The sequence below is a fragment of the Myiozetetes cayanensis genome, unplaced genomic scaffold (genome assembly GCF_022539395.1).
Source record: "Myiozetetes cayanensis isolate MyiCay16 unplaced genomic scaffold, myiCay2020 scf3, whole genome shotgun sequence".
Classification (NCBI taxonomy): Eukaryota; Metazoa; Chordata; class Aves; order Passeriformes; family Tyrannidae; genus Myiozetetes; species Myiozetetes cayanensis.
Genome location: NW_026087521.1, coordinates 3,335,930 through 3,407,410, shown reverse-complemented (window position 1 = coordinate 3,407,410; position 71,481 = coordinate 3,335,930). Strand labels below are relative to the sequence as shown.

The window sequence follows — 71,481 nt, the reverse complement described above, 5'->3', positions numbered from 1 at the left end:
GATTGGGATAGGGCTCTAACTGTCAATTCTCTCCACCTCCTGCTCCACATCTTCTAGATTGTCTCCCCAAAAGCAGATGCTGGCCTTCTGAAATGTCTCCTACACCATCTCTAGCAGCATGTGTGTGCCCATCTCTGCAATTTTCCTCATTTTCACTTGTATCCATCAGCTGAGGGACTGGTGGAGACTCAGGCACAGTGCTGAGGCACTGGAGCAAGGACTGAAGGTTCAAGCATGGAAGAGCTAGTCCGTTCACTTCCTCACTTCTTTCACATGGCTGCACAGGAATAACAGCCTGGAACAGCTTTCCTGGCTCAGTTATGTCCTTGGTATTGCACAGCATTGTCCCCTCACTTCCAATAGCTGGACAAAAGCAATAAGAACATTTACAGAACTGATAGCAAGACTGGTGGAGAATACAAATATTCACAAGCATAAATACTCGCATGGGCAGATGAGACACAAGACTGTTCTGTTACTGCACTCTCCTTTGTCATCTGGGCATCTCTTTTTATATCTTTAAGCTGCTGTCACCTCCTGCTTGCCCTGCTGCTGCAGGTGACAAGGCCCACGCCTTGGTTTTAGATGCAGAAACCTGTGTTGGTACCCTGGGGTGTCTGGAGGTCTGTAGATGTAGGATCTTTTGATATGCTGTGTAGATTATGCCCTTGCTACAGCCCTGTATCTAAACATTTCTGCAGAGTACACATGGATAGGACTTGGCAGTGTTAGGTTAACAGTTGGACTCGATGATCTAAAAGTACTTTTCCAAACTAAACGATTCTGCACATGAATATGGATTTGTGTGCATAAATATCTTGGGTTTGGTTATTTGTATGCCTCTAGATTAACGCACAGTGGTTTCACTACTTAGTTTTCTGGCTCTTAAAAACATGTTTTTTGCTCCAAAATTAAGCTCTTAGCCTCTTATGTTACTCTCTCAGTAAAGCTCAAACACAGACCAGTCCATGTAACTTTTGTTTCCAGTATATTCCTTCTTCCTCAAACCCAAAAGAAAAATAACCCCTTTCACTGACACTGAAGCTAAGCTCATGCAAGTATTCTTATTGATCCAGACTTCTGAAATGATTGGAGATGTGCCTGCTATGGTTTAAATAAGCACAGCAAGTCAATGAACTTTTTCTGACTTCACCTTCTTGACAAGTTGGATCTGAGTTAGACTGGCAGCTCACCATGGAAGTGAAATTCTACATGAATTTCAGAAGCCAAAGACACAACTCCTGAAGGGAATATATACTGCCTTAGCACCACAGTTGTTATTTAGCATTCATATTTCACTAGAACCTTTATACAGAAAAACTATCATGCTACAACATGTCCACACCTGTAGAAGTGACAATTGCTGTCCCAACGAGCTTAAAGATTCAAATTATAAAAAAACCCAAACACAACAAACCAGGGGAAGAGAGGGACATTACCAGAATGGAATTATAAACCCAGATTCACAGTCTTCATACTCAATGCTAAGTGTACTGACATTACAAAAAGTCAGGGCTCCATGTACCTCGTGACCTTCCAATTGCAATATGGAGCTGATTCCTTGTTGCTGAACATGGAATGGCCTAAGAAATGACATGAATTAAGAGTTTGTGCAGTGACATTTTTAAACGTTCGCTGACTTTTAGGGAGGGCCAACAATGAATATTAAACACGCCCCTGTGATTCCCAGGGCTGGTTGGTAGGACCTGACTTCCTCGGTTATGTCCGGTGACCTTTCAAATTCATTTTTGTCACTTCACGATTCCTCTGGTTCTTCAGCACTCTGGGACTTCAAGAGATTTAAGTCCCTTCTGCTCCTGTGAAATGTAGCCCTGAATTCCCTCACCTGGAAAAGGACTTTTGACTAATGCCACTGTGCATGGAAGAGTGCTCAGAAATTGCAAGAGCATTTGAGTGCAAACCAGAGGCACCAATGAAAACAATTGCTGGTTTCAGTTGTTACTACTGAGGCACTGAGTGTTACAGCACCTTGATACCATAAACAACACGCAGATTTAAGTCCAAATCTGCCAGGCTGTACAGAAAGATAAAACACAAAGCCTTCTTATCACTGAAGTCCCACTTAAGCCTTCAAGTACAACTCGCCTCCTGTGTGGTGGACCCTCTATAATATAGGCATTTAATTTCAGGGCATGTTTGAGGTTTTTCTTGTATATCCTGAAGGAAATCATAGGATCAACCAGTTGGGATCAGAAGGTAGAAAATAAATTGTAGTTTTGTTTTTCCTCTCCATCTTTTGTTTCTCCACTCATTAGCAGCAGCGCTGAGCAGGCTTCCACCCACCTAATCCTCTCCAAGGGCTCTCTCTAAGAATCAGACAAAGCTGGGGGTAAAAAAATGATTCATATACAATTGTGTTTGTCATTGTTTGGAAAGCAAATTGTTCAAATCCACCAGAGACAAAATAGCCTGAGCTGACACCATGATGACCTACTTTTAATAATAAATGAATGCTTCAGGACTGGCCATTTGGGGTAAATGTGTGAAGTCCCTGCAGCATAGCTAGGAGATATCCTTTGGGAAAGGATGCTCTGGAATCTTTTCATGCTTCAGGGCCTGACCTTCTCCAAACAGACGTGACTAGATCATGAAGTAGTACCATGGCTTTCATTTGTTACCAACACAGAATAAGAGCACTGAAGAGCAGAGAATCATTATGGCTGGAAAAGACCTCTAAGATCATCAAGTCCAACTTTCCATGAAGCAGCCCAGGATTTATTTCATGTCAGGCATCCAGAAGCCAGTTGTTGGGTTATCCCAAGGTTGCATTTTCGTTGCTGTAGTGACAAGTGTGATATACAAAGACTGTGATATAATGTACAGTTACTGACTGCAGCCTTTCCTCCCCCACATCTGTGCTGTCACAGAGCAGCTCCCCAAAATATCTGCAAGAGCTTGTTTCAGCTGAGCTCAGGTATTTCCATACTGTACGGAAATACTGTGAGGCAGCAGCACTGGCATCCCCAAAACCAACCCCTGTGAGGCAACATCCTCTGTGTTCACACCTCCCCATGGCAAGTGTCCCCTCTGTGTGCTGCCCCAAATCATCACCGTGCTGGGCACGAGCTCTTCCTGTCCCACCCTCACAGCCCTCTCCTCTCCCCACACTTCATGGCTTAGACAGGTCACTGAAGGTCACCTACAGCACCAAGCTGTCCTTAATTTCTTTCCCTTTTTTGCTCCTCTGATCTCCCGACATGAGTGTGGAGTTTCTCCCTTTTATTTCTTGTTTTGCTGAAATCTTATTTCTACTCCTGCTAGCAAAGCAATGCCTCCCACACTTGGGTACCTAAGTGGGTTATAACCAGTTGACTGTTGCCAGTGCCAGTAAGAGAGGGTCATTGCTTGTCTTACCTTCAGATACTTTCCTAAAGTTCCATTTGCTCAGGACGTTGCTCCAAGTACTTCCTCCTGATCCTAGCTGAGACCTCTGGATCATCTGCCTCTGAGGACCAGCTCTCCTGCATGCCAGAGGTGGCCTGAGGGCACTTGGTTTTCACAGGGAAGCCGACACATTTGACACCATCTAATTTTGTTCTTTTCCATGTTGCTGAAAATTGAGTCCATCGTGCCTCTGGCTGGTTGTCCCAGAGCTGAGGCCATTGATGGGAAAAGTATCCTGGACACTCAGTATCTTACAGGGAACAGAGGTTGCTGTGGAAAGTCATCATTTTGAGAATGTTATGGCCACAGTAGAAAGGATCACAGAACCACAGAATTCCAGAATCAATTAGTTTGGAAAAGACCTCTGAGGTCATTGAGTCCAGCCTGTGACTGAACATCACCTTGTCAACACAGAATCAATTAACACAGAATCACAGAATCCATTAATGTGGAATCACAGAATCAGTTAAAATGTGTGACAGTGATGTGACAATGGTTTCCTACCCAGACCCTGGTGTGTTTCCATCAGCCAGCCCTGATGGTAAATGCACTCACATCAGACTTTCATAGCGCTGACAAGAAAGTGCTCTGACCTTTCACCTTAACCACTAAAAGAAAGCAAGGCAGAAAACCCACTCCTCACCCAAAACATTCACCACACGGAGGTCAGGTTCGAAATGTTACCATCAGCAGCCTCTGCTCACCCCAGCTTACGTTAATTCTGCAGCAGAGAATGATTTCTGGGAAATTTAGGAGCTCACACACCTCAGCACCCAAGTGAACAACCCGTTATTAGCAAAATTTCACTGGGAAACAACACTGTCTACTGGCATGCTTGTTTCTTGTGAATAGGCCAGTTCACAAGAATTAGCAGGCGAGCTCGGGTGAGAAACACAGAGGGAATTCAGAGAAATAAAATAATGACTTTCACAGGTCATCTTTGGCTCACACCTGCTCATGAGGAGGTTACAGAGGAGAGGTAAAACACACAGAAACAGCTGGGGTTTGGATGGGTGGTCCCAGATAAGGGGTGGCTCTGGCAAACCAAGCACAGGAGTAGATCAGTGCTCATTCTGCAGCACTGAGGAGGTGCCTCAGCATACACTGGAGTAGCAGGATGGAAGTGGAGCTGCTCAGCATCCCTGTGTTGGGTTGGGAGGGAGGCAGAGTGGGCTGAGTCAGGGTCAGCAAGCTTAGCCCTGCGCTTTCCAAACTGTGTCTCAGCTTCACAGCCCTATTTCCTAAACCACTGAAATCTTCTTTCAAATTCTTTCTTGAAAAAAGCACCACTGTGATCGTGAAGACCCCTAATGAGCATCTGATATCAATTTGGTGAAGGAGTCTGCATGGTGCTTACCTCTTCACCAGTGGCTGTGTGTGCATCTACCAGCTCCTGTTGCAGTTCCTGGAGTTTTTCCCATGCTAAATCAGCTCTTTGCCTAAGTCTTCACCACCTGGAGTGGCTTCCATCATTCTTTATGCAAAGGCTGGTGAGACACTAGAACAGGTTGCCCAGAGAAGCTGTGGATGCCCCATCCCTGGAAGTGTTCAAGGTCAGGTTGGAAGGGGCTCTGAGCAATCTGGTCTAGTGGAAGGTGTCCCTGCCCATGGCAGGGGGTTGGAACTGGATGATATTTAAGGTCCCTTCTAGACAAAACCATCACATGACTCTAGGATTCCATGATTCTGTGACTAACTCATGTCAGGCCTCAGGAAAGACAATGGGACTAATCTCCATCTTCTCCTGTGTCAGGCCTGACCTGTCAGTTCTCACCACTTGGATGGTGCCTTCTAGACACATCCAAGTGCAAAAGATCCTTTGAAACAGGGTGTCTGGGGACTCATAACATGGGATGTGCAACTGCATACCCAAGAGCCAGACTGTGTGTCTGTCAGACTGCCCTTCCGTGTGTCTAGGCTCCAATCCCTTGTCTATAAAAGAGGGAAGGCTGATCCTTTTTAGTGCACAGTAAGGATAAATACATTAAAAACTAGGAGATACGAAACTAGTAGGTGTGATAAGCTTTGGTCTTGCCTCAAACAACCTGTTCTGTTGGGCTTTCCCCATCCAGACTGTCCATTTGCTGTTAGGAGTTGGCCCTTTCAGGACCCAGCCCAATGAGTTTCTGTACTGGTCACTCAACACTTCTGCAGTACTAGTGATAAACTGCTTTAACTTGTTGCAATGTATAACTCAGAACCAAAGTTATCAGGCAAAACCTCCCAACTCCTCACCATTACAGAGATGGCAGTCATTTGAGATCCAAATTTTTATTAGCATCACGTTGTTTTGTTGTTCTTTCTGGAAAACTATTTGAACAGTGTGTCTGTTGAAACGGTACAGATAATAATAAAAATGAAAAACGTTTTTGGATTCCTGAGAGAGGTTTCAAACCTGTTGTGAGCACATGATCACCAGATCAAATGCAAGAGCCCTTGCCACCTATCAGTTTGAAGGAGGTGACTGCTGTCTCCAAGGAGAACATCTGTCCCACCTCGACAAGCTTCATCAGCATCTTCCAGTCATGGTGCTTATTTCAGGTTTCAGTTGTGCTGCAGCTTAAATCTTGGCACAGACCTCACACAGTTGTGGGAGGACACTGTGGTGTGAGTTCTCAGCAGCAAGGCTCAAAACTCAGACGTCCAGATCCAAAACTGGGGAAAAAAAAAAAAATCAGCCTCCCAGTCATCTTGCCTTTAGAGTACCCTCTAAAGGGGGACAAATTTCTGTGCTAAATACCAGTGAGGGTTACAAAGAAAAATGTGAGCATACTTGAAATCTTGCTGATCTCTTGACCTCTGTGACCTCCCTGGGCAGTGACTTCTGCTAATCCCAAATGAGTTTAAACTAAAAGGTCTTTTAACTGGCAAAACAGTAAATACAATAAATACATAAATACATAACAAAAAGAGCCCAATGTCATTTGGTTGCTCAAAGACGTCGTGGACTCTCCATCCTTGAAGGCGTTCAAAAGGTATTGGACATGGTCCTGGGTAGCCAGGTCTGTGTGGCCCTGCTTGAGCAAAGAGGTTGGACAAGACTTCCAGAGGCCCCTTCCCACATCAACCGTTCTGTGACTTTTAAGATGACTTCTGACTGTTGACTTTGCTTCAGGTTTCCCTGTGCAATTATTAATGTTTTCAGAGGAGCTCGGGAAGACAGACTGTGTGTGCCAGTGGTCCTGCCACCTCCAAACCAGGCAGTTTGTCTCCAAGGGTGGTCCACAGCTAATGTCCAGGAAGAGGAACACTCCAAGCTTGGAGCTGGATTTCCACAATCCCCATTTCAGGGAGAACTGCTAGAGGTGGTGTCGCTGAGCAGGAGCCCGTAAAGGGGTATTGTTTTCACACAAGCAAGGGGGGACTGTTCCCTAGGACAGGAGAAGAGCTTTTAATCACAAGCGACTTTGTATTTTCCTGTCAGGCTCAAAGCAGCACACACCTGTCATGCAGGGTCAACTACAGTGTGTGGTCACACACCAAGAACTTTTTGGCCCTAGGGAGGTTTTCATCTGCTCCCACCCTCCCCCCACCATCCACCTGACCTCTTCCCCACCACCACTCTGATTATTCAGCCCTTCACAGGTCCATTTCCTGTGAAAATGATGCCTGTTACAGGCAAAGGGTAACCCTTTCTTTTTCATTTGAGTGTTGATTTTTTTTTTTTCCTTTTTCAGTTTTGCTTTGCTGGTTTTTCTTAAATCCAGCCTGTTTTGTTGCTCTGGCTGAGAGCATGATGAGGTGATTGTTGAGTCAGCAAAGTGAGGGAGCATAACCTGGAATGGGGAGGCAGGAGACAAGCAGGAGACAGGCAGAGTGTGAGAAGCAGCAGGTGAGGGCAGGCAGTGGCTTTGCCTCCCTCAGCCTGTGCCCTAAAATGCGTTTTATACATCTGCTTAAAATGATTATTTTGAATGCTGCTGACAAACTGTAGCATTGAGCCCAGAATGACTGAACAGGGACTGAGGAAAAGCTTTGAAACTTTATAAAATCACAGCTGAGCAAACTCTAAGGACTGGGAACACATTTAGCACTGTCTGTTTGGTTGATCCTTGGTATGAGGCTAACAACTTTTTAAATTACTGCAACACCACCAGCGACAGGACCAACATCACAGTTGATTTATTTCTGTTTATGGCTTGAAAGGGACAACACATATCTCCAGTCAAGTTGTTCCAAGGTAGTAAAACCAGGCTGGACCCCGCAGAAAGATTCTCCCATAGTTACTCAAGGTTTTCTGGCGAAGCCTGGGGGATGTGCCCCGTCACACAGCATTTTGCAAGCGGTTTGATTTGCTCACTGCATTTCCTGTCCTCTTCTGGGGAGCCCAGGGAAGTCCCGGGCTGGAAGTGTGTAACAACTGGCTGGACAGACATCTCATGGGATCGGGTGGTTCAGAGTGGGGGAAGGACTCACTCTATGGTAGAAGGGATGAAGTGACCTCTCTGCTCCTTTCTAAGCCCTTTTTTTCCTGACTGCTGTGAGAGATTGAAGTGTAAAGCTCGTGGTAAAGTGCAGTGCACACTTTGGGCAGAAATGGAAACATTTTGAGGCGGGAAAATAAAAAACCCAAAAATACCGAAAAGCTGAAAATAATGTTCCCTGCTATAGTTTCTTCTTTATTTTTCAAATGCATTGACTCATTAACCGAGTTTCAATGAATTCAAAGCAAAGAGGAATATTATATTTTCTTTTGCAGCAGCTATTAAATATGTTACCTTGCTAGTTTCCCCACACACCTCCTTTGACAATAAATTGCAAACAACTACCCTTAAAAAACCAAACAACAGAGACCAAATATTTTGAGAATGAAACTCTTCAGAAAGGCCCATTGCCCAGGCAAAACACTCAATCAGTTTGCCTTTTTTTTTTTTTTTTTTTTTTTTTTTACTGAAAATGTGGGTGGTTTTCAAATACAGGAAAGAAAACACAACGGGCTTGTGGTGATATTTTCCACCAGAAAGATGCAGCTTTAAGGGCTTTTGGTTTCCAGATACCTACACCCACTGGAGTGGCCTCATCTGTTGTAGAAGGCAATGCCTGATTAGTTGTACAAGTCAAGTTAAATGACAATAACAATACAGAGCAGTCACTGCGTGTTTCGGTGGAAGCTCTGTGTCAGCTGGGTAATTATCCTCTGTCTGGCAAATTAATGTGGCAGCTGCCTCCCAGACCACAGTGCTGTTGCTTTCAGATAGGAAAGGAAAAAAAAAAAAAAGCTACTGTGGAAAAAAGAAGTGGAAAGAAGTGGAAAAACTGTTTTCCATATCGCTGGTGGATAGGATCTGGTATAAGATGTCCCTGGTCATTGCAGGGGGTTTGGACTAGATGGCCTTGCAATCCAAGCCATTTTGAGATTCTATGATCCCACAACAAGAAGAGGGCTTAAATCCCAGCAAGGAAGGTTTAGGTTACACATGAAAGGCAGTGAAGGAAAACTTTGGGACAGGATATGGCAAGCAGGTGTGGAGCTGTCACCAGAGTGACAAGATGGGTTAATGCTCCTTTAGAAGGGCTTGTGTTGATCTATGGCAGGGGAGGCAATATCCAAAGGGGGCAGGAATGGGGGAGAGACCATGGGACTGGCACCAAGCTGATGATATGCCACTACAATGCCCAAAGCTTGCACTCAGCCCAACTGCATCACATTCCTGTGCAAATTTTAGCAACAGCATCAGCAACCAGTGGAGTTGAAAACTGAAGCCTGGGATGGGAATGCATAGTGTTTTAATTATCTACAGCTCACCTTCACTTGGGGTGGAAGAATCTCTTCTGTATGCTTGCAGCATCAACCCAGTATAATGGACTCTGATGCAGACAGGAAGGATGGATGTGTAAGTTAATGGTGTGTGAGCAATTAAATGCAAAATCATCTGCCTCATGAAATGTCTTTTTCTCTCCTGCTGGTAACAGGAGTAGGTATAATAGTCAGCTCTAATTGTTCCAGTAAATAGGAAAGAACCACTCTTTGAAAGCAGCATTTCCTCTGATTTCCAAAATGCCAGCAGCCTTTCCCTTTGCAATGCTTTGCCTCCTTTTTCTTTATTTTAATGCATGTTTTACATTTTAGAGATCAGCATCTAGGGCAAAGTGATCATAATGGTATTCAAAGAACCACCCTAGCCTCTTCAAAGTTAACTCTTACAGGTCCTAAAATTTCTAAACACCTCCATTTGGGTCATCTCAAACAAAACAGCTTTTACTGGTGTAAAAAGATCTGGCGGGTGTCATGTTCTGCACCTGTCATTGTGCACTGGCCTTTAGGGAAACATTATTTAAGGTTGTTCACCAGAGCTTTTGGAGCCACAGAAAGTACCTGAATGTGGCCTTGTGTCTTCTGTGGGTATGTCAGGGGGGTGATGGACATCCTAGGTCTCCTTGCTATAGGTGTGATCATATTTATTTGCCTGTTGGCAGCAGTGAAGTCCATACAGAGCTGGTGTGGTCCTGAAGGATGGGGACATTTACCAGTGTCTTCTCCAAAACCCCTTGGCACCCACATTTCTGGGGTTCTCTTTCCTTCTTCTGTCTCCTCTCCCAGGTTCCCAGGCCAGTTTCCTGCTCCAGATCCACCTGTCCACAGCCCCCAGCACACACTGCTGTGCTGTAATCCTACTTCACAGGATGAAGCCACAGGACCAGTGGAGCTGAGAAGGTCTCCCTGGAAATGCCCTGGGCAAAACCCATCTCTGACACTCAAGCCCTGAGAGGGGTGCACCAAACAGGCACCACTTCCACCCGTCCTTCTTTCACACAACAACCTGGTCCGAGGCTGGACCTGCCTGGAACAGAGTTTTTTCAAACACCCAAGGCCAATAACATAACGATGAGGCAGATGAATATGGAAGAACTTCCCTGTTGACATTCCCTGTGCACCCATCAGCAAACCTCCCCTGCTAGCCACGACAACAAGGCTCTGCAGCCTGCAAAAAATTCAGGTGGTCCTAATTATTTCATTATTTTGGATGAGCATTTCATTGCAGCCACGCTTTCCCGACGCCACAGGGGGAGATTCTGTGTGCCCAATCTCAAGGTGCAGGACTGGATACGATGTTTAATTGCAGCTCCCAGCATCGGGACGTTTTGGGAATAAACAGGAGAGGAGTCCGGGGGAACAGGGGGCGGGGAGGGGGCCGCGGCGGGACGCGGAGCGGGGTGGTGCCGAGGAGGAGGAGGAGTAGGAAGAGGAGGAAGGGGCGGTGAGGGTTGCCCCGGCAGCGGCGACGGGCCGTCCAGGGTGCGCTGGTTCCCTGCGGGGGTGGCGGACAGCGCCGAGCCGAAAGGAGCTGAGCCGAGTCAGGCTGAGCCGAGTAAAGCCGAGCTGAGCCGGGCGGAGCTCAGCAGAGCTGGGCTGAACTGAGCCGAGCTCAGCAGAGCCGGACGGGACTGAGTTCAAGCCAAGCCGAGCTCAACTGAACGAGGCTGCGCCGAGCCGAGCCGAGCTGAAACAGGCTGATCGGAGCTGATCCGAGCCGCCCTGCCCTGCGTGAGCCGCAGGTACCGCTGGCGGAGCGGAACGGGATGCGCGGGGGATGCGCGGGGGATGCGCGGGGGATGCGCGGGCAGGACCGGGAAGGGTGTCCCGCTGCGGGGAGATGTGCCGGGGGCAGGTGGGGAACGGGTGGGACGCTCGGAGCGGGATGCAGCAGCACCGAGAAAGTTTGGGGCACTGCTTGGTGCTGTCGGCATTACATTGTGCTCGGACGCTCCGCTCCAGCCATCAGTTCTTTTATTATGGGATTTTAAACCTGACAACTTGACATTTATCCAAAGAGTTCTTTGCCGTTATTTTACTTTTTTTTTCCTTAAGTAAGAATCTAAATTACTTTCTACACCTGATGCCTTTAGCGAGTGTTTGTGGTTTTACCATCACATTTTCCTGCCTTTAAAAGAACGGTGTTGTTTTCTCCCGTGTACCTTCATGCAACTGAAGGGAAAGTGAGAAACACAATTAAAACCGACCGTAAACAAAGTGTTATACAACACAGTGAACAAACTGGGGAAAACAGAGAAGGAAAATACTTTCCCCTGCTGGGTTCAGTGATGTTTTGTAGGTGTTTCTTGGTTACAACAGTATGTGATAAGACAGCGGATAGAAGTCTAGTTTTAGAGGCGATGTTGCACCTCAGCATCTGGATATATAATTTTTGGATCGAGTTTTTAACGTTCTACAAACAAGAGCTGTGGTAAGTTGGAAAGCAGATTTGAGCGGTAAAGAGAAAGGAGCTGCCTCCGTCCCTCCTCCGCTCCGCAGTGTTTGAGATGCGTTTCCTTCGGAAGGAGGGGACTCGGAGACCCAGCCCGGCTGCTTGAGACCTGGGCTGCGTTCCCTGCATGTACACTGAATGCTAATGAAGTTAAACTCCTGGGTGTAATCGGACCCTTTTTAATAGCAACTCCAAGGCAAGTAACTAACTTCTCGGCTGTATTTCAGTCTCCAGTGGTTTGATACTTTTCGGGGCCGGGGGAAGCTTTCTACGGGCTTTTTTAATTTCCACCGATGAGAGAATAGTAGCAAAAAAAAACACCCGACTTCAGCAGCTGAGAGCCACTCAATTGAGTCATGCTAACAGCAGATTATTTAGTAGGGTTACTAGGGCAGGAAGAGATAAAGTTTCATAGAACTTGCTATTAAAAGAAAAAAAAAAAGGCAGGGGGAGAAGCAGAGCTATTTGCAGTGAATAGGGCAATGTTCAGACTTTTGTATCTTTAAACAGCCAAGTCTTTGAGGCCCTGGATGCACGTGGGCTTTTATGTTTCTTTTCTTATCCTTCTTTTTGATTGAAGAAAGGATTCCACATTCCCTTTGAGGCCGCCAGGCATTCCAAGTTTCTGGGGACTGTGCTTTAGGAGCTGAGTTGAGGGACCAGCAAAGAGCACCTGGTCCAAGGAGGTTCTGTCCCACCTGGCTGTGGTGGAGTGGGGTTGCATTCAGCTGGAAGTATCAGATGAACTCCTGGAATTCATAGGCCTGCCGTTGCCTAAACACTTGACATCAGAGTTGAATCCAAATCCCAGTGAGGGCTCCATGTTGTTGCCTCTGTCTCTTTTTTGGTGTCTAGGCTGGACATGAGACTTTGATGTCCACCAGCCTTCACTTGCCAAGGCTCCCTCATTTTCCTCACATGACTTTTTAGCCAATCCCTGTGAGGACACATGATGAATGAAGCAAGTTATGCCCAGCCTGTGCAGAGGTTTTGGTCTGGAAAGACTCCCTGCTTTAAGATGATGCCACAGTTGCAGTGGGATGGGCAACACAGAGTTTACTTAGACTTTCTCCCACTCCTACATGTCTTTTTGGATTTTTCTCAAAGCCTTGTTAAAGATTTACATGTCCCTCCTGAACCTCCATCCTGCAGTTCAGCAGCCCCCTGTGCCCAGGCTGGTTTTGTAGTCACTGCTACACTGGGGAAACTTTTTCATGTTTTTTCACACCTAGGAGAGCTGTGAGCAGCAGGTTATTGCATTGCCAGGGTGGAGCTAACTTTTTTTTTTTTCTGCCTTAAGTGTGTTTCCTTTCAAAGAAAATCACTTGATTGACTCTCAGAGCTTCTCACAGGTCCAGCCTCGCTATCCCAGCAGAGGTGGAGGGGCTCAGAGGAAAGGCTTAGAGGGAGAGATGAGGAAAGAGGGATGGAGAGAACAAGAGCAGCAGTTTAGATTCCCCTTGGGATCTTTTCCAGGCTTGTCTTTGTATATCCTCCCACTTTTGTTCTGAAGGAAGTGATATGGTGAATATAACTTCTGATGGCAACTTTTTGGTTTCTTCTCTTATTGCCTGGGTTTAATTGCAAAGAGCCCTGCAGCAGCCTGGGATGGAGGTGAAATATGGACCACCTTCCAGAGCTTTGTAAGGAGAGCTGCTCTGCTCTTGGCTTTTTATGTGTAAGTTTGTGGATCAGATTAAAACACTCGGCTGCAAATTCTGCTGTTGCTTCCCATTTTGCTGGAGCCAGGATTTGTGTAAGCAGAGTGTTGTTCTTTGCCTAAGCTTTGAGAAAGTGATTCTTAAAGCAGAAAGGGAAGCGAAAGTCAATACAGGAGTACGAATATCCCAAACCTGTATGTGTCAAATCAGCTACAGGAGTAACCAGAGCCTGGATCCTGCAGCACAGGTACCTGCAGCTCAGTGTGCACAGCTCCCTGACAGGGCTGTGCTCTGTGCCCATTCTCGCACAGAGGCGTTTGGATCATGTTGTGATTGACATCAGAAGGCAGCCTGTGAGCACCGGTGACAGTTTGTTTCCATTCTGTGGTGTTGTACTCTGTTTGCCTCCACTTGCATCTGACTCCTGGTTGTTGGCCTGGCTGGAAGGAAAATATTGGCAAGGGCAGCATTAACTGCAAACCCTTTTCTGCAGCCAGTGATGCCCTCTGCACTGTTGCTTGTTTGTGTCAGTTTTGTGATTTATCTGCATCGTTGCTTGTTTGTGTTAACATTGTTATTTATCAGGCCTGTTGGAGATTTTTGATCTCTCACCACCAACCAGACCCCATCCAGCAGCAGACATAACGTTTATTAACTTCGATGATGTGAGTGGGAGGAACCCAGATCGCTTTTCAAATTATGCCGAGCTGTCTTAGCAGTGAATAATTCCTCTGATTTGTAATTTAGCAGCACCTTTGCCTCAGAGAAGCTTGCTGGGGCAGAATGGTGCCATTCTGTTTGGGGATATTCTTATTTCCACCTGTGTGTAAGAATATATGCTGTGTTTGCTCCTTTGGGGCAGAAATGCTAAATAGAATAAGTGTACGGTTGTAAAGGATGTACCAGGGGGAGATGAAAAGAAATTGGTGCAGTTTCCACACAGCTGTAACTCATCTCTCTCACCCCTGGGCCATGTGAGGTGAGGATGTACCAGTTATCTCTCAAGTGAATTTCTTTATATTTATCTGAGCTGCAAAGAGACACGAGATGTACAAATGGTAACTGTATGCAATATTTTTCTGTGTTTTTTTAGTAGTCATTTCCACATCACATTCTACCTATTTGGGGCTGGATTTTTTCTCAGTAAAAAACTGCCCCAATTATGATGTCATTTAATTTGCTTGGCATTCATTCAAAAGAAGCGTGCCCCCTTTTCCTTATCATTGCCAAGGACAAATGTCTCACTTATCTCCTGGGGATACAATATAGTCAGATCATGTACATAGGAAATACCAGCCCCCAAAGGCACAATAATTTCCAGTTGATAAAGGAGTGAGAACAGGGACATCATGACTCTTGTGGCCACCCCTGTATCATAATCACCCTGACTCTGTTGCTCCTGTGACTTCAATTGCATCTACTGAACTTGCCATTTTATTGGGAAAGTAGAAGAGAGTCCTAACGTTGAGACCATTTTAGGGCATCCTCACCCTGCCAGGTCAGTGGAGAGGGAAGGACTGGTGGGTGGAATTCATTACAGGAACACTCCATGCTGTGTCCCCTGTAATGCTTTTCCTGAGTGGCCAAGCGTTTTAACCTTCAAGTGTTTGACACCCCACTGATTATGAACTAGAAAAACAGAAAAAGCAATTATAGGAAGTGTCTTTTTTTTTAAATTGAAATCATATCCTAGCATAGTCAAGGCATCGACAATGAGGAAAATTTCAATTTCCATCCAGGGCTGACTGATCATGGACAGTTAAATGAAAGTATTTGGTATGACATCTGTTGGAGACTGTTGGAACATCTTCCACTGCCTGCAAAGGACTCTAAAGATGACATTAAAAACCTTTTGTACTTAGCACAACATAGCTATGAGCAAACACGACAGTAGGAGGACTGTCTCCATAAATATGACTGCCCTGCACAGGATCTGAGGATGAGAAAGTGCATGAGTGTATAAAAGCAAGTTGATCCTGGGGTGCTTATAATGCAGATAAAAATAAGTGAAAGCAAAAGTAGCAAAACCATGGTACACATGGAAGTAGAAAAGGTGAAATAAGGAGGTGGAAGGAAGGAGGAAGTCTTGCAACCTTGTGTGTAGCAAGATCACAGCCCTTCATGGGCATAGTGACATGCTCCCAGGTAGGGTGTTAAAAGAGCAGGGTCTAAGCTGGAAGCATCAGGGTTACAGATTCAATTGGCTTTAGAGGACAAGAGAAATAAAGGTGTTTCCTTTTCCAAAACACAGGAGATGTTCAGAGTTTTTAAAGTTGTTTTCTTCTTTTTTTCGTGGAAATATTTTGCTCCACAACAAAGATGTTTCAGTTCTGTGTGCTGTTATTGTGTGTCGTGGGAATTTAAAGATGATACTTGCGTTTGCACTCACTTGTTTCCTGGTGCTTCCAAGATGCAGCATGACTTCTTCACGTGGTGCAGAAAGGTGTTGGATCTATCCCCAGTGTCTAAATGTGGATAAATCTGGTTGACATAAAAAAAATGAGGATGTGAGAGACCCTCGTCTATAGTTTCCATGAGTCATTGTGATAGGTCGGCTTTATCAGACCCTCCAGCAAAACCCACCCCTTTTCTTCAGAAAATGTGCATATTTTTTAGTTGAAAAAATGATTCTTTATCAGATATGTTGAACAGAGTTTTCTGTGGCAACAAAAAGCACTGGCTCAACACACCTGCTGCACATGCAAGGTTTTATAATTTAGACAGGAAGGGGAATGGTGTTAGAAACTGGTTTGAAAAGGTTATTCCAAGATGCTGGTCATAACATGGGATAGGACGTGAGTGTGCTTGTAGAAGTGTTTCACTGAGCTCAGAAGGTGGGTTAGACCTCATCAGGACAGCAATCTGGGGCAGGAAAAAAAATGAGGAGACAGAAAAGCCTGGGAAGGCACTGGTTGCAATGAGGTAGGTAGAAGATAGACGGATATATGGTGACAGGGTGCATGTGAGACTGGGCACAGCCAGTCCAGGCCTCCCTACTGCAGAAAGGTGAAGGGTTAAGGTATAGATTCAGCTGTGTTTAGGTCTGACACGTTGTACTGAAGGGCTCTGGTGGTGAAGTTTCAGCTGATGTAGCAACAGGGGGCTCAGTGTGGTGTCCATGAGCAACCTGGTCTAGTGCAAGGTGTCCCTGCCCATGGCAGGGAGTTGGAATTAGACTTTAAGGTCCCTTCCAACCCAGACAATTCTATGGTTCTGGGAAGTGTGAGGCATTTGAAAGATCCAGGAATAGTGCAGCAGACACTTTAAACTCCAAACAACAGCTCTGAGTCAAACACAGATTCCTCTTCTCTCGTCACATTGGGATATTTCACTGCAGAGCAGCCACCCTCCCAGGCCAGGAAGTGCAGTTCCTGCCTTATATGTCATTGCACCACATATTTTCTAGAAAAGCAAATAAACCCAGTCCATCCCAATAAGCAGAAGGGCTGTCACACCACTGTAAATGCACACATTTGCTGAGAGTGTGGATTTAGTGTAGCTCATCTCAGGGCTGCAGGGATTGAGGGTGAAAGAGGGTGTGTTCTCACCACAGAATGGCTGTAGGGCTTTGGCTGACTCGTTGTTCTGTGAAGTTATGCTGGTTTTTGTGGGAAAAGAACCCTTCTGACAGATGCACTCCTAACTTTGTTCTGACAGTAAGTTTTGCTTGATTTAGTAGTGCTTGTCCCTGTCTGTCCTCATTGATGCAATAACTCAACAGTTCAGAGGCAGTTCTTTCTTTGGGCTCAAACACACACCAGCAGTAGCCTCATCTGAGCTAAATGACTCTTTCTGAGCAGCCAAATTTAACCTGTAACCTAAATAAACTGCCCGGTTAAAAACAGAGAGAGAATTGCTAGTGGCAGCAGAATTGTCATAGAATTATTGAATCCCAGAATGGTTTGGGATGGAAGGGATCTTAAAGATTATCTGGTTCCAGCCCTCTGCCATGGGGAGAGACACCTTCCTCTAGACCAAGTTGCTCAGAGCCCTGTCCAACCTGGCCTTGAACACTTCTAGGGATGGGGAAAGATAAAACACACTCACATAAGGCTGGAGTAACTTCCCTGAACTGTGCAGGTTTGTTGCAGCTTTGCCTTGGTACGAGTGAAGTCCTAACTCAAGCTGGTATTTTAATGACCCTGTGATTTTGTGAAGACCAAATAAAAAAGGGCTGCTCAGGGCCATCCCAGCCACCACACTGACAAAGAGGCCAAGCTTTGGGGTCACCTAGTGCCGTAAATCCCCATGAGCCTGGCTCCAGACTTCTGCAAGTGTAGAGGGAGCAGAAGTTTAACCTCTGTTTTGTTTAAAAACTGAGTTACATATGCATAATTTTTCCCTTGGATCCAAGTTTACTCTTCTGAGGAGGTTTTCGATGTGATTGTTTAATTTTGCTGGTGAGGCAGCTTCTCTTTCTCGTGTGCATCAGCAGCACAAGAGATAGTTGTGGTGGGAGGAGAATCTGAGTGAAAAGGGAGGCATTTTGGGGCTGATATGTTGAGAACAGAAAGAGCAGCTGAGGCTTATAAAGATCTGTTCTTAATTGTGAATGGGACTTAGACAAAGTCCTACCCTACTTATCTACAGAAACCAGAGAGACAAGTCCTGTTTGGGGAGTCACTGTTGTTTGTCTTGAAGGACTGTACACGTGTTGAGAGCTGAATTTACTCAGGTTTTCCCCTCCCACCCTTACAGTAACACTTGCTATTTATGTTTAGATTTGTAACATTGGTGAAATAGTAAAGAATGTGCATCCTCCAGCTTCCGTTTTTATCTCCCCTGTCCCTCCTCCCCCTCATACAAGGGGAGGATGTCAGGACAACTACAGATACTGTTGTTAAAATGTCTGAGCAAATAAAATAGAGGAGGACTCCTCAAAACAGCTCTCTTTCTCCCTGTTCCTCCCATCAAAGTAAGGTGATTCTCTGCAATGTATTTTCCATACATTTCCATGACATTGGAAAGGATGTTGCTTTTACCAAATCTCATCATTAGAAAATTCAATTATGTCAGTTTTTCCAGCTCCTAGCCGTTACCATTGTCCTTCTGCCTTATTTATAGACCAGTTTCAATCCCCATAAAAAGTAAATAAAGGTTTCAGTGCATTTTGATTCAGAGTCTGCTGTCCTTTGCCAAACCTGCAGGCAAGAGTCCTCAGCTTATGCATCTCTATCTGCAATGCACGTGTTAGTTCCTGGGGGTCTCAATGTAGAAAAAAGACTCATAAATAGATCTCAATTGGTCCAACTTCTGGCAGGTGAGACACTCCATCTGGGAGCCATGCCCTCTTGTCTCAGAAGCTGAAATACCAGACTAACATCTCCACCTGAACCAGCAGTGGGGAGAAAGAGGCATTTGAGGTCACCAGGCATTTGACCCATTTTAGTCAGCTCCACGGGGACAATGGAAATTGAAAACCCAGCAGGTCTCTTTCTTTCTGCTGTTTATGAAGGGGGCCCGGGGTGAATAGTCCATATGCAAATGTAAATGGGGTAGGTAGGAGAGTGAATTTAGAAAGTTAAATGTCAGGAATTGGTTTGTTTGGGTAAAGAGGGGAGGGAAGGGGCCTCTAGTGTGTCAGGATCAGTAGATGGGTCTGTCTCTGTGGGAAAAGTTGCCATAGGGTGGTTCCTAGGGAATGTGGTCTTTTTTAGGCAGAGGACCCCATTAATAGAAGCATCACCAGCAACAGCCCCATATGAGCATGGACCTCTCTTTACAATCACTCAGAGGGAAGATGTGGAAGTGGATGAGACCGAGGGGCACTGGAATGTTGGATGAGGATGTGGTGTTAACTTTGTACAGGAGTGATGTGAGCCCCTGAATTCAATCCTTCAGGGAATGCCATCTCTGCTTCCTGAAGTCCTGGTAGCCACCATTACTCCTTTTCATGGTACAGCTCCCACTTGCACCTCTAGTTCTGCAGTTCTAGGTTAGACACCAGCTATGCTGTCACATTAGAGGAAGGGTGTTTCTTCCTCATGTGTGTGGTGAGGAAAGGGTGGTAACTGATTATAACCTTTGTCATCTCTAGAGCCGAGCACTGCCTTTATTATGATCAGAAAAGGAAGGATTGACTAAAGAAATAAAGAGACTTCATTTGTCTAAAATAGAAACATAGAATGTTTTGGGCTGGGATGGACCTTAAAGACCATCCAGTTGCAGCCCCCTTGCCATGGGCAGGGACACCTTCCACTAGACCAGGTTGCTCAGAGCCCCATCCAACCTGGCCTTGAACACTTCCAGGGATGGGGCAGCCACAGTTTCCCTGGGTAACCTGTGCCAGGGCCTCACCACCCTCACTGTAAAGATTTTCTTCCTAATATCCAAGTTAAACCTACTCTCTTTCAGTTTAAAGTCGTTCCTCCTTGTCCTATCACTACATAAAGTCATCTGTTTACAAAATAAACAGTCATCTGTTGTATCTTTGCAAATGTTGCTATGGCTGTAACTCAAACCATCATCCAGAGGTGACACAGCTTTTGAGCTGGTACCTGTTTGGGATTTTGTGAGCGTACCTGGACATCTGAGTGTGTAACTGAGCCAGTGGTGTGTGCAGAGGGACAGCACATCTTAATTGTGCTCCGCATTGCTCAGCTGAGCTGCAAGAGTGATGCTGTAGTGGTTCCTGGGGACTGTGGGCTACACTAATACTGAGATGGCCAGTGTAGGATGGACTGAACATTTGTTTGCTTCATGCAATGTTCTGTGCTACCTCCTGACCTCAGGGAACAGCGTGAGCCAGGGCTAATTAGTAGGGAAACATTGTGAATTTTGGGGAGAAGAGCGGCAGATATTGTCTGCATTCTCGTGACATGACATTTCACACAGTGTGAAGATAAACTCATGAAGGTTCGCTTAAGCAGCCAGATGGTGATATGAAAAAAAAGAGAAACTAAATTTAAAATAAAACAAAGAAACATTCCAAAACCCTGATTCTCAGCACTTTGAGCTAAAATGAATTTTCTCTGTGTTTTGTATTTCGTTCTTCCGCCCACTGTGTGTCCTCTATCCCTCCCAGGCAGGGAGATAACTAAGGGCAGAAGCACAGAAAGAAACTGTTGGATAAATGATAAAGTGGATGAGAGATAAAGGGTGAGTGGAGTGGAAAGTTTTATGAAGAGATGGAGACTGAAAGGCTCTCAGGAACTGATCTGAAGCTCCAACATTGAGAATAGGACAAAAATGTGAGGAGGGCTTTCAGCCTAACTGGAGCCAGAGCTTCTTTGTTTAAATAAAAGTGCAGTTTTAAATTGAGCATGACTGAAGAAGAGGAAATTTATGTATGAGAGTTTATTTAAATAGGTGGCACTGGGGGTGGGAAAGACATAGAAGCTGGAGTACTGATGGTGTTGACAAGAGAGGGCACCTGGAGCAGGGAGCCCTGAGATTGATGGAAACAAAAAAATACAATAACTAGGGGGGGATTTTGGTGAAGCCATGGCAGTAAAGACTGATGGAGCAGAGAATGAAGGCAGAAGCTGTAGGTCTGCCAGCTGCTGCTGTGCAAAACAAATATTTCTGCTTTTAAGGTATTTAGCAGAACCAGCATGAAGCTGCAAGGGTGTGGAGAAGGCTGAATTATCTGAGATATCCATGGTGCTGTTCACTGTAAAATGTGAGCTGGGCCAGGTGCTCACAAGGATAGAGATTCCTGCAGACTTCCTGTGAGGATTTCAGGGCAAGGAGGAGGCAGCTGAGGGTTGTGGATGGGAGGAAATGTCCAGTGCTGCAGAGGAGTGAGGAGAAAACACTAATTCTCCTTACATGATAGTGCAAGCTCTGGAAAAAAAACCACAGGGCAATCCTATATCAAAATTAGTTTGCTAAAATCCAGAGAATCACAGAATGGATTGAGTTGTGAGGGAACTGAGAGATCATGTTGTGAGGGAACTCAGAGATCCCCGCCATGGGCAGGGACACCTTCCACCCATCCAGGGCCTACATCTCCCAAGCTTTTTGTGTCACACAGAATTAAGGTCTGGATGTCCAGTGTGGACTCCAGTCACAATCTGAGGCTTCTCTGTGACAAATCTGCCCACTTTTAAAGGGAGTGTGTGGTACCACCAGGCTCACGAGAGGATTCACTCCCAACAGATGGCCAGACAGATACATCAAGGATGATGCAGGCAGTCTGCTGGGTGGCAGAGGGGTGAGTGAAATGCTTTTTTTCCAGCCCAACATTTCAGTAATTAAGGGTCCAAATACCTTTAGCAGATTTCTGGATTAAGCAAAGACATTAAATACCTCTACTGCTGAATGAGGTTAATCATGGCATAAAACTGTGCCTTAAGAAGGAAGGATGTTTGTATGCCCCATTCTAGTCCTGTCCCCATCCTTGGGATTTCTTTTAATTTTCTTTTTTAATTTTCTTTTTAAAGGAAAGAAAATAAAAAATGGGTGCAGGTGCTGGCACTGGCAGGAAATTCAGTGTATTAACAATTATCTTGATAAAACATGTTGAAGTATTTGAGGAACACGCCACCTGTGTCACTAAAAAAAAAGCACCAAGAACCCCAAAAGACAAGAAATCTGTGAACAATTGCCAAAATGTTACAGAAATACAAAAATTGCTGTGCTAATGAACAAGAAGCCAAAGGAAAGGACATACTGTAGCTGCATCTTAGTTCAAGATATTTTTATTTCCCTCATTACCTTGAAAAGCTCTGGAAAGATTTTGTTCAGTGTTTGATAAAAAAGGCTCAGTCACTTCTAGTTTGGCCTGTGTTTGTTAGAAAACAACTAAAACCTGAAAAGATAAGGTAGTTTTTAAAATTATACAAACTACAATGGGGATAATTACTTTGAAAACATTTCTTCTGAGCTTGTGGGCCCAAGTGTTGCAGAAATGAAGTGATACAGCAAAATAAATTCACCAGAAGCTTTCCAGGAACATAAGGAAGTAAAACTGACAAGTAATAATCTGGACCCCCAAAAAATTAACAACAACAACAACAACAAAAGAAAAAGTTTTACAAATAAGAGTAACTGAATAATTGGGCACTTTTCCAATGGGACCAGTGAGCAAGTTTGCTTTGTTTCAGGACCACACATGACAAAAATTCATTAAATATGAAGAAAAAAAGGTAGGTTGACCTAGATTCAGAGACAGAACCTGGAGGGTTTTATTCCAAATAGAGATTTGGTGAATCTGCTCTGCTTCTCTTTCTGATTTACACAAATAACAAGGATTTCAGATTTAAAAGCCTTGCCTCTCTGAAGGGAGATAAATTCACATTGTCTCCTGGAAAACAAAAGGCATATCTGAAAGAGACTGTACGTTTGGTATAAGAATTTGTCTTCTTCTCTGTGAGCTAATTAAGAAGTGCTGAGGGGTGTTCCTGGGCATCTGACTGTCTTTCCATTTCTAGAGCAAATTTCACAGTGAATTTTTTCGGTGGGGGGTCCTCTCACAGCTCTATTTCACTATCTTTCCAAGCTGTCATAACTGTTGGACACGAATGTATCTGCTTCTGGCTCAAACCCTAAAATCTGGGTCCTTTTCAGTGGATATCAGAACATCAGTGGTCGGACTGGTCTTGGCCATCTTTGTGGCAGATGTAATCATGGGTTTGGCTTTAACTATTTAAAATACCTTCTTTGGGACGGGGTGATGCACCCATACAAGAGCTTATATCTCTTTGCTGGATATTCTGGGAGCCAGGGTGGTGACCCATATGTGCACTGCAGTTGTCTGTGTATATTCACGTGAATCCACCCTTAATCTCTCCACCAGCAGCGAGGCTACAATTTCCCAGTCTCTTTATCCCAACCCCAGTGCAGTTCCTGCATACCATCCCCCACATCATTCCTGCTTAGGACAGGCCCCTGCATCCATTGGGGTGAGTTGGATCAGGGAATGGACACAGCTGCAAACTCACTTGAAGGAAGCGTTGCTTTTAGAGAAATCTGTGCCCTGATCCCAAATCCTACACAAACACTTGGCTGTGCTGGAAGAGAGTGGGAACCTGTGGTGTGACGTGGGGTGGAAAGCTGAGCCATACAGCCTGCATTTAGGTTTAAGGATTAAAGCAGTTGTTATGAGGAGTCCTAAGGATAGCAAAACACAAATTCCTTGTCTTTAAGACCCAGCTCTACATGTATCTGCTGGAATGGTTGCAGATTCCATGACCACTCACACTCCCAGCAGCTGTTTTCTGCAATTCCCCAAGTGGGATGAACACTAACCCTTTCACAGCTTTAAATCTGTTTAAGACCTGAAAATAGGCTTGAGGCTCCACTCTTGCCTTGTGCTCTATAAATGCATAAGAAACCCGTGAGCTCAGCAGAGTCCAGCCGTGTTTGTAGGCCGTATGTTGGAGACCAGGTCCTGTTATTAACACACACAACTTGCTCTAAACAAGTATCACAAGATTCAGAGACTTTTAAAGAGAAATCCCCATTTCCCATGCCTGCCATTGGCCCCAGAAAAGTCTGCAAGCCTCATTTCCATGTGGAGAAGAAATGCTTTGCCCTCTGTGTCTGCAAGAGATGAGGAAGGGTTTGCGTGGAGAGCATCACCTCTGTTTTGAAATCGAGTTGTTCCAGGAGGTTTTGGGAGGCTCTTGGTTGCACTGAGTCTGGTATTGTACCAATCCTATCAAAGACTGTTGATTCTGCCCTTCCTCACCCTCTCTCTCCACTTTGTGGAGATGTTGCAAATGGAGTGGCTGACTATGGAGAAAAGGAAAATTAAATGGCTGTGCAAATTCCCCTGCTTTTCCTCTTACTCCTCTGATCCAAATCCTCATAAAAGGAGAGTGTGAGAAATGTTGGGTGGCACCTGGAGAGGTCCTGAACTTCCTTTTTCCTGGACAGGCTGGTTTGATCTTCTTGGAAATAACAGCTTAATATGGGCAGCCAAAATAAGTCACTCAGGAGAGTTCCCTACTGCATGGTCTGTGGGATATGAGGAGTCAGGGGACAGAGAGAGAGGGACTCCAGCCATCACTGCTGATGTTCAGGGTTGCTCTTGAAATCTGCAGGAAGGCCTTGAGGTGTGTTATGCTCATGTGCAGGTCTCCACCAGCTATACAAACAGATCTGTGCAGGGTCAAGACCTGCCTTTTTGGCTGGGAGATGCCTTGCAGGGGGTGAAGAAAAGTTCATACCCTTCAGCTATAACTCCTCGTTCCTTTCCCTCCTGGTGATGCTGATCCTGAGATTATTAACTCATTTTGCAAGCACAGTTTTATCTCAGAAAGGAGAGAGAGCTGGAAATATTCCCTCTGACCTCGAGAAAATGAGAGTTTGATGAAATTTTGAAAGCAGCATCTCAAATCCTGAAATCCTTCCCCTCTCACTTGGCCCTCATTCAGTCAGTTGCCATCTTTACTGTGTCATGCAAGCATCCATTTTCATTCAATTAAAGGCAAAAGCATAAATCCCACCAAAGGCAGCTGTTCTCCACTTGGATCTTCTGCTGACTGGGAGCAGGAGCTTGTTTCTTTCTTTCTTTCTTTCTCCTTAACCAGAATTGATTAAGGATATTAAGGAGCTTAATACTTCCTAATATAGTTTGGGAATTATTTGCATATGTTGCATTATTCTCCAGAGTGGGCAAAGCTCCCCTGTGCCAGCAAAGTTGGGTGCAGTATTGCTGAACCCCAATTGCACTGTGTTTAATGTTTTATTGGAGGAGAGGTTGCAGGTGGCCTCTTACAGATAGCTGCATTTCATCTCAGTTTTCAGATACCTTATACTATCCTTTCCATTGGGAAATTAGGCAGAACTCTCCATATCCACTGCAGCTGTTTCCAGTGTTAAATTAAACTGCTGCTATTACAATGAGCCGTGCTGGAGCTGAGCTGTGCTGTTCCTTAATTGTTTATGGCTGTGGATACCAGCCAAGCAGCAGTCCTGTAGTGGCAAACACTGGAGACAGGACCTGGAAAACAGATGTTTGGGCCAAAGCCAAGGTGGTTTCAGGAAAGACAGTGAGAGAGAAGCAGGAAACCAGTTATCTGTCTGATTTATCGGACAGGGGGAAGAAATTCACCCCAGGGCAGAGAGCTCACTAGAGGCTGGTACAGCAGTAAACTCTGATTTTAGCAAGCTTTAGCCTGCCTTTTAAGGCTTATATGGCCAGCTGTTGGTTTGCCAGTGCTAACACTGGCTGTGCCAAACCTACATGCTTTGCATCTGGGTGGAAAATTCTCACCTATTTGCTGTGGGTTGCAAAGCATCTCGTGCAATAAACTGGTTTATGTGAAGTTCAGCATAAATCTTTTAGATCTGATACAATGAAGGGATTTTTTGAAATTTAATTGAGGCTTGAGGAATCTGATCAAAACCAGATCTTACAGTGGAGGAGCTCTATGTGAACAAATCATTCCCAGGCATTCCCCTTTACTCTCAAAGGAGGGAAATCACACATTAATGGATCTCAGGGTGCCAATTACTCTTTTTTCCCATCTCAGGAGCCCAGGTAACTAACTGTCTGACATGGAGATAGAGAGGCTGTGGACATCTAGGTCCTGGTGAGATCTGTCCCACCCGTGTTTTCACAGAATCTCAGCCTGGTTGAGAATGGAAGTGACCTGTGGAGGTCACCTCGTCCAGCTCTCCTGTTCAAACAGGCACACCTGATGCCAGTTGCCTAGGACCATGTCCAGATGGCTTTTGAGTATCTTCAAGGATTAAAACATCTCTGGGAGAGCTATTTGTGAAGTGCTTGATTGCACAGAGCCAGAATGAAGTATTGTGCTGGAGGGGAGGGAGGGGTAGTCCAGCATTTAAGATTAAGGAAAGTTTTAAATGTCACTGCTTAGGGAGCTGATCCACAGATCTGAACAAGTGTCTTGAAGCACATCCAACCTTGATTTTCAGAGCAGTGTTGTGAATATTTAGCAGGACAAGATGCTTTCACCGTTTTAACTACGCTGTAACTACGCTGATTTCATTGAAACATGATTAATGTCAGCTCAAACTTTCAGCCCTAATTTTATTTCTTCAGTAATTTAGCCAATAGTTTGACCACATTTTAGTGCTGAGGAGTCATCAGAAAACCTTTGGATTCCTTTAGCAACACTCATGTTCTTAGATGCAAAAGATGTGGATCAGTAATTCTGAGTAGCATTTCGAGTTTTGAAAGGTGGGTTTTGAAAGTCCTGGTAAGAGAATGCTTACAACTCCCCCTGCACTTCCTCCTGCTCCTGCCTGGGGAACAACAGGTTCCTGAAGCCAAAGGTGTAGAAATTAGGGATTTGGAAGAGGATTATAATCTTCTCTTGCCCAGCACTGACTAGAGTCATGATGCAGATGTTTTGAGTGTTGGCCTTACTCTTTGGCCGTCTTTAGCTTTCCACACTGATCCCATGGAACATGCAACTCCTTGGATTTCTCTTCTGCTGCCAGAGATCCTTTGATTTGTTTGTCCTTTTGTCTTTAGACTAAAGTAGGCTTCTTATTTTTTGAAACAAAGGAAATGTCTAAACAACTGCATCGTACAGAGAAGAGAAATATATATGCATATATTTCTTTCTGTTGAAGAGATTTTCCCCTGCTTAAATTGATCAGATTTCTCTGTTTCTGACAGTTGAGGTAGAAAATTTAGCCTTTTTGTGCCATGGACCACTCACAAAACACTCAGTGCCACAGATACCCCTCCTTATAAGCCTGGCTGTGCTTGAAAATCTAAATGCAAGTGACTCTCCAAAGCAACTTCTTCAGGCACTTGGCTAATATGTTTCTGAGACACCCTTCAGAGAGATGCTGCCCTCATCCAGAGGAGAACAGGATCATCCTAATCTCCTGTATCCAGCCCCAGCTGGTGCTTTGCCTTCCCCTGAGCTTCTGGGAAACTGCAGAAGTGCTGATGTTTTCCTGGTTGAGGGCAATGCCACATGCAGAGGTCAGGCCTTGGGATACACAGTAGACATAAATCACAGGATTATTTTCTCTTCTTCTGTCCCATCCTGTCTCCCCCAGAAACCTGATGGTTTTCCTCCCTTCTAAGTTCAGAATCCAAGAGGGTTTATGACCTTTTTACTGTTTTCCTGAAAACTCAGCCTGGTTGGTAGCTGACATACCCAGGAGGTCAAATGGGAAGGAGAGTCTTCCTCTGTGGTTTACTGTATAGGTTGCCTTTATGTAGGGTAGAAAATTTAGGGAAACCTCCTGGGAAGCCAGAATCTCTATCAGAGAACACTTGCAATTGGCTGCATGGGCCATCTGTGTCAGAAAATGTTGGAGAGTGAGTGCTCAGTGCTTGTGAATATTTGGGCCAGAAGAGTTGGTGTTTCAGACCCAACACTGACTGGAGCTGTTTGTCTTCATTTTACAAAACAGGAAGAAGATCTCACCATATCCAGGACACAAGTGAAACAACAACCTGCTGCTGCCTGACCATGCACTGACATGAAGTTGTTCTGAGTTTTACAGTCTCCCCATACTTTTGTATAAGGGGCTGATGGAAACTCTTTGCTCCACACTGCTGGGTAAGAGAGAAGACACTCAAGCAAAGGGCTGCATCTTGGACTCTCCAGTTTTCCTCTCTCCTGGATGGTCTTGCCTTCTATCTCCTTGAACAGAGAGGCAAGTTTTAGTCAGCCCAGGCAGAGGAGCAGCTTTCCTCATTCCTTCAGCTGAGAAAATCCTTTCCATGTTGTCCACAACACTGATAAAAAGAGAAGCCTCTCTCAGACACTGAATTTGTGTGTCAGGAAAATATCATTTACAGGTAAGAAACTGCTGTTCCCGGCAAAAAATGTGGAATTTCTTCCATGTGAGACTAGAGAATGTGCCTGAGGGATAGAGCATTTTTCATGTGTAAAAAGGAGTAGAGACTTGGGCTGCAACCCACACCACAAGTTATTTAACTTTTTTCTGTTGAACAGTATGTCATTGCAATATATTTGACAGATAACAGCTGGTGATAGGACTGATGTCTTTTAACTCTGGTGGTCCAAGACTCAGACATCTGCAGCTGAGTTCCAAGTGCCTCTTGCTCCCCACTGAGTAGAGGAAAAGCCAGGAATAACAAGCTCAGAAGCTGAGACAAAAGTTGGGTAAATCGTTTCTGGTGTCACTAAACCTACTCTCTGAAAGCTTTGAAAGAGCCTGAAAAGAATACCAATCCAAAGGATCTGTAGTGTTTCCTGGCATCTTGATTTGATATATGTCTATTCTCAGCTGCTTAAAATTAAAATGCTGGTTTATTGGTGGGGTTTTTTGTTCCACTGTCTATGGAGTGTGGTTCATATGAGCTGAATTCTCTCTTTACAGCTTCACTTATGAATAGGGGTCAGCACCCAGGCAGTTGAATGCCCGAGATCCTTTCCATGCTGTATATAAATAGCACCCAGCTATTTCACAGTCTCATATTCATCTTGCAGGCTTCCAGCACCCTCGTATTCCCAAAACCCTTCCTATTCCCACAGCATTCGGGTTCTTGAACGTGTGACTCAACCTGAATTACAGCAGGGGGTTATCCCAGCCAGGAAAGCTCTGATTTGGCTCCTGAGCATCCTTGTTCTCATTCCTGACGGTTGGTGTCGAGTCATGAGCGCTCAGAGCTGCTCCTGTGGCTTTTCCAGCCCTGGGATGAGCTCAGCTCCATGGTTAAGCCGGCGGCTGAGTTACGTTACCTTGCGCACGTTAAGCCAGTCCCTCGCCTCGCTGGGCCGTGCAGGAAGCCAGAGAGTCTCCAGCTCATGGATAACTAACAGCCAACATCCCCCTGCCCGGCGGAGATAAGAGGCTGGTTAAAAACCAAGGGAATTTTTAGACTGTCTCCCACGTGTCGCCTGTCTTCTGTTCGACACAGGGCTTGCCATGTCTCCCTTCCTGCGCATTGGCTTGTCCAACTATGACAGTGGCCCTTACCTGCCATCCCAGGGGGAGGTGATCAACCCTTACTGTGCTGTGATGGTGAAAGAAGCCGTGGAGTCGGGTAAGTGGGGAAGTGTTGAATATGCATGTGAGCTTCTGTAAGTCATGTGGGTGCCTTTCTGTGTCGTTTCTGGTGTGAAGGAAGCACGTTGGCAAAACACGGAGTGAACCATAAAATAGTTTGGCTTGGAAGAGACTTAAAAGATCCTCTAGTTCCAACCCTCTGCCAACCCCCCTTTATATGGGTTTGTGAAGCCCACCCCCCTTTGGAAGGGTTTGTGAAGTCCTTTTTGTGTCTCAGCACAGTACAGGTTTGGTTTTGGCGTGGTCTGCAAGACAATCCGATTTTAAGCTGACGCCCGACAAATCTATGTCTACAGTTTGGGGTTGTTATCAACTACATTGCAAGTCCCAGCATGTGACAGAGCAGATGAGCTAAGCTGTATTTGGTTTCACTTTTCTGTGATCAGTTGTTGGTTTGTCAGAGGGGCTCCAGAGAGATGAAATCTGAGTGTCCTAAAATATCCTGGCAGGGCCGTCCATGCTTATCATATTTTTCTGGAAAACTCACAGGTCTAGACACTTCCATAATTAAAAAAAAAAAAAAAAGGGCATTTGAACTGTCTGGTCTTTGCAGAGGGTTAATTTCTCTGTGTAATTGCTGTGCTGTGTAAAAGGTTTGAAAGTGAAACCTCATGCAAAGCAGTTTTTCTCTGTCTGGATGTAGGGATTGTTTCACACTTTTCCTGATGGGCCAACACTGATGAGTCCTAATAAGGAAAATATTTCTCATATTCTTATGAATGAAAATAGTCCCAGTGACAGGATGAAAAGTTCTTCAGTTGTGCTTTTGAAGAATCATGAGCAGCAAGACCTTCAGTGTTGGGGAATTCCCTAACACTGGTTGTTATCTTAAATCTTTGATAAATTCATAATTTGACTACTGTGATTCTTTAAAAAAATTAAATCCACTCAGAAATCCCTTTTTATTGAGAATGTCCATGACTCTAATCCGCAGAGGACCTTAAAGTAGTTTAAAAAAAAAAAAATTTAGAATTTCAAAATAATTCAGTATCTCACTGGGATTGTTTGTTTGTTTTTTTAAGAGTGAGCATTTATCACATTGTTTGTTTTTTTAAGAGTGAGCATTTATCACATTGAACTTTTTCGTGGCTAAAATATTATTTTAAATTATTATGTGAGATGTGATGACTGGTAAATTCTAAAAGAAAGAAAATACTACATGACAAGATATCCTTAGCATCTCAGTTTTAACTAAAAATATGTCCTACTTCAGCTCTATGCAGGAATTGGCTGTTTGCTTTAATGAGGCCTTTGAAATCCATAACTCAAACTGAAATCTGTGTCAGTTCAAAAGTGAATAAAATCAATTTGGTCAGAACAGACCTATATTTATTTGTCTCACACAGAGCTGAAAGTGTTTTCTGTTGCGTGAAAAACACAAAAATACTTACTAAGGGATATCATTTTTGTTCTCCTAAGAGTCAGTAATCATAATTATTATAATAATTATAGATATTATGATTATTATAACAATTCCTCTACCAGCAAGTAATAAAAAAGTATGTTTGGGGGAGCTTCCCTCCGTTAGTGAGGGCTGAATAGAGGAAAAATGACATTCTGCTATTAGAAGATTTCTGTTTGCCGGGGTGTAATTTCATCTAGTGATTGCTCAGAACATGGTGGGGCAGCCAGAGGGACTCCTCATCACATCAGTGTCAGCAGGAACCTCCTGGGACTGACTGACCTCAGACTCCCCTCTGAGGGTGGGCTGAGCCCCCCGTGGGAGGTCTTAATCTGCTGCTGAGGGAGGGTGTTTAAATGTGTAGATGGTGAACTTTACCTTCAGATGACTAAGAAAAGACGAGGCCACCCTGGGATTCATCTTGCCCTATAATTCCAGCCTTCTGCAAGGATATTGATGCCTGAGCAATTCAACCATCAGCAAATTACAGCTCAGGGGAATAAGCAGGGATTTCTGTGGAGGGATTCATCTCAGCTTGAGGAACACATCCATAGTGAGTGTGATGAATCACACCCTGGAAAAGCCCAGTGCTCTGTGCTGACTGGACAGTCCACACAGGGTACACGTCTGACATTCAGAGAGCTAAGCCTGACTCTAAATCCCAGAAATGCTCTCAGCATGAGCATCCCGAGGAGCTGTCATGCTCAAACAGGCTTAGAGAAGGCAAAAGGTCTCCAGACAGACACAGGCTGAATATATTTGTAGTAGAATCACAGGGGTCTTTCCCAACCTTAATAATTCTAAGATCATCAAGTGCAACCGTTAAGCCAACACTGCCAGTTCCACCACTAAACCATGGCTTATCCCTGCTTTCACAAAGCACTTGCTACTCAATAATAATGGGATTAAAAACAAATTGGTTCCCTGATATGCAAATTTTGGCTAAAATTTTGGCATGACCAAGGAGTAGGAGCGGATCAGCTGCACAGCTGGTAAGAGATGCAGACCATCCTGACCACCAGCCTTGTGCTCTGACACTTGGACTTTAGATATCTTCAGGGCAAATGATTGCTGAGCAGGGCAGGGTGTGCCTAAACCCAGAGCTGAACCCAGGATTGATCCAAGCCTCAAATCTTTCAAGCTCTGTGCTGGAACCAGTTTGGAAGGTGGATCTGCCCTGACTTTTCCAATGCCCTGTTATGGATCAGATATGTACATATATGCATATACATGTTATATATACCATGTTTGATGTTAGGAGGAAAGTCTTTACTGTAAGGGGGCCCTGCACAGGATGCCCAGAGAAGCTGTGGCTGCCCCATCCCTGGAAGTGTTCAAGGCCAGGTTGGATGGGACCCTGAATAACCTGGGATAGTGGAAGTTGTCCCTGCCCATGACAGGGAAGTGGAACAAGATGATCTTTAAGGTCCCTTCCAACCCAAACAACTGTGTGACTGGGGTTTTTTTGTTTGCTTGTTTGTTTGCAAACAGAACTGTGGTAGATGATAAATGTGTTTGGTTTCCAAAAACAGGGAGTTTGACTTTGGGTTCACGCCAGAGGCTGTGCCTTGTCGACCAGCCATGATGAAAAAGTCACTGGGACAGAGGTCTCCAGGGTTTTGTGAGGAATGCACATTATCTGTGGACTCAAGAGTGTCACAGCAAGGCCACCCTAAAGAGTTTCAGAAGCTCAGGAAAGATCTTGGACATCCTTTTTGTTTTTTTTTTCTTTTGTTTTTCCACTCGCTTATTTTATAAAAGGGACCGTGGTATTTTATGATATAATCTTTAAAAAAAAATCCCAAACTGTTACAGCAATTTATTACTAATGACAAAACTTTTCAGAGATCATATGCGCCTCTGAGGTATAAAAAAAAATCTGCCCTTTAAAAGTGGCTTCTGCCTTCACGAGCCACCTGGCCTGGTGCCATTTCACCACCTGCCTTGGTGACATTTGCTTCATGAGGGATCCTGCTCCGTGTTTGAACTCAGCAAGCCTCCAGGAAAAGCGCTCCCAGCTACAGTGGGAGCTGCTCCCCAGGAAAGAACAGTTGCTATTTTATTTTTCAGGAACCCAGGGTTAGATTAATCCCTGGCAGAATTCCACAGCCGTCAGCGGGGATGCACCAGGGGTGACTGTCTGATCCCACATATCGGGCAGTTCATCCACATTCCAGGGTTTGTTTATTTAAGCCTGGTGTTCTGGAGTGCAGAGCAAACGAAAGCGCTTGTTTTGCAAGTGCTGTGTTTCACATCTGTGGTTTTTCACTGATGTAGCAAAGAAATAATGGTCCTTACTAAGACTTCTGTTCTCCGGGGTGCTGGGAAGTTTATGTCTCATTTTTATCTCTGATTTTTTTGTGTGTGCTTTTGTTGAAAGAGTGTGTTGAAGATGTATTTGCAAGCTTGATGTGAATGAATTAAGCCTGCAGACAACGAGCTCAGTATGATTGCCTCAATCTGCTTATGTGAAAGGTCAACCCCACTAAACTGACAGAGGTTGATTCACCTTAGATTGAGGTGCTCTAAGCTTTGGGGAAATTGAATTTCTGCCTAAAATTTAGGCTGCACAGCTGCTCATCACACCAGGCAGGACAAGGCTGAGAAGTGGTTTTATGCTGCAGGAATGATCTGGGGATCAGATCAGTTCTCCCCAGGGAAGCAGTGGAGTCACCATCCTTGAAAGTGTTCAAAAACTGAATAGACATGGCAATTGGTGATATGGTTTAGTGGGCAGGTTGGTATTTGGTTGAAGGTTGGACTTGGTGATCTTGGAAGTCTTTTCCAACCTCGGTGATTCTGTGATCTCAGCTCAGTTTGCGATGCAGTGCTGATGGTCAGAGCCTAACACAGCCTAAATCAAGTTTATGTGATGGAAGTGACTGTAAAACTACAGGTGTTGGGTCGTGGGGTGAAATTTCAGCAAGTCAGTGCTGATTGCAGGATCCTGCAGGCCTTTCCTCAGGAAGCTACATCTCAACCTAAATCTATCTAGTGAGTGTAGTTTGTGCAGAAGCTCTGGCAGCCATTTCCCCAGAATACAGGGTGCCCAAAGGAGATTTTTGTTATAATCTCACAGCCCTGATATTTGCTCTTTCCCCAGTAAACAGTCTCTCATTTCCTGCAGTGAATATTACACAATCATGAATTTATTCTCCTTCTCTCCTGCTTTCAGTAACCTTGGAGCTTGTTTACCAGTTTTAATCTCTCCTAAAGATGTGGTAAAAGCCTCAGAAATCCTGGAGTTCCTGCCTGGGTAAATCGAAGCTGAGCAGAGGGAAGAAAACTGAATTAGTCCTCTCATCTAGGGGAAAATTTTCTCTAACACATGTTACCTTCCAGGCTATCAGCTGCATGTTCTTTTCCAGCTGGTGGGATGAGGGAAAGCCTGGGATTATTGGAAATAGGAGCAGGGTCTTTGGCAGACAGGAGTCGCAGGCCTGCTGCTCACACAACTGCTTTTTATTCTCTTGTTTCTCCAGCTTCAGCATTTGATTGGTTGACAATTTTCAGAGGGTAACTGTGATAGAGAATTTACCTTGAGTAAGTTTCCAAGACTTTTACAGGGCTGTAGGAAACAAAACTGGCTCTATAAGACAAATAAATCCGGCTGAGATTTTTCAGAGAGAAATAGCTAGAGGGAACTCTCTGCAAGCCTCAGAGACAACATTTTTACATGTCACTACTTTAAGATGCTGTGAAAGACAAGGAATTAAAGCATGGGGGAAAGTTTGCTTGGTTGAAAAACTCTGCATCCCTTTGGAAGGGTTGCAGGTCAGCAAGACAGTTCATGTAGTTACTAAGTTCCCTTAGTTAGCTACTCACTGGACATGTGCTCCAGCTGAACCTTAATCCTGAAGTGCACCCAGCTTTTGGGGATTGAAGCAAACCTGTCTCATTTTACATTGGGACAGATGATCCACATAGCTGGTTATCCATGATGAGATTCACATGATTAGAAGTGGGTATTTATGGTGTTAGAGCCTACATAACTGGTCTACTCAATAGATGGAGTCAAGGGTAGGAATTACCTCTTCTAAGGTTTGTATTTGGTCAAATGAACCGCCCTCAGTGCATTGATTTTTACTGATTATATTCACTGGCTCTGAATAAAGTCAGTGTTCAGACAGCCCAGATGTGGGCATACACGTGATAGACATCTAAATTTAAGTGAGATTAGTCCCATCCTAAGATTCACTTCACACAGAAACCTACTAGCAGAGTCTAATGTGGTCCATCACGCACCCTGCCGGGAGAGAGACTTCAAAGTGGGTAAATAACACAGACCTGTTTCACGGGCTGCAGAGTGGTGGCCTTATAGCAGATGAGAAGCAGGTCCAGTCAGCCCAAACCACTTCTTCTTGACAGAGAATGGCCAGGTGTACGTGCAGAAGAAGCCCACCATGTACCCACCCTGGAACAGCACCTTTGATGCCCACATCAACAACGGCAGGGTCATGCACATCGTCGTCAAGGACAAAAGCGCCGAAATGGTTTCGGAGACCACGGTGGAGCTCAAGGTGCTGGCAGAGAGGTGCAAGAAGAGCAATGGGAAGACAGAGATATGGGTGAGCATCATTATCTTCCCTTGCAGGATGCAATGGGGAGCTGCTGCAGGGTAGGGGAATGCCTTGTGTCCGTGCCAGGCTGTGACTGTCACCAGCACGGGCAGCAGGAACTGGCTGCCGTCCAAGGAATGATGTTTTGAGTCTGCTTGGGTGTGACTTGAGGGAAAGACCTGTCAGAAAAGGAGAGCGTGGCACATTTATATCACCTGCTGCTGCTGTGTTGAAACATGCCCTGTGCCAGTGAGGATTCTGGTTCAGGTGAGCCATGGCGACGTATTAATCTCTGCTGAAGAAACCCACTGGGAACAAATGGTGATATGAGTGGCTAAACATGAGTTATTTTATGTTCTCTGGGGAAGCAGCTTCAAAAATTTAATCTGATGTCAGGAGACTGATTCACAGCTGCCTGACTTCAGAGTTATGTCTGAAGAACTCCTTTAAAATCACTGGAGCCTGAGTGGAGTAAACTTGAAGTAACAAATTTCTTAAAGGTCCTAAATGAAAGGGTGTGTTCCTCTCTAGTCCAGGCAACAAAGTTCTTGATAATAGTATTTAAAGTGTAATATCCAGTTTTTATGAGTAACAATGAACTGGAAAGACATTTTGAGAGGAACTGATACGGTGGAATTTTTTTGTTTGCTTTATTTCTCATGCCGTTTCTCAGGCTAAGATGCTTGGGTTAAGCAGATAGCAGCAAAGTCAAAAAGGCCTTGGTTTTACAAGACCTCAAAAACAAGATTTGGTAGAGATTTTTGCATTTGGATTTGGTTTGATGCCCCAGCCCTGGCAGTGTTCAAGGTCAGGTTGGATAAGGCCTTGAGGAACCTGGTCTAGTGGGAGGTGTCCCTGCCCATGGCAGGGGAGATGGGACTAGATGATCTTATGGTCCACTCCAACCCCTTAACATTCTCTGTTTTAATACATAACTTTGAAGGAATTTTGATACTTAGGGATGGAATTGAAAACTAAAAGGGCTCTGCTCAGCATGACTCCAACCCCAGTAGCCTGGTGAGGGAGAGAAGGAGCACATAGGCTGGGGTGCTGAGCTGAAGTGGATTTGGGAGACACTGGTTCTGTTGTGTCCCAGCCTGGTGGCATCTCCTCAGATCTCTCCACTTACTCCCTGATACTCTGGGGAAGGTGGTCCCAGGTGTCTCATCCTCCAAGGATCATGAGGAGAGACAATATAATTCTTCTCACTTTTCTGTGCAAGGGCACTGTTTGATCTGGAGGTTAGAGAGGTGACCCTGCTCGGGCTGTGTTGGAGGTTGGGTGGGAAAGGCACTGCTGTGGCTCTCAGGCTGAAGAAATCCGTGAATTTAGGTTCTTTTATAACATAGGCAAGTGGATTCAGATTTCCAAAGGCACCTATAGATGAAGAGTCAGGTAGGTGGGAATTTCCAGGTCTAGTGGAAAGGTCAAAAAATGTGTCTGAGTAAGCTTGTAGCATCCTTCACATTGACTGCAGTGAAGTTAGACCTGGAGAACTAAGTGTCTAAAAGCTTTCAACATCACCCTTCTGAAGTTGGCTGGGTTTTGTGAACTTTCTCCCACTTTCCCCTTGCAGGATCCATAGGGAACATAGATATCTATCTATAGATAGAGCTGGTCCTGATCTGGTGTCTAAAAATCTGCCTTCGCCTTCTGTGGTTTAGTCACATTTAATTCTTCTATCATGATGCTCTTAATGTTTGATTAGAGGTGATCTACCCTACTCTTTCCTACCCTGGGTAGGAGCAACCCTAGAATTAGCATTCATTGGTATTCATCAATTCCCACTGGGAAAAGGAGATAGCTTGAAGTCATCTGAAAGGATGAAGTCATCTTGAAATTATTGCTGTCTTGAAGTCGTCTGAAACAATTTTTCCTTCTTTGAATGACTGTTTAATGGTCTTTTTTTCTTGTTTTTCACTTATCTCAACCAGCTAGAACTGAAACCTCAAGGGCGAATGCTGATGAATGCAAGATACTTCCTGGAAATAAGTGGCAAGTGATTTTGTTTATTAATTGATAGCTCTGTTTCCTGGTCTGTGGGTCAAACATGGTGTCTTCACTAAAAGCAGTGCCTATGTTATTAGTGATTGATTCATAAGAACTAACATAACTATTTGAAATAAAAACTCCAGAAAAGCAATTTTTACTGTGTGATGGGGATGAACACTGACTGTTCTGTGTTTTTGCAAGGCAGATTTTTGGCTGTTTTACCACTAAATTGGTAGATTTTCCCATTATGCTAAGCAAGACAGAATAGGAACATAATGAACCAGTTCCCTCTCAAATAATTCTGCTGCATGTACTACAAGAAAGACACTGAGGGGCTGGAGCGTGTCCAAAGAAGAGAACAGAGTTGAGGAAGGGACTGGAGCACAAATCTGGTGAGAAATGGCTGAAGAAGCTGGTGGTGGGGTTGTCTGGAGAAGAGGAAGCTCAGGGGAGACCTCCTTGCTCTCTACAACTCCCTGACAGGAGGCTGTAGCCAGGTGGGGATCAATCTCTTCTCCCAGGTAACAAGCAATAGGACAAGAGGAGATGGACTCAAGCTGGCCCAGGTGAGGTTTAGATTGGGTATTAGGGAAAATCTCTTCACTGAAAGGGTTATCAAGCCCTGCACAGGCTGCCCAGGGAAGTGGCAGAATCACCATCCCTGGAGGCATTTAAAAGACGTGTAGCTGTGGCCTTTGGGGACAAGGTTTAGTTGTGGCCTTGGCAGTGCTGGGTTAATGGTATAACTTGATGATCTTAGAGGTCTTTTCCAACCTGAACAATCCTATGATTCCATACATGTGAGATGTGCCACTGTGCCATGACATGCATTATAGTGTGATGAGAAGGCTGAGATGGAATTTACAGCTAACAGCACCTGAATGTACTTGTTAGCAGAGCTTTTAAGTCCAAGAGCAATCCAGGCAAAGAGGAAAAGAACCTAGAGAGTGATTCATCTGATCAAATGCAGGTTTCTGCTGCAAGATGAGCCGAGCATTTCGCCGGGCTCCATTGCCTGCTCCAACTAGACCTCCAGGGATGTGTCAGCAGCTTAGTCACCCTGGATAGGGGACACACAGTCATGTACAGGTCTTCACTGGGAACCAAATCCCACCTGCAGAGTTTGATGTCCAAGTGAAATGCATTTTGCTTCCTTGAAGAAAATGGGTTGAATCTAAATGCTTTTTCTTCTGTCTTTGTTGCCAAAATTCTCATACCCTCAGGGTGAAGCTGTAAGGTGTAGATATCTGGAAGGATAAAAAAATATATATAAAAACATAGAAACAGTGAAATCAGACAACAGAATGTCCATGCTGATGTTTTCTTAACCATTCCTAACTTTGATGTAGACTAGACTGTTGTTGCCTCCTTGTTTGTTATAAGATGTCAGAGAGGCCAAAGCATAGGAAATCTAAGTTGTGTTTGTGTTACAGATAGCAAGATCAGCATCAGATCACAGAGGGGACCAGTTCCCCCATATTACCAGTGTAACTTTCTGTGTAATGTGTGAGTGAAACAAAACAGAGATTGAGAATGACATGCCTTTGTAGACACAAGCACACATATAGGCACATATGTGCACGTGAAGTCAGAACTGGTTTGTTTGCTGTTCTGAGAAGCTTTAAGGTGAACTGTGAATAATGGCATGGGCACAGCAAACAGCAAAGAAAATGCTGGCACGGAAAAAGAACAAAACAAAATATCCTAGGAACTTACATATGTGCTTATGCACACACACGTACATGATCACATAAGGGATTCAGTTAAATATCCACATACATGGTTATATATATATAATGTAATTTCACCTTTTTTTATGGCATGGTTCTTTCATTTCAAGTTAGAATTTTCTGTTTGAATTATCTCTTATTGGGAAATTTCTGGTCTGCATTTCAAAAGCAACATTGTGAATATTCAAGGGAGCTTAGAATCCCAAGTTTAAAGTCATTTTAATATAGTAATGGTAGATAAAAAAAATCCAAAAAAACCATCCAAACAAGCCTTGTGCAGGTTTCATAAAATGATATTTCTTTAAGTGTTCATTCCCATGAGTGAATTATCAGTTTCAGTCACTTAGTATGTTGGCAGCTGCATGTTCTCAAGGCACCTGATCAGGACAAGGTACCCTAATAAATCTTCTGCTTCCTTTCCCCCAGATGCAAAGGACCTGGCTGACTGTGAGACTGAAGGTTTCTTCTCCTTGCACCAGCGCAGGGGAGCCATCAAACAGGCCAAAATCCATAATGTCAAGTGCCATGAGTTCACGGCCACCTTCTTTCCACAACCCACCTTCTGCTCTGTCTGTCATGAGTTTGTGTGGTAAATGAAAATAGAGCTTTTTCTCTTGTAACCCCAGAGACCGGTTCTTGAGTCATTGTAGCCCTTATGAACATGGCTTAGAGTTGGACTTGGCACATCTGGGTTAGTGGTTGGTCTTGATGATCTGAAAGGTCTTTTCCAACCTAAAAGATTCCATGATTCTCTGATGAATATCTGCTTCAGCTGTCAGACCCTTGACAGCTTTCATGTAGTTATTGCATCACTTCAAGGATGTGGTTCACAGTTATAATCCCAACTGTGAAAATTTCCTTCATTTTTTTATTTTATTATTTACAAGTATTTTGGGGTTTGGCCAAATGTGCAGACATTTCTCATCAGTCCAGTTTGCTCTTTGGGTATTGTGAAATTCAGAATGTGAATATGTGCTGAAAAGGCTGTGAAAACCATGGAGAATCACTCCACCATTAGACTGAATGAAGGTAGTGAAATTAAATAAGCTCTACAAAGACTGATAAAAAGCAAAGTGATTTTATTGTCTTCCTTTCATTGATATTACTCTCCTTTCTTCTGCTGAGGCTTTCAGACAACTCAGAATTAACCACTTCTCTGTTTATTTCAGGGGTCTGAATAAACAAGGCTATCAATGCAGACGTAAGAAACTTTTTTTTTATTTTCTTATTATCATTATTTCCTTAATCTTTTCTTAAGGAATTCCTTTATTAACACCATGACACACTTGCTGTTGCAGAGTGTAATGCTGCCATTCATAAGAAGTGCATTGATAAAGTAATAGCCAAGTGTACAGGATCAGCAGTCAATAGCAGAGAAACAATGGTATGTATTATCATTAATATTAATAATGTTATTATTAATATTATTGTTGTTGCCATTTATTATTTGTTATTAGGCTGCTTTTAAAAACCTGAGTGTCATTCAGATGTCTCTATAAAACAACTTCTAAAGAAGCAAAAGGTCCTACTGAAACTAAAAGCTGTGTGATCTGATCTGTGCCCTTTACTTTTTACATTCCCAGTGGTTTCACTACCTCCTGCTTACGATTTACTCAAATGCAGCTGCTGAACAAGGCAGTTCCTGAATCAGAACTGACATTTTTCTAATGTACGTAAAGTACAGCTCAGAGGGAAGTCATGGACATGAAGTGGGCATTCACTGGAGAAAAATCTTCACTATCAGATGTCAGTCAGGACATCACTCTGAATTTTCAGATTTGTACTCCAACATCCCATTCTGTGTTATCTGAGATTTCCAAGCAGTCAGTGGAAGATCTATTTCCATTATTATTTGCTTCATTTTTCTCATATCAGTTTATTCTAAACTTTACTTTTTGGTAGGCAAAGTCAGAGCTTAAACTCTTGACAGGACAATTCCCTTTGCCTTGTGTCCTACAACTTCTCTTTACTCTCAGTCACACCCTGGTTTCTCTTTTCTCCTGCAGTTCCTAGAGATGAGATTCATCTCACTTGTCTTCTGACATCTCCAGGGTGGATGTATCCAACGTTGTCATCACCTTTCACTCCATATGTACTAAAAGAAGAAAAACAGGCTCTTCCAAGAAATGATTCATGACAACAAACATAGACATTCATTTCAGGATGAGATTAATCATTTTTAGACATACCAATGTTTTTCCACTAAGCACTGGGGGAGTCTGAGTGCGTAGATGAGAGTCAAGCAGTTCTCTGCTCAGATAAATCAAGCCCAGGGATGAAATTACCCACTTCCCTAATTAATAATTGAATTGCATATGTTATTATGTATCAAAATTTGGCTTTGTGTGCCTAAATCTTGGTCAGAGATAGTTTCTTCTTGATAAAGAATAAAAAGGCTGTAGACATCCTGTGGTGCAAGTTTGGTTTTCCACTCGGAGCTGAGGTGGGGTGGAGTGAATTACCAACATGGTTTTTCTCTTGCAGTTCCACAAAGAGAGGTTCAAGATTGACATGCCTCACCGCTTCAAAGTCTACAACTACAAGAGCCCAACTTTCTGTGAGCACTGTGGGACGCTCCTCTGGGGCCTTGCGCGGCAAGGACTGAAGTGTGATGGTGAGTGCCTGGGGGGTGTGTGTGGCACGAGCTGAGCATGTCAAGTGGGTCGTTGACTTTAGAGGGTTGCAGTCTGAAAAGCCAAATCTCATTTATCACCCTTCTCTGCAAAACCTGCATGAGGTGGCATCCAGGGTGGTGAAGGAGTGGCCTACAGGACTGTCCTTCGAGGAAGATCATTCTTCACGGAGCATGCCAGCTGTCCATATACAGAAAGGATTGTTCTCAAGGTTGAGGGGTCACTTCCCAAAGAGGCAAAGAACATCAAAGAACACTGTTGATCTTCCAAAATCATCCCTAGTATGAACTATGCTCTATCTCCAATACCAGACAGACTTAAGACACTTCACTATCTTCATAATCCTACACCAGTGGGGAGATCCTGTTCTGTGATTGCAGTTTATCTCTGAGCTGTAAAGTTTTGGTAGCCTGTACCTGCAAAGGCTGATGGATGGGCATATACAACCTTTGGCCAGAAGAGGATGTAAAAAAGTCTCTATAGAGAACCAAAAAATTACCTGAGTGCCATCTCATGAGACATTTGAGCTGTTTAAGTGGCTGTTCTCTGCCCTTGGCCAACAGCAGCACATGTTCCTCCCCAACCCTTTACAGCCTTTGTTTTCCTGACTCCTCTTGTTGTTTCTTTCAGCATGTGGCATGAATGTCCATCACAAGTGCCAGACAAAAGTAGCAAACCTGTGTGGAGTTAACCAGAAGCTAATGGCTGAAGCTCTGGCAATGATAGAGAGTACTCAGCAGGTAAATCGTTTGAGCCTTGAGATGCTCTTCTCATAAGCAAAGACCTTTTCTAGATCTTGGCTTTTTTGGGTCACACTCAAGAAGCTGCAGTGTTTTTAAGCTCAGAATATGACATTTGCCTCAAAAGCTGTTTGCTGTTTCCTGTACTCCAGGCTCGCTGTCAGCGTGACACTGAGCAGATCTCCAGGGATGGACCTCTGGAAATTGGCTTCCCAGTTCCAGTGAAGGATGTAACACCACTGCAGGCAGTGCCAGCATCTACAACAGGGAAAAAAGGTAATTCCTCCTAGTGATATGGAGCAACACCTCTGTTAATGTTTTAGTTGGTACATGGTTAGTTGGAGGTGACAAGGGTGGGGAATTTATTAGCCATTGAGCCTTTCATACATCTCTCCAGCCTAGAGCAAAACCACAGAATCACAGAATATGCTGAGTCGAAAGGGACCCATCAGGATCATTGAGTCCACCTCCTGGCCCTGCCCAGAACCATCCCCAAGAGTCACATCATGTGTATGAGATTATCATCCAATGCTCATTGAGCTCTGTCAGACTTGGATGCTGTGACTGCTGCCCTGGGGAGCCTGTTCAGTGCCCAACCACACTCTGGGTGAAGAATCTTATCTAATATGTAACCTCTGCCCTTTCTGATCCCAGGATATCAAGCAACTTACCAGCCTCATCACTTGGGCATGGCAGATACCCTGGATCCCAATCTGGTTCTTTCTCTGCAAACATGCACTTTGCCTCATGTCATCCCGACCTCTGGTGACGCAAGACCCCAACTACCACTCCTTCAGCTGACACCTAAACACTCTTTCTGACCAGGTGTTTGAGCACATCTCATACCTCCACTGGCAATAATGTGCTTATTTCCTACTTGGGACTCACAGAATTTGAAAATCAGAGAACTTTACAGAGAAACTGAGCTATAAACAGGAGGTTTGGAGTCCTTCTGATCACTGTGGCTGATTTTCTTTCTGATTTCATATTTTTGGGTGGAGGTTGACTTCCAGTAGCTTTGAGAACCACTGATAGATTCCCACTTCTCTCTCCCAGGAGCTGATATAGGTGTCACAGCCCTCTGTGCACAAGAACAGATGCTTAGGAGAATAAATGAGATAGTGTGTCCTTTAGCCCCCAAGGGGAAATAAATTATGTCCACATCTGTGCTTAGATTTCTTTCTTTTCTGCAAGTAGAATGGTTATGCTGATGTGAATCAGTAAAGCCCCAGATGGTTTCACATCTGTTTGACATGTGGACCTGTTTGTCTGCTGAGTAGAGTTCTTGCTGTTTGGCATTTTAGAACAGCGAAGGGATAAATCCAGTGAGGGACAGAATCTCTTACAAATTCATGTACGTCCAAGTGAATGGATGATTGAAAAAACTCTGAGCAATTCCACTGCAGGACAGCTGGAATGCTTGAGTTGGAATGCTTCACATCCAGAGCAGGGACCCAGTACGAAAATGCTGTCCCATTTTTTCATCTGGCTTTGCAAAGGGTTTTGAACAGACCTTGAAAAAATAGGATCACATCAAAATGGCAACCAGCAAGAAGGACCAGAGAAGGCAGGTGGCCAGAAATGAAGGGTTTGGTCATGTTTTGCTGCCCTTAAACAAACTGACAGATGAAGAAATTTGTGAAGTAACAAACCCTGAAGAAGATGGAATTCCACTGGAGTAAAATTTCCTCTGGAGAGAAAGCAGTGTGGGAGCAGAGTCAATGTACTTAGATCTGGCCATCACATTTCTATTTGTTTGAAATACCCTTTTAAACCTCTAAGAACAATACCTATAAGTGTTCTGGGGATTTTTGCTCACTTCCAGGGGTTTATTTGTATGCTTTGGTGTGTGTTGCAGAGCCACAAGGCATCTCCTGGGAGACTCCGGTGGAGGGCACAATGAAGGGGGAGGCTCTGATAGAGACAGACTTGGGAGAACAGTCCCAGGAGCAGCAAGAGCACCAAGTGCAGCTAAAACTGACCATTGAAGATTTTGTCCTGCACAAAATGCTGGGGAAGGGCAGTTTTGGCAAGGTAAGCCAAAGGGGACTGAGACACCACTGCATATGTTTGAATGACGCTTTTTATGGCATGAAATAGCTCGAGGTTTGAAGGTCACTTAGGAAAAAACTTAAGAGTCACAGATGTCATCATTTAGGTTGAAAAAGACCTCGAAGATCATCAAGTCCAACCAAGCCCACCACTAAACCAAGTTCCCAAATGCCACATCTGTGTGTCTTTTAAATACTTCCAGAGATGGTGACTCCACCACTCCTGTCAGGGAGTTGTAGAGAGTGAGATGGTCCCCCCTGAGCCTCCTTCTGCTCCAGGCTGAGCCCCCCCAGCTCCCTCAGCCACTCCTGGTGCTCCAGGTCCTTCCCCAGCTCTGTTCCCTTCTCTGGACAAACTCCAGCACCTCAATGTCTTTCTCGTGAGGAGTCCAAAACTGCATCCAGGATTAGAAGTGAGGCCTCACCAGTGGCCAGAACAGGTCACTGCTGGCCATGATAAACCTTCAAGCCTTCAAAGAATCCTTGCTCTGGCATGTCTGAATCTTGTCCTCTGTCTTCTCTTTGCTCAAGACAAAGATCTTCTCTCTGTCCCATTAGTTAGTGTCCCATGATTGCCCATGACAGGAGGGGAAATCCCCAAGTAAATCTGCAGCTTCCCCTTCTCTGTGGGCTAATGGGTCCTGTGCATCCACAGAAAGCTGGTGGGAAAGATCTCCGTGATGCAGCTACTTCTGCCAGCTTGGTGAGCAAACTCAGAGGGAGGTGGAAGCATTAGCTGAGAAGTTGGGTGTGGATTCCCTCTCATCTCCAGAGCAGCAGGTCCCCAGCTGGGAACAATAACTGCTCTTTCCCAGCTCCGATCTGTGCTGGAGCGTGAAGCAATTTTTGCAACAGCCAAGAATTTGTGCTTTGGAAACAAGAACCACCTGTTTTCAGCAGATTCATTAATCTTGATGAACTATGGACTGCTCCTCCTCCTTGCAGATATCCCCTGGAAGGGGACTCACGTTATTCAGTGCCAGCACAAAGCCGCAAAAAGCAGTTTCAGAGGAACTCATTATTGTATTTTCACAGCCAGTGAGGAGAAGGAGTATCATTATGTATCACATTGCTCACATCCCACATCTTTCCAAGGTTGAAACTGTGCTTTAAACAAAGAGCTGCTTTTTGCCTGCTAAGTGATCTGGAGCAATTCCTGCAGCCAGTTTTTCTTAAACCGGTAAAATATTTCCTGTGTTGGCTTTTCATACTTGAAAATTGTAGACACATAGAATGGTTTGGGTTGGAAGGGACATTAAAGGCCATCTAGTTCCAACCCCCCTGCCATGGGCAGGGACACTTTCCACTACAAGGTGTCATGTCTACAGTTTGCATGGGAACCAGAGCCGAGGCATCATGGAGCTAAGCCTGAATACCCCAAACCCCACAGCTCAGACTAATTTGGACTTGAGAGAATAGAAGTCATAGAAACATTTTTTTTTTGGAAGGATGGGACCTCTGGAGGTCCTCTAATTCAAACCACTGCTCCAGACAGGTCTAGTGAGATGAGGTTGATCAGGTGTTTGTCTAATTGAGTTTGAATTTCTCCACTGAAGCAAATTCTGTAGATTGTTTTAGCCCTCATGCTAACTTGGATTCTCCAAGCCTGTAAGCATCTGTATCTCTCTGAAGTGCACCATGTGGGTGTGCAGAGGATGGGCTATTTCATGCCTTTCTGCAACAAAACTCACCCACAAGTTTCCTGTGTAGGTGTCGCTCCCGGTGCCCTCATTTGCTTGGAGCGAGATTCACTTCCCCATAGAGGGGACAGGGTGTGAAGATCTCAGTGTCTGGGTGGTCTCCCCACCTCTGCATGGACCAGGGAGGTTGAGGACCAGATCCACAGCCTCTGCACGAGGTCTAGCATTGCCTACCTGCCCCTTGGAAGTCACAGCACACGTCACAACTGTGGTGTGTTCCCCAGTCTCCCCACAGGAGCAGGGCCCTTCACAAAAACGAGGGTAAAAAGGGTGCCTGCAGCATCAGCACTGTTAGCATTTCTGGTTATTCACTGCACAGACAGAGGGAGGCTCTAGGCTCTACTCTCTGTCTGGTGCTACAAAGTGAAATGCAGCAGTAGCCAAAAGGGTAAATAAAACTTTTGTCAGGGCTAAAAACATGTCTGAGCTTACTCAGTAAATAGTGGCTGGTAGAGAACTTCAAAGACCTCTTTGATGAATCTTACATATTTATTTAGTCTATGGAAACGGTGTTGACAGGCTGTTAATGTGAAGATCAGGATTGGTGCTGCCATCCAAGGGAGACTTATTTGCTCTGTGGTCTCCAGAAAACCCTTCTCTGCTGCTCCACGTCTCATTTTCACTGCCTACAAAAATAGATAAGAGATTGTAACTCCTCTAGAATGTATTTTCCCAGTCTTAGAGAACTCCTGCAGAAGCGTGGGCCTCCCAACCTGTTTGTTCAGACCTGCTGACTGGGAGGAAGGGGAAGTGGAGAAAGCCACATCTGATATAGATCAGTCTAACCACTAGTGGACATCGGTTTCCACCTGCTGAGGATCTGGTGCAGGGCATTTGCATTTCAAATGGTGACAAAGCAATACTCTGTGTTTTGTTATTTGAAGCCAGAAAACAGGAAACCTATCTCAGGAGCATTTGCATGAGGATGGTTTCTGTTGTCAGAAGTGGCTCTCTGATATGTCCTGTCCATACAGCCGTGTAGGACCCTGCTTTTGTAATCACCAAGAACTTCTCATCCTTCCCCAGGGCTCAACTTCACAAAACCATTCCGGGTGTGGGGAACAAACTCAAAGTCAACAAATCTTAGTGGCAGAATTGGGCCTTAAACATCAGTTTTTTAAGGTCTGCCCTGGTGAATTCCCCAGAGCTCAGCTCCCACCCTCAGATGGTTGTGCTGCCTGCTCTGAGAGGAGACAATCACTCCTGCTGAGCAGCTCTTTCCACCCTAGGTGTTCCTCGCTGAGCTGAAGAGCACAGACCAGTATTTTGCTGTGAAGGCCCTGAAGAAGGACGTGGTGCTGATGGATGATGACGTTGAATGTACGATGGTGGAGAAGAGAGTCCTCTCCTTAGCTTGGGAACACCCATTCCTGACTCACGTCTTCTGTACGTTCCAGACCAAGGTAAGACAAGGCTCTGTCACCTTCCTCCGTGAGCTGAGGGTGCTTTGCTGCAGCACAGATACTTGGTGAAGGGCTAACTCAACTAGCTCAAGAAACCCTGGTTGTGGAGAATAAACATGCTGTCATTCACTTCCTTGCCCCCAGTTACTGTTAAATTTCATCAGACACTGGTGATGACAACTGCAGTTCAGAGGGGCAGCATAAAGCATCACCTGAAAACCTGCTTAGGACTCCAAACCAAAACTGAAGTGGCATTTAAGTAATAATAAATCCACCCACTGATTAGCTTTCCAGAGCTTTTCCTGCAGCCACAACCAATCATCTTAACACCAAAGCATACACAAGGCACAGAAAGAAATGATGGAATTTTGAGAGGTTGTCTTGTCAAACTGTTCCTGAAAGATGATTGATGTCTCTCAGATCAAATTCAGAGCAGTGTCACATGGCTGCCTGTCCAGGGTTTTGTTAGGGTGTTCCCAGTCCCTTCTCAGCCCCAGGATGCTCCCAGTTCCTGCTCAGCCGCAGGATTTAGTGGCCAAATCACTTCTCATAGTGAGGTCAGGACCTGCTCAGCAAGAGGCTCGCTGCTTCTGCAAGGTGAGTAGAAAAAATATAACCTCTGCAGTGCATTCCAGTCATCTGTGGGATGTGGCACCTGTTTAAAGGCAGATTAAATTTATAACAGGGAATGTCTGGGAACTGCTGTAGAGGGTGGGACACTGAGCCCAGGCATTAATGTTTAACCCCTTTGGGACTGACAGGATGGTATGTCCTGGGAATGGATCCTTGCCTGGTGAGGAAAGGAATTAGTTCCCTGTTTGGAGGAGCTAGATTTCAGAGGAAAATATAAATGACACAACTCAAAAAGCAGAGAAAATCAAGATTTAATTGAAGAGATAAAGTATTCACGACAGGCACAGCTCTGTGAGGAGCATTTATTCCAGGGAATGCTGCTTGTGCTGCCTGTGTCTCCAGAGGGATGCTGGCTGATGGCAGCGTCTGACTGGCACGCAGCAGCTGAACCATGCTGTCTGTGCTCCAGCCTGGTCTGGAAGCTGGAGGTCAGGTTCAGGATGGATACAGCAGTGATAATCTGCAGCTCTGACTTCAGGCAGTGAAGGGTCCACTTCCCTCAGGAGTCCACAGCAAAAAGGTGAGAGACCAAATGGTGTTGTGCCAGGAGCCAGGTGGGATTTACTGACCATTTAAGAGGAGTTCTTCCAGCCTTGGCTGAGGCAAGGGAAACCTGCAGGATGGAAAAGCAATGAATGCCTGAAAAAACTGTGGGTTCCAGGCTCAAAACCCAAATGATCTCCTCCTACACTGTCTTGTGGGCAGCACCACAGTATTGCCCTCGTGTCCTATAGAAAGAATCTCCATCCATCTCATTCCAAGCCCTTATTCCATTCTAAGGTTATGTAATCTCTCCATCTTGCCCTCAAGTTCACAGACAGAGAAGCTGGAATGTGGCTACCCAGGCCAAAGCTGCTCTGGGCTGGGATTGATTTTTGCCTCATGTTTTTCTCCTGACTTTTGCAAGCCAAGCAGTAATTACTCAATGTGTGAGAGTCACCCAGAGCAGGAGGGCTGGGATGAGCCATGGATGGGCTTTCATGGCCCCAAGGACAGCAGGGCTAAGTCAGAATACCTTTTATAGCAGTCATTTTCGAATCATGGAAGCACAGAGCTGCTTCAGGTACTGAGTGCCCCAGCAGACAACAGTAAAAACAGACTATTCCTACACTGAAACAAGGACCTTGGGAGTCCACATGTCTCCAGAGGGGGGAAAAAATATAATATAAAAATATTAAAAATAAATAAATATATATGTAATTATAAAAATATAAAATATAATCTGTGGACAGTTCTCTGAACTCTGGGATAAGTTTCAGTGAGGTAATCAGTGAATGCTCAAATATATGAAGCTTGACAGCCCTTCAGACAGGTTTTAGTAGGCATCTAATACTCCTCTTTGTTCCTGCAGAGACTGAATGATCAGTGCTTTCAAAACTCAGAATACTTGTCTTGTTTTGCTACATGAGAACAAATGCAAGCCCAGGGTGGTTGGGATTTTTTTCCCGATCTTTTTTGAATCTGACTGTTTTATTTTACTGCTGTCATCTTTGTGTCCAGATATTCAGCTGACATAATTATATGGTGTGAATTTCAACAGTAAGCTCAGGGAGCTACTCTGTTGTATTAGATTTAAAGGGATGCTGTTATGTTAAAGAGGAGGAAAAAGATGTTTATAATTCTATGAAATTCCAAAATTAGTAATGCCAAAACAGTGATTGGCATCCCAGTGCTTATGTTTTCTTCTTCTTTTTTGCATCTCACTGATCTTCTGCAATAAAAATAGGCTTTCTCTTTTTGAAAGTCACTTTTATTTCTAACTGTTTCTTTACTTCATTGACCAAGTTTTATTAACACTCTTTACCTAAATGCAAATTAAATCTTGCAGCATTTTGACTTGTAGCACAAAATAGCAACAAAGACTATTTCAAACCCAAAAGAGAAGTAATCTTTATTGCAATTCAACAGCAAATATTACAGAAACGTTTATTTTCTGCTTTACTGGTGTATTATATCTTTTCAAAGTCCTGGTGATGAGCCATTTTCACATGCTCTGTTGCTTCCACGTGCTTAGCACTGACTTTAAAATCTCTTACATTGGCAGGAAGGAGAAGTGGATTGTAAACAGGGAGTGTGGTCCTAATTTAAAAATTCTTAGGCTCTGAAGTGTTTTCCATGAGTATCTTCAGGAGATGTCTCATTCAAATGTCTCCTCAGGGGATACTGCAATTCCTGCAGAATTTTTCCAAGTGCAGTTTGAGTTTTCTTCTCTCTCTGACCTGCTGCTGAGGGACAGGGCTGAATTATCTGGCCTGCATCAGAGTGTGTGGTTTGGCACATCTGTGTTTCACACCCACTGGATGTTCAACTCCACTGCCTGATTGTGCCACAGACCTTCTGAACAGCCCTGGATCAGTCAGGTCCCCATGCCCTTCCCAGGCAATGCAGGATCCCCTCTGACCACAGCACAAACTAAGTAAGGTGTACTGGTCACAAAACAAGGTGTCCTGGGAGGTCAGACCAGATGTCTTTGTAGCCAGCATCCTAATTTTGTCATTAATGAGGGGAGAAAGGCTGAAAAATAGAGTACAGGGCATCACAGTAACTTTTTCCTTGTATAAACCATCCTTTTCCCATGTGCAAACCACTCCCAAACCTTGGTGTGCAGCCATGTGGGAGACACAGTCCTCAAGCTACGAGGTCCATAGATCTTCTTCAGGGTTTTTGGGGGTGGATGCATCAGTTTGGAAACATCTGTCCATCCTCCTAGTATCTGGAGTATTTTGAGCTTGGAAAAATCTGATTCAAGGCTAGTTGGCTGTATTTGAACCAGCTGGTGGGAAAGTAGGGAATGAATTGGGGTGTTTAGGGAAGCTTTGAGGATTTTGCCTCTTGCAAGCAGCAGGCAGGAAAACTGGCAAGGTCTCCTTCAATCCTGGCCAAAATTTCAACACGGCTTAGCAGAAATAGCAGCGTCTCAGCAGAGCTCTGGGACTCCAACAAGGTGGTGCCAGAGAAGGTGTGAGCAGCTGTAATTATAACATCAAATATATGAAGTTTTTACGAGACACTTCTTAGGTGGTGTCAGTCCATGTGCTGTGAACAGGGGGAGTGTATTAGCCAGGAAGAGAGGAGGAGAGCTCACAAGTGTGTTTTTTTAAGTGATAGATGATTGACATATTCAACACACATATTCTCTTTGCTTTCCCACTGTCCAGCCTGAGGAAAATCAGCCCAAAATGCATAAAGCTTTACATGAGATTTCTAAAATTTTACTGTCCTTCATCCTGGGAAAAAAAAATTCTTCTTAAAATAAAAACATTACAATTTTTTGTCTATTTTTCTGCTGATAAAATATTTTTGTTTCACAAGTTTGGCTATTTTTTGTGAAGTTTTTCATCTGGTGCTTTTTTAATCTGTAAATCTTCACAGAAATCTTTTACTAGCCATGTGAAAATTAGGTTTTTTCCAATATTCCACCCAATACTGATAGGAAAGCCACTTTCTCTTGCAAGACAGGGCTGATAGTAACTCAGCTTACCAGTGAGGGATATCTGCTCTGAGCTGTGATGAAGGTTTTGGGATGTCAGAACTCAAATGAAAGGAGCTATTGCCAGCCATGTCTGCACCTTTATCTATACATATGTATTTTATATAAGTGTATAAATATATTTATATGCTTTGTACCAAGCTCATGGGCACAAAGCACTAAGCATCCCAAATGAGCAGTTTAACAGGCAGTTAAAAGTGCAAAGATTAGAACAAGAAATAAACAGTGAGATCAGGGACTGGACTGAATTATTTGACAGCTGTAAGAAATGCTGCCATCTCCAGAAGATAGACTGATATTACACAAGAGATGGGGGGGGGGGGGAAGGGAGTCTTTAAACCAGAGAACAAAAATAAACCTGGGAGTGTTTTGGTGCAAATAGCAAAATTAGAAATGTTGAGGTACTAGCAAGGAGTAACCCTGTGTTTACTGTTCCTCATGGGAGTAAAAGCATTGCCTGCTTTCCCACTCGATGGGATGATGTGATGGGATTGCAACACACTCTGAGTGATGTGATGGAAAAGGCTGAGAGACCTTTGACTCCCATCTATGGATGAAATAAAATAGATCCAAAGCCTGGATAAGAACCCAGACTGGGCTGAGCTGAGCTGCGTGAAAAGCTGAGACAAGAGGCAGCTGCAGGAATTGAATCATAGAATGGTCTGGGTTGGAAGGGACCTTAAAGAACACTGCATCGTGTCAAACCTTTCTCTTGGCCAGGGCTGACCTAATTCAATGGGATGCAGCAGGATTAGGTCACTTAATTTGGAACCTTCTCCACATGAAGACATTTCTTAGGGTAGCTGCTCTAAATTAGGGTAAAGGCACACTGTCCTGCAGCGTTAATTATTTTGAAATTCAACCTCCTGGAAGCCCTGGGAAGAAGAATTTTCTCTCGTCAGTAAATGGTGTTAAATTGTGTATTTGTGTGGATGCAAGTGCTTTCAAATGCAAAGAAAACAAAATCTGAAAATCTCCGCAGAAAAAATGCTCTGGAGGGCTCCCAGCTGGTTTGAGGATTTTAAGAGCCTGTTAAAGGATGTACCTTCAAAAGATCAATTTAAATGCTGCCTGCTTTCTACTCATTGTTTATAAAGTTGAAAGCATCTCTGATAGTGACTATTCATTCTCACAGCAGTCGAATGCAGAACAGAAGCAGGTTGGATTAACTCCATCCCTGCCTTTGTCCTGGAGAGTGAGGGAGCAGGTGGCTCTGTGGAGAGGAGCTCAGCTCAGCACAGGTGCTGAGGGGCTGATGGGGCAGGGAATTGAGTTCCTGCAGTAACCAAAGCTTTCAGCACCTGGCAGGATTGACTAGATGAGGGAACTGTGTTATTTTGCGTCTGTGTGTTGTACAACATCATGGTTCTGCTGCTGTAGGAGCAACAATTCATCCCCCCACAAGAAGGTTTGTCATGTTCCCTCTGCTGCAATGGAGAAGGTCCCTGGAACATGGTCTGGAAGTAGAGAATGGCTGATATATGGATGTTCTTGTCCACATGGGTGTGCCCATTAGTTTAAGAAGCGTTTGGTCAACACACACAGGCACACGGTGGGATTCCTGAGGTTGTCCTGTGCAGGGGCAGGAGCTGGACTTCAATGACCTTATGGGTCCCCTCCAACTCAGGATTTCTATGATTCTGTGTTTCTATAACTACCCTGGGACAACATCCATCCCTGAAGGCAGGAAGTGCCTTTATAGTCCTCCTCGAGCTCTGTGGTTGTAAAAGATGGTCCCCAAGCTCTGCTGAGAGACCAGACGTTTTCCCTTCTGCTGTGTGAGTTTAGAACCATGGCCAGAAGTTTGGCTTGAGCATTTGCTACCTGGGGATGCTCCCACAGGTGGTCAGGATGTCATCTGTCACACATCTGCAAGGGAGAGAGGCGGGGAACTCTTTCCAAGCCTCCTTCAGAGCTTTGTAGGTCTCACCACTGAGGAGCAACATTCCTGTTTGTTTGCCATCCCAGCTGCCATGTCTTGAGAATCATAGAATCATGGAATGGTTTGGGTTAGAAGGGACCTTTAAAGGTCATCTAATCCAACCCCTCTAGAATGAGCAGGGGCATTTTCAACTACATAATACCCAATTAACCCCCTCTCACCTGCCCCAGGTGCTGACAGACTTCAGAGCCTGGCAGAAGCAGGCAGGAGCCATCAGATAACTTTCCTGGGACAAGAGGAAGTTTAGGTTGCAGCCTGTCTGCAAACACGTCCTCTGTGCCACTCTAACCCTTTGACCTCTAGCACACTGTTGAATTTTCAGTGGTTTCAAGTATGGGTCTTGCCACTTCCCATTTTTAAAGTGTTCTGTGGCTCTGTGGAGCTCAGGCTTAGGAAGATGACTCCAATATCTTGTTGCAGTTTGCCCTGCTTGATTACACCCTCCCTACTCATAATGACGCACTTAGGGCTGATCTCAGGCAGTTTTTCTCCATGAGCCATTCCAGACAACTGCCCTTTGCAAGAAGCAAGGGGAACATTCAAGCCCCAGAGCAGAAAAGTCAGAGTGATGCCATCTCTCTTTTCAGCAGTGTTTATGTACCACTCTGTAGCATGTCTGAGTTTTTAGTCTGCAGCTTTATGGCTTAAGGCAGTTGAGCAACATATATTTGGGTGTAAATTAGTCTGAGAGGTGGACAACCTCCTTCCTTGGATGGCAGAAGGGTGCTGCCAAAGTCCCCAGTTTCAAGTTAGAGCCTCTGCTTCAAGTAAATAGTACATCAGATGGTTCCTCAAATCCATGAGCAAACAGAGCAGAAATTGCTTATTCAGCTGAATAAGCTTGGGCTTCAAGTTGTACTTAAAGATGTGTAGCCAAAATTAGTGGACTTTGCAAGGAAACCCAAGGGTTTTCTCTTTCCCAGTCCACTAAAGCTGAATCTGGCCCCTTTGAGGACCCATCAGGTTTCTTCTGTCCCAGTGTGACACCTGTGGCTGCTGATGTGTTGGTGGCTAAACCTCATCACCTCCCTGTGCACCTTCACAAAGAGCATCTGTTCAAATATTTCCCTGAAGGGGCTCCTGAGCTCACATTGTTTCCAAGATTTATGCATTCCTCTACTAAATTGCCCATCTCCATTTGGCCCTTTTTTCCTTGCTTAAACTGATTTGCATGCACAGCCCTCTACAGATGCAAGACCTTCAAACTGAAAACCTGCACCCATTTGGTTCAGTGATAAAATTTGTATTCTTTCCCCAGGGGGCCAAATCTGGCCTTGTGCTTGTTGGATGACAGGTGGGGTTTCCAGTGAGACATCCATTTAAATAAGAGTGCTGTAATTAAAAGGATCTGGCTAAAGAAATTGCACAAATTAGAGCAGACAGCTGTTGTTTGAAAGGAACAAGCACTGTTGTGGTTTTTTAAAATATCCAGCTCTTGGCTGGCTGCCAGAGATACTTATATTAGATCTAATGGATAAAAATCTTCAACTGTTAAAAGTGTCAGGGAAAAGAACTCTGTTTCCCCCCCTCCCAGAAAAAATGTGATGGGCAATAGGCAACACAGGGAAGATATTCATAAACTTTATAGCACAACCTAGAGATGACTGACTTCAGGTGTGTACAGAACAGTGGGAGGCTTTTGAGAAATAAAAATACTGCATCAATTTTATTTTATTCCTGCGTTTATGCACAAAAGGTGAGATTACAAAAAAAAACAGAAGTTTGGAGTGAGGGTGTAGCTCAGTGCACAGATCCTCTTCTTCCAGGAAAAGGTGCCCCTCCTGCTTTGTAGGTACAATTCAGCGTGGAAGGGATCAGTCTCAACCACCTTCCACCTTCTGCAGGGGCCTGGTGGTGAGGTTTTGGCTGGTGAAGCTGTGAGAGGATCAGTGTTGTGTACATGAGCAACCTGGTCTAGTGGAAGGTGTCCCTGCCCATGGCAGTGGGGTTGGAGCTGGGTGGTCTTTAAGGTCTCTTTCAACCCAAACCATTCTATGGCTCCATGATTCTACATCAAGAATTGAAAAGGAAACCTTGGTGATCAGTTCTGCTCATTATCCGATACTCAATTCCATTATTCCTATGTAGCAGAAGAAGAGTTTCCCACTGCCCTTGTCAAACAGCTGGCGGTTGCATTCGACTGGAGACAAGGGCTGGATGTCTTTCCAGGCTTCTCTGACATACAGGCACTCAGTGGGTATCCAGAAATATGATTAATTCATGAATCTTCTCATCAGCAAGTTACATCTTGCCCTGTTTAACAGAGCAGCTTTCAGGCTTAAAATCAAGCATGTGCTTAAAACAGATTGCTTCATCTGGCCAGCGTCTCTGAGAACTTGAAAAAGTCAGACCCATGTGCCTCCACAGAAGAGGTGCAGGAATTCAGGTGGCAACAGCTTGAGATCACTCCACTGGATGGATAATGCTCTGGGATGGGGACCAGAGGAGACCTAGTATTGACTTTTGCCTCTTCTACTAGTCCCTCCAGGAAGTTTGTCCATCTGTCCTTCTGTTACACAGGCACTGGAGAGTTACTCATCTCCTTCTAGTGAGCCTGGAGGTCTGCTGGTAGAAATTAACGGCACCAGCTGGTTTTTAAGTGGATTTGCAATGTTTGCTAATGGTGTTTGTACAAATCAGAGCAGAGAGGGTGAGTATGGGCTTAGGAAACAAAGAGGAGAAATGAGGAATCTAAAAAAGAAACTGCTTTCTTTCCAAAATTCTCACAGTAATCTTTTCCTTCCTCTTTTTGAGTGCTTTCTAAGGGGTTAGTTTTTCTAGTTTTTTTTTTATACGTTTACTTTGCCCTTTCCCCCACCCTTATTTATTCTCATCTTGTCTCGTTCTCTAGGAAAACCTCTTTTTTGTGATGGAATACCTCAATGGAGGAGACCTCATGTTCCATATCCAGAGCTGCCATAAGTTTGACCTTCCAAGAGCAACGTAAGATATTATTGTTGCCTTTGGGCTTGCAGGTTGCCCACATGAGAGAAGCAAAGGCAGCAGCAGCAGCAGCAGACACCTGGGAACTTGATTTTATTCCCAGCTCTGCTACTGTCCTGTAGGGGAAACCTTGGGCAAATCATTTGACTTCTCTTCACCTCACCCAGCTGCAAAGTGATGATGATGCTTGTGCTGGAAACCCAATCACTCTCTATCCCAGCTCTCTCCAAACTGGACAAAACAGACATGCAGGTTGTCACCCCTCCTCGGTGATGGACTTGGAGCAAATCACTTCCTCTCCCTGTCCTCTTTCCCCTCCCACAGAAGGCTTTTGAAGCCCATCCACACAGTCAGTGTGGATTTTAATCACATGTGACCTTACTTTACAATCTTGATCAACCAGGGAAGGTTTTCCGTCTGGAAGTGTTACAGATGCTGCTACACCCTCATCAGCTTTGTGTCTGCCTACAGTCTTAATCTTCAGCCTGCAAACTAGGAATCTCCTTCTGGCCTCTGACCTGGCTCCTGTATTTTTCACCATCCTCAGCACAGTCCCACACACATTTGTTCAGACCCAAGAGCTGAGCTGGAGGGAAGCTGTTCCTCAGGCTGCCCTTCTTGATGGATTAGTCCCCTTCCCAGGCTTCAGTCCCTCACTCAGATCAGGGCTTCAGAGGCACCAGCCAATCCAGCTGTGACCTCACCTCTGGACGTGCCTCCGCTGTTTATAAACAGCCCCAAACCTGCCTCAGATCTTCAGAATCACAGAATATCCTGAGTTGGAAGGGACCCACAATGATCATTGAGTCCAGCTCTTAAGTTGGAGGGCCCATAGGGGGATCAAACCCGCAAACTTGATGTTATTAGCACAATGCTGTAACCAGCTGAGCTAATTTTGGGGTCTTAGTTACATGTCCCATGGATGGGAGTAGTGTTAAAACAACCTACAAGTGTCTGCTGTGAACTAGAGGAGCTCTGGGGTCTCTCTGTTGTGCTCCTTGAGTTCTTGCTCAGCTCATAATCAGAGGTCCCAATAATGACATAACAACCCAACCTCCACTCCAGATTTACCACCATCAAAAAATCCAAGAAATGCATTTTCAGCCATCTGTGGAACCAAATATCATGTTCTTTACAGCACTGGGTGGCTTGTAGCCAAGCTGCAGGACCTGCTTGAGCTGAGGTTCTCAGTCCAGTCATCAGAGGTGAAGCTGTTATTTGTTAGAAGTAATGGGATTTTCCCTTTTTCCCTTTAAAGTTCACAGGGGTGGGGGGAAAGAGATAAAACCTATCAAAAGTACAAAAGGTAAATTTAAGCAAAAAATTAATATACCAACAGAGAATTAAAAATTTATTTAGCTTTGATTAAAGCAAATAGAAGAATTAGAATAAATGAAATGTGCTTTTAATCCTTCTGCAAGCAAGAGGTATTTTGAAAGTCAATATTGAAACCACTATAGAGATTAATTTTTATTTAATAATTTAATAAAAGAAAACCCCACACTGTCATTTAAATAAATGTTTGATGATTTTTTTTTTTCAAAAGCATTTGAATATTCAGAATTAAGGACCAATGCATTGAAGACTGAGGGAGCAGAGCTGTGCCACACTGGAGGGAAATATGATCCTCTGGTTGCATTCCCTTCTGGGAGGGCACTTTCATTCTTCACACTGATGCTACCTCTTTACAGCAGGATGTGGAGATGTCCATTGGGTAAAATGAATTGACAACAAAGACCTCAAATTTGAAAAAAAAAGAAAACAAAACTCCAGAGAAAGGCCACCAAGCTGCTAGTTCACAGTATGGATAAACTTTCAAAACTAGGAAAAATTTCTTCACTGAATGGGTGGTCAGTCACTGGAACAGGCTGCCCAGGGAAGTGGTGGAATCACCATCCCTGGAAGTGTTCAGGGCCAGGTTGGATGGGGCTCTGAGCAACCTGGTCTAGTGGAAAGTGTCCTTGCCTGTGGCAGGGAGTTGGAACTGGATGGTCTTTAAGGTCCCTTCCAAACCATTCTTTTATTCTATGATCACTGTAACTCATTGATTTACTTTAAATAGGTAAATAAGGGAGAGGTACAGACATGGTCTGCCTGTCTTGTTACAGGGATCGTATTTTGAGGCAAGGCAGAGTAGGCAGTAGGAGCTGGTGGTTTTTTGCTCCACAGATGATCTGGAGACATTCTTAGGCACTGAAGAAACCATCCTCAGAATCAGTTACTTTGAGAGAAATGCATCTAGCCATGCAGTGTGGCTTCCAAATCCCTGAAGATAAGTAGGCTCCACATCCCTACCATTTCACAAAGTGTTTTCAGTTAGAATTAGGCTCCTAGCTGTGTGGCACGCTTTTGGGAATCTCACATCATCCATCAGTAAAACACAGTCACCCCAAACCTTCTAGAGACACTCCAAACCTTCTGGGAACCCAGTGAAATTTTGGCTCTTGTGGAGACAAAGTTTCCCTCTTTCTGGGTCTGGTTGAAAATGCTTTGGGGAAGAATCCATTCTAACTTGTGCCTTCTCTCACTCAGGTTTTATGCTGCTGAAATAATTTGTGGCCTTCAGTTCCTCCATTCCAAGGGCATAATATACAGGTAATTTTACTCTTTAATGTAAATAATATGTCTAATATGCTAAACCCTTTCTGCTTTCCTTGCAAGGCACTAATGGCAACAGAGAGCCTGTTTCTTGGATGTACTTACTGGCATTGCTTTTCTGTGCAGATTTCCCTTTTACAGAGTCTGGGCATTTTATTTGGAAGAGATAGTGTTAAAAAGCATTTTTGAGGCCTTTTTTCAGAATCCAGTCCTATTTCTGTTAACATTAAAAGAAGCCCTTGGATTGCATTTGCACAGAGTCATTCACACAGCACCCACTGTTTAAGCTTTCAACCCATCAAGGTATATAAGGTCAAGTTAGGAGAAATTTGGTATCTCTGCTGTGCTGATTACCCTGGGGCAGCGGTGACAAGCTCAGCTCAAGTAACAACAGCAGGGAGACAGTGATATATCTTAATTTTGGATTATTAACAGGTGTGCTGTGCACAGTTCCATGGGGACATGGGATTCATCTCACCTACCATCCTGACTCTGAGTTGGCTGTCAAGCCCTTCTTGTAGTAAGCAGAGAGGAGTTGGCATTTTTAAGTTTGTCAAACCTGTGTTAGAGTGTGTATGAGAAGTGCCCATTTCTGCTGGAAATCAGGCCACAGTCTTATTTCCCGTGGCCAAAAGGAGGAACTGAGTTTCTGGGGAGCTCTAGTCAAGCTCATCTTCATGGCAAAATTCAGTTACTGCATTGCAACCTCCTGTAAAAGCAGGAAACAAATAGCTTGTCACGAACAAATAAGAAAGCCCACCACAGCAGTGATGTTTGCTGAACCCAAAATGAGCATGTTGCAATGTTTGTCCTGTGGTGTGAACACGAGAACAAACGCTGAAAGTGAATGGCTTGTTTACAATCCATTCCCCCTCTAAAACACTCGCTTTGATTCTTGTTAGTGCTCACGTGGGAGCCATTTATAGTCCTTATTGACCGGTGATGGTGATTGCATAAACATGAGATCAATACCAGTGGCATTAATCTAAGATGATCTGTGGGGTCTCAGCAAGTTTCTGGCTCTAATTATTATTCTGGGTGACTGAAGGGAAAAATTTTCTGAAGTGCCCAAACCTCTTTGCCATGTCTGTTGTTTTTACGCAGTCCTCTCAGAAAAGCAGATTAAAAGCAGACCTGCAGGACATGGTGAGTTTATGGCAGGATTGTTAATGCCCGAATTTTATTTGTGATTCACATTTTTACTTGGAATCACTACACCGGTGCTGTGTCAGGGTTTGGGACCTGTTTCCTCGTGAAAGGTGAGGGGTGTTCGGAGTTTGGAACCTTGGGAAATGTGAGAGAATTGGGATATCTGGGCACTGGGGAGCACAGGGATAGGAAGAAATATCTCATTCCCAGAAAGTGTAATATTGCTTTGGGAATCAACCTTTGAGAGAAAAGGTTTAACGAGTCCTACTCCTTTTTCCTTCTTTCACTGAAGACAATGACAACGAGGTCAGTTGAGAACTCACAGCCATCAGTAGCTCTGTCAGGGAGAACTAAGCACTTAGGAAAGTGAACAGAAATCATTTTTGAAACTACATCACTTGCAATGTTGCAAGAATAATGAATCCAGCTGTTCTGTCTCATGCACCCACGTTTGCAAATGTTGGCTTAAATTTTAATGAATGATTTGAAGCGTTTTTTGGCAGAAACTCCAGTCCCTGGAGCCAATGAGTTTTGAGACTCATCAAAATAATGAAAGCAAACTGTAGGTGATGGGTTTTTCGCTTTGCTTCGATCTACCAGATAAATAAAAGCAGTGCTGGCAGCCCGAGATTGATCTCAGTGGTGTAACTAAAATAAGTCATTCCAGCTGGAAATTTGTGACAACATGGGTGTCTGCCACTTGGAAGGCAAATGTCTCGCTTGTCTCTATATTTCTCTTTGATTGATGACTCCCATTTTGTCTTGGGCCATATTCTGGCAGCAAGAAACAATTGCCCCATGACAACAATTTAGTGTGTAAACACTTCGACATCCCCCACCCTGATTAGGACCTGGACAAAGGAAGACAAGGAGCTTTGCACAGAGGGAGGCTGAACACTCGTCTTTCCTGCAGTTGCAGGCAATCATCTCAGGAGCATCATGCATTAGAAATTGCCTTCTTTGAGGGATTCAAAGCCATTTCTGAAAAAAAAAACCCACGTTGTAAAACAGTTGTCATCAGGAGAGTGGCCGTACAGCAGCCTCACTGTTAGGACTCCTGCCTGAGATGTGGAAAATCATAGAATCACAGAGGGGTTGGGTGGGAAGGGACCTTAAAGATCATCTAGTTCCAACCCCCTCGCCATGGGCAGGGATGCCACCCATGAGATCAGGCCCCACCCAGCTTGGCCTATTGGCCAAAATGTGTGTAGGATGTGAATTAGCAGGGGTTGAAAAAGAACAACTATATCTCAAGTTATGAGCACAAGCAAATGTGTCTGGGTGCTTTGGGAGCAAGACAGGACGTGCAGGAATGTGTGTGCTCACAGACCAGGTGACCCAAACTCTACCTACATCCCATATTAAGCGCAGCATCACTGATCCAAACATCTCCCTGAGTCATTATTGCAATGAAAAGCAAAACTTTTAGGTAAGATATAAAAAATTACCATAGAAGCCATACCAGCCTTCCTTTCTCTCTATCTTTTACTTTCCTTCTTTGCAAGCTTTTCTCTCCTTTCAGAGTTTGTTCCCATGTGAGGACTTTGTTGTTCTCCATCAACTATCATGATTCATCAGCTCACTTGCTTTCATTTCCTTCCTGTGCATTTCTGTTTTCTTCCTCTCTCTGGACTCTGCTTCCCAGAGGAGGTCAGAGCCTGGAACCTCAGACAGCAGCCTGGCAGATGTGTGTGAAGGGCTTTGTAAACCCCTGGGGTTCAGATGGTGCAGCCCAGCAGTGAAAAGGTGGTGGGTGTTCCACTGATGTCTGGGATTATTCTGACCCTCTGCAGGACATACAGGGCTTGTGTGTCCTTATCTCTTCCAACATTTGTAGAGCCTGCACTGGGAGGGAGATCTGGCAGGAGCTTCAGAGAGAATATCGAGGCTCCCAGGGAAGGAGAAAGTGAGAATTATCTGATCACTTCTTGCTCTCCTTTTCCAGGCCGTGTTAGGGCAGAAGCACCAGTTGGCACAAAGCCCTTCTTAGCTTCTCCATTCTGCATCCTTGAAGGAGGCAGCTTTTAGAAGGTGTCTTGGGTGATGTGATCCTTGGAAGTGTTCAAGGCCAGCCTGGATGGGGCTTGGAGCAACCTTGTCTACTGTAAGGTGTCCCTGCCCATGTCAGGGGGATAGAACAAGAAGATCTTTAAGCTCCCTTCCAACTCAAACCAGTCTGTAATTCCATGATTCTGTGTCTTCTCCAGCAAATGAAATTAGTACTGGGATGAGAGAAATTAGGAAAAGAGATCCTTAACTCCAAGAGAGCAGCTTTTCATTCATCCCTCAGCCTTCCTTTGTAGATTAAAGTAACTAAAATGACTTGTGTGTCTCTGGAACACTTTAAAGGGGGGTCTTCCTTCTCTTTCTCTGCAGAGACTTGAAGCTGGACAACGTCCTCCTGGACAACGAGGGGCACATCAAAATTGCTGACTTTGGGATGTGCAAGGAGAACATGTTTGGAGATGCAAAAACAAGTACTTTCTGTGGGACTCCTGACTATATTGCTCCTGAGGTGAGTGTGGGGTGCGGGGGGGTCATCAAGCTGCTGTAGGACAGAGAATGTGTCTTAGGACATGGTTGTTGGTCAATGGTGGAGGCAGCAAAGAGAAATAACCTGGTTTTGAGCAGTTCCAGGCTAGAAACTGGATTTCAGTCTGACCCAGACTCTATGTTCCTGTCTGGAATTGGATATTTTTGTGGTTAATTAATTATATTTATTTTTGTGCAAATGGGGCTGGGAAACAAGTGGTGCTTTTCTTAATCCAAGAAAGAGAATGTTTAGTGGAAATTCAGTTTGGACCATGGCAGAAGCTCCAAGACATAGGTCCTGCAATTCAGGGACAGGAACAGCACGAGGAATGCTGATTGTGCCCTTTCCCTTGTTTATTTCCATTTTTAACCAGAGAAACTTGGGTTGAGTTTTTTTTGTTGGTGGTGGTTTGGTTTGGTTTTGGTTTTGGTTTTTTTGTTTGTTTGTTTAATTTGTTTGGGTTCCTTTTCGTTTTGGTTTGTTGTTGATGTTTTTTAATTTCAGTAATTTTGGTTTTTAATTTTGAACTAGATCCCTCCAGAAAAGACAAAGTATCCTTAACCAGGTGACTTCACAAAATAATAGATCTTACTGTGGAGAGGCTTTGAATAATTAGGTGGCAAAACTGGGACCAAAGAAAACATTCTTCAGCTCAGAGAAAAACCAACAAGTCATCCATGCATCATGTCTGACACCGGTCTGAAATCCATTTATTTGCCTTTCAAGATCCCCTTTCGTAATTTTAGTGTTTTCATGATGGATATTGGTACTTTCCAAATAGCTTTCAAAGCCTTTAGTGTTGGTTTTTTTTTTTTCACTCTACTATAATTCATTGATCCTTTACTGTGCACTCAGGGCTTGATTCTGGCCTAGGTTACACCACTGCTGAAACTCAAGGGTCTCTTCAAATCAAATTGGATTTCTATTGCCTAAGAGCAGGTGTAAGTGTGCTCTGCAATCAAGCTGCAATTGGATTTTATTCCACTTCAATATGCTTTCATTTAAGAAAAAAGAAGAGCTATTTTTCCTTCCTAAAAAATAAAAAGAGAGCCAAGTGTTGATCCATTATCTGTGGTTTTGCTTTATGGAAAAGAGAAAAGCTAAAATAGCTCAGAGTTTTGTTTCTGCACCATCGTTTATTTTAGAGATTCACCGAGTGCATATAAAACATTTTACCTCTGAATTGAAAGCAATTCTGGAGTTTATGGATCATCTCTCCTGCCAGAGGCAGGAGTGCTGGATCCTTTGTCAGTATTTCACTGCAGCTGCTACCACTGTAATTTGTTACAGCCCCAGCACCTTGGCCACAGCCACTTGAATAAGGGGGCTTTGGGTCAGGAGACAAACAATTTTTTTATTTCAAAAAATATCTGACAAAAAAAAAAAAAAGACTTCACCTGAAATGAAATTGCTGAGTTTATGTCTTTTTTTCCCCCAGATAATTTCCAGGCTAATAAATCTTTTCTTTGATTGCCATAAAACATTTAATTTCCAGTTTCCAGACACTTTATCCTTTAAAAGGTAAAGCCTTACAAAAACAATGTGTCTTTTTAGAAGGAAAGGTTGGGATGATTTTGTTTGTAAATGATCCACATGAAATATATATATCTCTTTTTGGTCCTTTTTTGCATCCCCTCCTTTGGAGACAGAAGTGTTAGTCATGAGCACGCTACATGAAATTGGGTTTAGACTCCTGACATTAAAGTCCTGCTTTGTTAGATGCCACAGGAACATCAGAGGGGATATTTCTCACCTAATGTGAGAAAATTCATCTGAAAAATGAAGCACTAGATGGCACTTTATAGTGTTGTAGAAGGACAAGCATCCCAGAAAACAAGTCATCCCTTCCTACCTCAAGCGTGTAAGTCAATTAAATCACCATTTTCCCTCCATAATCATAGAAAGACTGGATGCATAAATTAATAAGACACATAATTTTTAGGCAATAAGATGATAATTTTTCAGCTCTCAGTAGTTTCACCTGTACTGACCTGGAGAGTTGTTTTCACTGGTATTAAGACATCACCAGGACTTGTCATTGATACCTCTCCCATAGCTACAGTATCAGGAATCCCATTGCAACCAAAGCTCAAGAGTAAAGATCGTGCCTTAAAATGAACTTTTCCCCTCTACAGCTCTAAAATCCTGATAATCCTACACATCACAGTTATCACATGACCCTTTAGATATCTGCACTGTAAACATCTATATATGAGCAAGTTTTCTAGGCTTCTTGATAAATAGGAGGTTGTATTTTACAGCAGGGAAATATTTATCTGGATGTCTAAAATTGGACTAATTTCCTTCCTTGGCTGTAAAAGGACCTAAAGGTTCAGCTGTAGGTATCTCCATAACAGATATCTAAAGGCAGGTGAGAATAATTTTGCTTCTCCAGAGAGTTTGAGAACTTAGTGTTGGTCCTTGAGACCTGGAGGAGGTTGTGACTCCAACTGACCCTTCTGGTCCCCCCCACTGGATGTAGCCTTCACTTTATAGCTGACACAGAAAGGCACAAACAAATGGAGGGCAAATTGCCATTCCTTTACTTATAACTCAGTTTGTCTCAAGAGGGCAGACCAGCAACCAATTTCCTGGTTTTCCTGGGGAAGATTTTGCTGGGATAGATTCACACCATTTCAACTGACTGATGGTCCTAAAGTACCCTTACACTGCAACTTTTGTAATTTAAAATTCAGTTTTCTGTGAGCTGAATCAGTTCCAAAATTATAATGCCTAACCATTTGTCTTCTTGGACAGCAAAAGCCTGATTTGAACCCCTGGGATAACCTGGAGAGCAGGCAAAAAAATTAGCTGCCTCACTTTTTATGTTTTGAGATGTCTCTGGTAGCCAAAGATTTGTTCAAGTAACTCAAGAGTCACATGCAACCTTTTTTGTAGCGAGAAGGACTGTTTTGGCTCCCAGGTGTGGCTGTGACTTGGAGCTCCTCAAACCACAGCCCCTCCACCTCTGGCAGGTGTTCTGGCTCATGCAGGTCGAGGGAAGCACCTCTGCCATCCCACTCGGTGCAAAGCAGCTGTTGGAAGGTCATGGTCTGACCGCCCTTCTGAAGCTGAAATACTCATGTCAGGCATTTTACTTCAGCCTTTATCCCTCCTGTTTCTGGGCAGATCCTGCTGGGGCAGAAGTACAACACCTCCGTTGACTGGTGGTCCTTTGGTGTCCTCCTGTACGAGATGCTTATCGGCCAATCCCCTTTCCACGGCCAAGATGAAGAGGAGCTTTTCCAGTCCATCCGTATGGATAACCCCTTCTACCCTCGCTGGCTTGACAAGGATGCAAAGGACATTTTGGTGAAGGTAAGAATAACCACACATGGAATGAAAGTCTTTTTTGCCAGAATTGTCATCTTTGGATTGTGCATCTTCAGCTGTTGCACAGAGAAACACATTCAGCGTGATGGGACCAGAGAGACTCAGTGTCTTTTCTGTGGAACTCAAACCACACCTCACCTAAGTCATAAGGCCATCTGTGCGTCCTATTTCTCCTGAGTTGTGATATGGCTCCTCACAGGGTTCCAAATACCAGCAGAGATAAGTTTCTTTGCAGAGCAGTCCCTAAGGTATGAGGCAGGTTAACTCCCGGAGAAGATCCTCTGCCAGGCTTCAAACTAAGGGTTACAGCAGACTGAGATGCTGAACATCTATTTCTGGGACACACACTGCCATCTTTCTGCACAGTCAACCTGTGCTTCTGTCAGGATTAGTGATCATCTTCATACCAATCAATAAATTACCCTTCTTTGGGAAAAAACCCACATTTTCTCCATTAGTGGGTTATTCTCATTGCACTGACCAGATAATTAGGTATTCCACCCTGCTTAATGCTTGCATTATCAGCACAGAATTTAACCTATGGAATCAATATTCCAGCTTTTCGTAAGAGAACCTGAGAGGAGACTGGGAGCAAGAGGGAACATCCGCCAGCATGCCTTTTTCCGGGAAATCAACTGGGAAGCTTTAGAAGAAAGAAGGATGGAGCCTCCTTTCAAGCCCAGAGTGGTGAGGATGCATCTTCTCCCAGTTCCATCCATCCCATGTCTTCTAGACTATGTACTTCTAGTGGCTGGGCTGCCTGACCTGATCATCACAATACTGCTCTGTGATGGCTGTAAGCCCAGGTCTGGTATATCCACACCTGAGAAACCATAAATGACTCCTCACTTTCTCAGTTACCAGAGCAGGGGATGTTCCACAATGCCTTGCCTTAACCATGTAACTTCACCCCATTCTGTAGGGATTATCTTCCATCGAACTGCAGAAGGGAAAGCAGTTCAGATAACCAGGTGGTTTGGCTAAATTAGAATAATCCTGACTTTTAATAACTGCCCGATTAAACTATCAAGGTCCTATAAATGACAATAATATAATTTGATTTGAAAAGAGCATCATTCTTTCATTTTACAGTCTTTCACAAGTGTTATTTAATTGATGGGTCCAGTCTGATGTGTTGCAAAGCTCTAACATCCCTGCCTGACAGAATTCATGCATCACAGGCTCAGTGCTTCCTACATGATATTAATATTTACTAGCTCCTGACTAGAATAAGATGAGCTCATATGAGCAGCCTGATAGGGCCAGTACCATTTTAGTGAAAATCTCAATATTAATGGTTTAACATCAATATTTTTTTTCCTTTTCTTGAAGAAATCTCCAAGTGACTGTAGCAACTTCGACAAGGAATTTCTCAATGAAAAGCCTAGACTGTCCTGTGCTGACAGAGCACTGATTAACAGCATGGACCAAAACATGTTCAGCAACTTCTCCTTTGTGAACCCTAAAATGGAGAAAATATTTTCCTGAGATCTGCCTTATTGAAGGAATTCTCTGTAATGGTTTGAGTAGCACTTTTGTCAACTGAAGACTCTGCCTCGTTATTTTTATCAAGAACCCTCCAGAAAGACACACCTCAGTGAAAGTTTGTACCATGCCTGGAGGCTTCCAGCTTATTCCAGTCTGTAGCAGATGCCAGCCACTCTTCATTAGTGATAAAGTTTCTCTGTGGTATCTTTTGGTCTCTCTTCCCTCTCTTCCCAATGTTATCGAAGTTGAGAGCATCTGAAAATGAGGAGCTGCCAAAACCTGTTCCCAACTACTTGTACACTCACCCAATGGGCTTCTATGTAACAAAAAAAATGAATATATTTGAGCTTCTGGTGATGTCAGTGCCCATTTCTGCAACTCTCACCTAGATCCACCTTCTTCTGAAGGAAAAGTGGTTTGTTCAAGGCCTGGGGGTATCTGGGAGGACTTCAGGTTGGATGCTTTGGTAACCTCCACTCGTTCATGTGCAGGATTGTGCGTGTGTGCACAGTTTTGAAGAGGCGTTTTGTTCCCCACACACTTTAAAAATAGTGTTGACAAGGTGTATTATTCAATTTTGCTCTCCTGGGACAAAGAGACTTTGCAGGTGCCCATCCCAAAATCTGTACGTCTTAACTGGAGGCACTGGAGCTAAGGAATCAACCCCAAAGGAGGATCATTGCCAACTGGAAATGCCAAGATCAATACAGAAAACCAGTGGTTTACACTTAGTACTAGAACAGGAAGGATGGGAAGTTGCAGAATGCCTCAAGAACCGTGTTCTAAGCTTTATCTGTCTTTGCCACACTCAGGGCAAAATCTGGACTGGGCTTTCTGGATTTTTATCCTAAAACTGCACTAGAAAAGTGGAAGATGTTTCCTCGAGACGTTGCTTAAGCATCGTAAAACTGGACTTCCAGGCACAGAATTGGGGTATTTTACTTGAGAGGTACCAACCAGTCCCTGCAAAGGCTGATTTGCTTTCTGTTGCTCTAAATGATGCCCCAGCTCTTTGGCAATGTGGGCACAGGTCAATGAACTGCAGCCAACAGTCAGCGGGTAGGACAGCACATCAGGTGAGGGTGGTCCTTACCTTCACCTCTTGACATTTTGCTGTGTGTTCTATCCCTTTACAGTCTGTGGAAATGTAATTGAGTTTAAAAAAGTCTTTTCTGTGATCGTTTCGCACTTTTTCCTGAAGTTGGAGAGCTGTAGAATTGCCCAGTTTCTGCTTGTCACTGAGATACCACTTAAATGCTGGGTCAAAATAAAGTCAAAACCTACAAAGAGGATTCTGTAATAGCTTATTCTTAGGCAGTCACCCAGGTTGGTCTTAGGCTCTAACTGAAGAGCAAACATTTGGAGCTTCATTGCATCAACTCCTCCAGTCCATGGAGAAGAGCAGCTCTAGAAGGTGAGTTATCCCAAAACCAGGTTTGCTTCAGAGGTGCCTTTCTGGCTCTGCTGGACCAGGCTGTCAACTTGGACCTCCCTACAGGATAAATGCAGCCTTGCAGGCGGTGCTGGGATATCACTGACAGCGACTGCAGGCACCAAATCCTGCAGGAACAAGAGCTGAAGTGCCTGAAGTCAACAAGAAGAGCAGAGTGCCCTGAGAAAGTTTCAGTCCAGTGACTCTGATGAAATAAATCCTTGTTTGTGCTGTATGAAACACAGGGGGCATCTGTGCTCAGAGCTTTGTGTAGCTGGTCATCATGTTTAATTAGAATGGTTAACATGAATTTTTTAAATGCCACTGCTGTTTGTACAGTTTAATAAAACATTGTGTACAACTGGAAAATGGGCATTGAAGTGATTAAATAGGGACAAAGAACAGAGGTGCTTAGAAAAGCCATTAAAATGGCTCTGTGCTATCCTGGGGAATGTTCCCCAGGGGAATTTCAACCCATAAATACACAGGAGCAGCAAGCAGGTGAACAACCACTCCACAGAGCAGTATCTAAAACAAAGATTGGGCACTGTGCAAAGGTATCCAAGAAGAGAATAAAACGTTCTTTTCACTACCAGAAGGTGACAGGGCTGTCAGTGGGGTCTGGTATCTCAAAGGGGTTGCAGAGGGGATGTTCAGATGTCATTACTGTTAAAGGGTGACTCAGGACATCTTCCTTTGATACCTGAATAAGGCTGGATCAGCCAAGTCCTGGGAGGGCCTGACTCTGCCCACATGAGTGTGTCCATGGCTCAAGTTCATTCTGATGGAGTCTGGATGGCCTGATCCAGACTAGAGACTGCATTTCTAGACGTTTGAAGGCTGGCAGTGTCCCATGCTAAACGACTGATAGGGATGTTCCCTTTGCAATGGTGCAGCAGTTTGTGCTTGACACCAATGCAGGGACATCCCCAAAGCACAGAGTAAAGAAGGAGTGTGCTGAATCACCTCTTCTGGTTAAGCAGCTGAGGATCACCAGGTTTTAACACCTCTCTGACCAAAGGCAAGGCTCTCTGCACTCCAGCTGTGGCCCTGTATAGCTAATGCAGCCAAACTTAAGAGTGGCTTGTAAAGGAGCACGTTGAGCAACTGCCAAAGCAGGCATGGTGTTAGGGTGACTGAGGGGTTTTTGATGGAAACCACAAAAAGAAGCACCTGCTTCTCTCTGCAGGGTGCCTTCAGCTTAAAGGCCAAACAAACCACGAGGGATGGGGGAGGGAGGTGGGTATGAACCACCAAACGTGCTCGCTGTGGTGGTGCCGCAGCCTGAGCACCCTCCCAGCTGTGCCTGCGGTGTTTGAGAGTGACGTGGGAAGCAGGAAACGCTTTCCTGTGGTGACAGCGATTGAGAGATAACAGTCAGTGAGGGCTGAATGCCAAACACCCTCACGGAAATGAGCAGGAGCCCAGGTACTCACAAGAGATGCTCCTTTGCCTTGGCTGAACTTGGTACCTCCATACTTTTTCTTTTCTTTTCTTTTCTTTCCTTTCCTTTTCTTTTTCTTTTCTTTTCTTTTCTTTTCTTTTCTTTTCTTTTCTTTTCTTTTCTTTTCTTTTCTCTTTCTTTTCTCTTTCTTTTCTTTTCTTTTTCTTTTCTCTTCTTTTCTTTTCTCTTTTCTCTTCTTTTCTTTTCTCTTTTCTCTTCTTTTCTTTTTTCTTTTCTTTTCTTTTCTTTTCTTTTCTTTCTCTTTTCTTTTCTTTTCTTTTCTTCTCTTCTCTTTTCTTTTCTTTTCTCTTTCTTTTCTCTTTCTTTTCTTTTCTTTTCTCTTTCCTTTCCTTTCTCTCTCCTTTTCTCTTCTTTCTCTTTTCTTTCCTTTCTCTTCTCTTTTCTTTCTCTTCTCCTTTCTTTTCCTTTCTCTTTCTTTTCTTTCTCTCTTCTCTTCTTCTTCTCTCTTCTCTTTCTCTCTTTCTTCTCTTCCCCTCCCCTCCCTCTCCTCCCTTCTCCCTTTCCCTTTTTCTTTTTTTTTTTTTTTTTTTTTTTCCTATCTTCTCCTCCATAAAATGTTCATTTTATGGCATGGTAAATGGGTTTGCCAGGTTTGGTTATTCATTTGCTGAAGGCTCAGTCTTGTTCTGCAGCCCCATGGGATCACAGCACTACTGTGGGACCATGGAACCAGCGAACATCGGGGTCTGACCTCCAGCACCACCTGCTATCAGCTCGAGTTTTGGGGGTCCCCACCACCCAGCTGCTCCTTCCCCAGTCTTGCTGCCTCACAGAAAACACAGCAGTTTTATCTTTGGTACATCACAGCTCGTGCAGAGCTGGTGAAATACAGGAAATAATTTATTTTTGGCTCTTCTGTGCCTGGCACTGGCAGCAAGGCAGGAGTCCTGTACAGCCCAGTGACTGTACCTGACACGATGGGATCTGTTCTATGTTTGGTAACATGGAGCCATATGAGTACTTTATTTTCTAAATCACCTCAGTGTTTATACACACAAAGATATAATTGAACAATAAAGTGAAACAAAGAAATTGAGTCGTGGAAGATGAAACAAGCACAGAAAAGGAAAGTAA

At 44.2% G+C, this 71,481-nt stretch overlaps 1 protein-coding gene across 1 annotated transcript; it reads left to right on the top strand.

Moving 5' to 3' along the window:
* The first annotated feature begins 10,784 nt into the window (after window positions 1-10,784).
* Window positions 10,785-69,281, top strand: PRKCQ (protein kinase C theta). The gene is made up of 19 exons (XM_050324084.1): window positions 10,785-10,902; window positions 27,566-27,956; window positions 29,043-29,168; window positions 34,962-35,161; window positions 37,087-37,147; window positions 39,301-39,463; window positions 40,044-40,075; window positions 40,173-40,258; window positions 41,359-41,488; window positions 42,138-42,247; window positions 42,400-42,523; window positions 44,106-44,281; window positions 47,228-47,401; window positions 56,318-56,409; window positions 58,942-59,004; window positions 62,533-62,671; window positions 65,819-66,007; window positions 66,581-66,709; window positions 67,355-69,281. Exons 3-19 carry the CDS (start codon window positions 29,051-29,053, stop codon window positions 67,508-67,510), a joined length of 2,142 nt encoding a protein of 713 aa, XP_050180041.1. The 5' UTR covers window positions 10,785-10,902; window positions 27,566-27,956; window positions 29,043-29,050; the 3' UTR covers window positions 67,511-69,281.
* Window positions 69,282-71,481: the final 2,200 nt, after the last annotated feature.

Excerpts from the sequence above, each read along its gene's own strand:
- PRKCQ (XM_050324084.1), top strand. The coding sequence starts at position 29,051 with ATGTCTCCCTTCCTGCGCATTGGCTTGTCCAACTATGACAGTGGCCCT. Across the intron at positions 29,169-34,961 it reads GAAAGAAGCCGTGGAGTCGG|AGAATGGCCAGGTGTACGTG; the intron begins GTAAGTGGGGAA and ends TCTTCTTGACAG. Across the intron at positions 41,489-42,137 it reads GCAAGGACTGAAGTGTGATG|CATGTGGCATGAATGTCCAT; the intron begins GTGAGTGCCTGG and ends TGTTTCTTTCAG.